The sequence below is a fragment of the Silene latifolia genome, chromosome 7 (assembly GCF_048544455.1).
Source record: "Silene latifolia isolate original U9 population chromosome 7, ASM4854445v1, whole genome shotgun sequence".
NCBI classification, from domain to species: Eukaryota; Viridiplantae; Streptophyta; class Magnoliopsida; order Caryophyllales; family Caryophyllaceae; genus Silene; species Silene latifolia.
Window position 1 is genome coordinate 42,912,746 of NC_133532.1, and position 72,089 is coordinate 42,984,834.

A 72,089-nucleotide genomic window follows, 5' to 3' on the forward strand; every position below is an offset into this window, starting at 1 on the left:
GGAAATTTTCGAATGAATATAACGAGAACTAAATAAAATAAAATAAATTACAGAAATTTTAGGGTGTTGCAGAGATCTTATATTTAAGTCCATTTTTATTGTTAATATATAATCTATGATTATAAATGAACTCATGGACCTAACTCCATCTATTGGCCTAAAGTGAATTCAAATTATGAATATTGGAAAAGAAAATTGTATAGTTTGCATGCTTAGTCATCATAATGTGCATATAGAGAGTATGTTCATCATTGCATCGTAGTTTTAATATATACATTATTATTATTATTATTACATTGTCATTAGAATATGTTATTTAAAATTAGTTACATATCATATGCATGCAAATGATTAGTTATCTTCTTCAACTTTGATAGATGTTTAAAAAGAAAAATATATTTTACTCTTAAGAGGATAACTGTCTGAAGGAGCCTTTTATAAATGATCATCAAATGATGTTGCTTGATCAATTGAGTTTTGAAAAACTCATGATTATATATATAAACCTCTACGGTACGATTGAAAAATTATCGTGATTAGTTCCAAAATGGAATATTGAAACTCCTGAAGAGTTTACTTGAAGTAAATTAGTATTGTCTCAACCTGAAGTTTGAACATATATGAAAATTCATATATGAATGAATTTCTTACCGAGTATGTGAAAATACATGGTTCGGAAGTACCATTATAATTGGAAAATAATGTAGTGAAAGTCTACAATGAGAATGTCAATCCATACAATATAATAAGATGATTTGACAAGAAAGATCAATTATTTTTCAAAATGAATTGTTAATAATTGGATTAAACTCTCTAGAACAGAATGAATTCGGGACAATAGCTACACTCGTTTTCCATTCGACTAGGATTTTTTTTGTCTCAATGGGTTTTTCCTAGCAAATTTTTTAACGAGGTATCATTATAAGCTCATTAATACACTATAGTCATGATCATCATGATTGTTGAGATGATAATTGTTCTAGACATATAATGTTATATCATATATTGAGAAGAATTACTATTACAAGTGTGACTATATTATATGAAACCAAGATCTAAATTAAAAAGTCATCATGAATAACTATATCTAGATTGTAAGTTCCAAAGAAATATAAGATTGAAGATACCAAGGATTTCTATTGATTAAAGATACCAAGTTTATCAACTACGATGGGATATATTTCAACGATCAAGAAATTACGTCAAAGTAAGGATCATTTCTAGATATATCAAGTAATGTAATCATCAGGAGGAGTAGACACACATTGTACTCTTTTTCCTTATCCATGGTTTTGTCCACTGAGTTTTCCATGAAAAGGTTTTAAGAAGGCAGCTTCTTATATGTGTTTGAAAATTATTGTACTCTTTTCCTTCAATAATGTTTTTGCATACATGGTTTTTCTAAAAAGATTTTTAACGAGGCATGGTCTTCCGTAATAGACCTCCAGTGGTCAGTGTTAAGAAATATTATATTCTTATATGGATTTCCATATCTTAGCGGATTATAGAATAGATTATCTTATGGAAACTCACTCTATCCCATATATATCCCTCATAATGGAATAAGAAGACAATTATGTCTCCCTTATTTTCTCTCTACCTTGTCTCTACACTTTTCTCTTTTCTTTATTTCATGACAAAATGTATATAATAAATCGACCTGCAAGCATATGGAAAAATTCTAAATTATATATTATATATAAAGTGTTGAATTTTTTTACAAATATATTCCTTAATGTTGTTACTTACAAAATAAACAACTAATTTTGTTTGATATTGATTTGAAATCATTGGTGATATTATTTCAAATCATTGAAAAACTTGACCAAAACAAATTGAGGATTATATCTTCTATTTCTTAAATTAATCGCTAATAGAGATTTTTTTCAAATTCCGTACCAACTTCATCAATAAAAGTTGAACCACTAGAAAATTCTTTTATTTTATTCTATTAATTCAAATGCATTTTATTCCTCATTATGTGCATTCTAGATATATTTTTTTCCTTGTTAATTAAGCGAATCCTAGATATTCGATCTATTAATTTCACATTTTTTTAGCTAATAAAAGTATTGGTTGAAAGTATTAGTAAATCATATGATTACCTTTCATATGTGCATAAGCCTCTAGATATAAATACAATAATACAAATAAATGAACAAGCATTTCTTATACCCTTGTCAACAGAATAATGCCCACAATGTCTAAAACAATCCTTATATTCGTCCACTTTGTAGCCATATCCCTCATCTCCAATATCAATGGACTAACCATGAAAATGATCCCTATAGACTCTCCCGAGTTGCAAATTGTATCCAATGGTCTTACTATACATGAGCGACACCAATTTTTTGCCAACATATCCTTATCACGGGTACTCAGATATCGGAACAATAACAAAGGCCGCCTAGACCTTAATGCACTCAAGTCACGAGCGTATCTTCTTAAAGATAGTTATTACGTAACTCAACTTGCTTTAGGCAGAGGTCCCGCCGCATATCAAACCTATGTAATGCTTGACACGGGTTATGATGAGACATGGGTTCAGTGTGAAGGTTGCAACCCTTGCATCCAGACAAGAACCGGAAATTTTGTTTATAAAAACTCTCGTAGTTTTCAGCGAATGACTTTCGACGATCCTTTATGCTTGCCACCAAAGCAAGATTATAGTGGATCTTGTGGCTATACAGCAACTTATGGCCCGTTAGATCATTCAAGTGGGTTACTAGGGAGAGATACATTTTATTTCAGGAATACAAGGACGAGTAATTATGAAGCGTACCCTAATTTAGCATTTGGCTGTGGACTTGCAAATGAGTTCCTCTTTGGAGACAATGCTGGACCTCAAAACATGATAACTGGGATACATGGCCTCGGAGTTGGACCAAGATCCTTTGTAAGACAACTTGGGCCTCAAATTAGAGGTCGATTTTCTTACTGTTTACCATCGACTAGCAATGGTATAGTAGGACAATCAACCGTTAATTTTGGGGACGATGCCCAAATAAGTGGTGATGCTACAATGCAAGTTAAAATGATTACAATGTATAGCAAAAATATATACCATTTGTACGTAAAAGGTATTAGTGTCGATGGAAATCGACTACCCATAAATCCAGTATTCTTCGAGATAGATGAAGACACGCATTATCAGGGCTTTTTCATTGACTCTGGAGCACCTTATACCGTCCTAACAAGAAGTGTGTATAAGTATCTTAGAGAGGCCATGATCACTTACTTTCATAATAAATATGGTTGGCAACCTTTGCGTCCTTTTCACGGACAGGCTTTCGATCTTTGTTACTCAAACTACCCTACTAATGAACAGAGATTTCCATCTGTGATTTTCCATTTCTTTCATCGTGATAATCCAGAAGATGTTGATATGATTTTGACCCAGGAAAATATGTTTATACCCTTGGTGACGAATAATTATCGAGGATTTTGCATGGCGGTGAATCCTGTTGAAAATCCGGGACCTTGTCTTTTTGGAGCATATCAACAGAAAAATTTCAAGTTTTTATATGATTTTGAAAATTGGGTGTTGTCCTTTGTACCTCAAATTTGTCAAGAAAGTTATTCCTAAGATTTATGTTAATATGTCCAGAGTATTACCCAGGGTCTATGCAGAAATATTGCAGAATGCAATTGAAGTTTGGAATTTAAATAAAAATACCAAATGAGCCTTAAAAATTCTGAAACTTTATGAGAACTAAGTTTAATATGTAAGAAGACTCTGAGTTAATTTTCAAGAATTTTTAAGCAATCTAATTATTTTTAATAAATCCTGTAATTCAATTTAGCGGATGAATTCTGACAGCTCTGAGATAGGACTGGGTTTTGTGAATTTCTGGTAAGACTTGGATATAGTTAGGACCCTAAATTTCCACATAACTCTCACAAGAATTCAAGATAATAACTTTGGAAATTTGTACTTAAAAAGTACAGATTGGCACAGGATTTAAGCTCAAACTTAACAACACAATTAGACCAAACCACAGACTGAGCATTAGATTGATTTAATTATGCGAACAGACTTGGTCATTTAACCACATCTTACACAGGTTAATTGTTAGGCCTGGACTCAAACTACAAACTAAGCACAAGTTTGGAAATTGTTGAGAGGAGTTTCAAGGTTAATTTTCATTCAAAAACAATTTGTTTCTTACAGCTGAGACAAGGTCCTTATATAGGCCTTTGTTTGAATTACAACTCGAATAAAATCTACCTCCAAGGGCCAAAATTTCATCTAGGAAGAGTACAAATCCAACTGACATATCTACAAAGGGTAAAATAAAAGATATGTTGAAATAATACTGAAATAAAGCTAGAACAGACTGAATAAAATTGTGCAGGGGACTGTTATTGCAGGGTTGTTGTGGTTTGCTTGCTAGTTGAGCCTTCTCAAGGTCAAAGAGTAAGGACGAGTAGTTTTAAGTTCCGTGTTCTGTTGTGGCTTGCTTTAGGAGAAATTGCTCAAGGACTTTATCAAACAGACTCAACATTGTCTAACCAAAAAGAGAAATTCTGCTTTATGCTTTATCATTTCCTGAAGCAACATGTGACTCAGTTTGTATTTGATTTCTTTCTGGACTTCTTGGTTTTTAACTTGGATATCTAGACCCCTTTTGAACTTAATTAAGAGCATTCCCAGCTGGTCATGGTGGCAGCCGGTGGTTGGACCTAGTGTACCTTCTGTTAGCCTGCATCATAGGTGGTTCAGTATTGAGTTCATTGGCTTTGTCTGAGTGTTGGCTTGAACTCTGAACATTGAAGGCATGTGGTTCAGCTTCTGCTGCAATATGTTTGAAGGAAAATGAGATCATTCTACAGTATTATAGAGTACTACGAGTAGTGTTATATTGTTTTAGAGGTATGAGATGATACATATATATAGTTCACGTTTTGTTATTTTACAGGTTAAATAAATTAATTCGAAGAAATTATTATTTCAAGAACGCAACCATTTTTTATGTGTTACTATAAGGGCATCAACAATAGAGGTTTGTCAACAAAGATTTGTGTACTTTTTAGAGGTTTGTTGACAAACCTTTCTATTGTTGGGAATAGGGTTTGAGGTTCATAGATGAGAATGGTTACAATTTTGTATACAGGTTTGTGATTTTGATTGTGAGTGATAGTGGACCCCATATAATATACTTTTATGAGGTTTGTCTATATTTAAGAGGTTCGTCTATTGTTGTATTGAGGTTTGTTGTTAGAGAGGTTTGTGTGTTGAGTGATGTGGCATTAGACAAACCTCATTTGGGGTTTGTCTATTGATAATGCCCTAAGCTCTTACTTACATGTTTAAAGTACGGTAAGTTTGGAGTGGGTAAAAATACCTACATTCAGAAATTTTACAATTTACATACTTTATTTGCAATTCTTATACCATACACATATGTGTATGGTGCATGATACTATCATCTAAGATTTTTAGTTATATTGCGTTATTTGGTTAGTTTAAAAAAAGTTACATGTTCGTTTAAAATGATTTTATTATAAATTTCATCACTAATGTTTTTTTGAAAATAATTACTAATGTTTATATTTTTTTACGCTTAAATAGGAATCACATTTGATATATTTTGACTCTCCTTTACATGCAAGACACTTTGTTAATTTATATGTTGTGAATATGGAATTATATTTTGTGAATGTAAAAATTATTTATTGTGAATATGTAACTATATATTTTGTGAATATATGTTAAATTGTGTGAATATGTATATTCTATTAAATGAATATATATCTATATATGATTAGCTCAATATATATGTTTGTTATCCTTACAATCAATTAATTTGTGAATATGTTTGTTACATTGTGCGAATATCTATATTAATTGTGTGAATATGTAAGTTTTATGGTGAGAATATGATTTTTAGTTTACGTGAATATGTCAATTATGTGATGTGAGTATCAAATTAATTTTGCATATATGTAATTTATATGTTGTGAATATGCAATTACATTTTGTGAATGAAAAATTTGTATGTTGTGAGTATAACTATATTTTATGAATATATGTATAATTGTGTGAATTGTACGCTCTTAAAATGAATATATATGAGTGATTCAATAAATATGTTTGTTATTCTTATGAATATGTAATTTGTGAATATGTTTGTGAAATTGCTATGATTATCTATATTAATTTTGTGAGTATCTAAGTTTTATTTTGTGAATATATATAATCTTTTATTTACATGAATATGCTAATTATATAGTGTGAAAATCTCGTCGATATGTCAATTATTTAGTATCTCATTATTATTAATATGTAAATTACGTGAGTAAAATTAAAATAAATACTAAAATATATCAAATGTGAGATCTACTTATAAAGGAACAAACATTAGGAATGATACACTTTTTAATGGTCATGACAAACATATTCATGATTACTATGTAACTAGGAACTTGGAGGGCACAAGTTGACTTTCCTGAAAAATAGGGGTACAAGTGGGATTAGCTAATATCTGAGACGTATAAGTGAGAATTTCCCAATAATTAAACTTCTAATCAATGGTCTTGTTAACATTTTTTTAAATACAAAGTAGATAACAAAACGAAGTAAATATACATTGGAATTTTTTTATGTTGACTTTATTGATTCGGTACTTAAGAGGGGAGGAGAGGGTGAATTAAGTACCCTTTTAAAACTTTAAATGAGCAAACACGCTGATTTCAATTCATTAATCAGTACACAGGCAGTTTGAATAGTTCGGATGACTGTTTAATCGATGACAATCTATTGTACAGGATTCGAATGCAATCGTGAATAAAAAATGAAGTAAATAACGAAATAAAAAGCGATAAATGAACGAGAACACAAGATTTTTTAAGTGGTTCAACCTACTTTCTAAAGGTCTACGACCACTATCTTTCTTATTAATATTTCCCTTATAATCCTACCCGATTACAAATAAAATCCCCACGATCAACTCGATCGTGCAACTCGAGTACAACCTTGTACCCTAATAATCTCTCTCTCACAAAACTGAAAAGTACAACACAATTTTCTCCTTATAAGGTTCACAAGTTAGAGTGATGGAGAACAATAACTTTGAGATGTAAGAACTTGAGCACTCGAAATATGATCAAAAAACACGACTCATAAAGTTTTGCAAAAAACTTTCAAAAATGATAAGTTAAAAACCAGTTTTTGCAAATAATGTTTTAGCACTTGGATGAGATAATTAAAACTGAACTTGAGCCTCTCATTTATAGGGGAAGAGTTGTTATCAATATCTCCTAATAGAAGCACGATAATGAATATATAAAGTGTTCACGGCTTCGGCCCACAGATTTCTGGATAATCCACTACAAAGAGGCATGGCTTTGGATATGTCTTCTAAAGTCCTATTCATTCTCTCTAATACTCCATTTTGTTGCGAAGTTCTACAACGGAGAAGTTGTGCTCAATGCCATATTCTCTTTAGAGATTCATAGGTTATTCCCTCTGAATTGAGCCTTTTTCTTGATAGAAACAATACATAAGTCTTTTCTATTCCCCATGTCTTGAGAACGGTGTTATCACAACAGTTCACTGGACTGACTGACAAGCTTTATCTTCTTCTCTTTCTTCTTCATCTGAATATATACTTAATGATGTTAGATATATCTTTATAACCAAGATGAAGAATACAACATAATAGGTAGTATGCCAAAAGCTTAAGAATATACATACCAACTACCCTTTTATACTGTCCATGATATTTGCTTAACATCAAGATTAAGAGTTGAGAAGTTCTTACCATCCTTACTTGAATTGTGAATAAACTTGAAACATCTTACCAATTCATGTATCACACCTCCACTTTGTAGGCTTTATTTGAAAGGCAAAAAATATCGTCCCATATACACCTTGAGCAAAGAAAGTTATTTTGACAAAGCATGTTTCTCTCACTTACTTTAGCCTGCAAAACAAATTATACTTTGGGTTTGGGCACCCAAATTAATTTGGCTCCCTTTTGATTAGTCACTTGTGCTAATAAGTCCTTTCGAATCCACATTTTCTTGACAATTTTAAAATTTTGTTCCAAGTGACCTAACCGCTTCTTACAAGCATTAAATACATGTTCTTTTTTTCCACAAAATTTATACATGATATATTTAGGTAGCCCCACATACTTACCCTTACGAAAATATCTTTCGTTGAGTTCAGGTCTTTTAAAGCTAACAGTACTAGAGTCGTTCTGTTTTGAATAGTCCAGAGGTATGTTTACTTTTTGTTTTGGGACCCAAACAGTACGATGGCGGATTGTTCTGTTTGAAGTCTGAACAAGAATCATATCCTAATCCAAGCCTCTTAGAGTTCTTAGATTGATTAACCAGAAAGTCAAGAACAGTATTACTTCCTTCCCATTTAGCAGCGATATTTCGAGCATTACTCAAATCGGTTTCAAGATTTCCAATTTTCACAAGTAATTTTTTGTTCTTATCAAGAAGGGCATCATAATCAATCTTAGTATATCAAATCTAGCATGAATATCAGAATATGTGGTTGAACTACTAACATGTATCTGCTTTATCTCATCCAATTCCTTACTTAATCCTTGTATCTTACTAATAAGAGATTCGTTTTCAGCAATAAGTTTAGAATGAACATCGGTCAATTCATTCGTTTAGTCATGTTCTTTGAGATCACATTTTAACATAATATTATTCTTCGCTATACTCTCAATTTCTATTTGCATGGCATTAAGATGCTTATTTTGCTCATAAATAGTGTTCAAAGTCTCATCAAGTAATCTCACAAGTTTATCTTTAGATAAAGACCTAAATTGGGCTTTGAGATGAGAAAGACTTACCTTGTCTTCTGATTCGCTATCGGAAGCATTTGAGTGAGCCATGAGGCTTTTGAAAGAGTCATCATACACCTTACGTTGTGTTCTTAGTTTGTAGATAGATCTGAGACAAAACTTTTCTTCTGATTCTTTAACGGGTTCATCATCTTCTGAATCAGATTCAACCCAAACTTCAGCAATCATTGCACATTTATATTCTTGCTTAGTCTTTTCATGTCTATCCTTAAATCTCTCCTCTTCCCATTTGGGACAGTTTCGAAATTGGTGATCTTGATCACCACATCCAAAACAACTCATTCTAGACTTTGGACATGAAGATGAAACGGATTTTTTGGGTTTATCACCATCGAACTTTCCTTGGTTTTGTTTTCTAATGATTTTTCCAATTCTTGTAGACAACAAGGCAACTTCCTCCTCAAGACCACTTTCATTATCACTTGAGAAGGCGTTTATGGCTAATCCCTTAGCTTTGGGATTCTCATCGGCATTGTTATCGAGGTCAATTTGTGTGTCATGAGAGATACCATCAAAGCTTGGTAAGTGAGAGTGGATAAGTCTTTGGCTTCTTCAATAGTCGTAACCTTGGGTTGCCATCTTTCGATAAGACTTCTTAAAATTTTACGGACAATGTCCTCAGTTTGAAACGTTCGACCAAGATTTGAATGTTGAAAAGCGGGAAGACGTACTCTTTATCGACTCATCCTTTTGCAGTTTGAAAGATTCGTATTGTTGCATTAGGATATCAATACAATGTTTTTTCACTTGCAATGTTCCCTCATGGGATAGGTCAAGGCTATCCCATATTTGTTTTGCCGTTTAACATCCTGCAATATGGCTAGTTTCCTCGGCGTTAATGCCGAATTGCAGGAGTGATATGGCTCTAGAGTTTTTCCCTGCTTGTTTATAATCATCTGAAATTTAGTCCTTTGACCCTTTTACATATTCAACATCATTAGCATCGATGGTTGTAATAACAAGGGGACCGTTTTCGATGATTACCCAACACTCATAATCTGTTCCTTGTATGAAATGCATCATACGATTTTTTCCACCAGCCATAGTCTGTGGCATCGAAGACAGGACATTTGACAATTTTGGAACTCATTGAAAAATGAAAGAAAAACGAATAAACTCAAAAGGATCAAACTCTTTGCGGTAAGGCAATCAAGAGCACGAGGCTCTAATACCAATTGTTGAGTTTATTGATCCGGTACTTAAGAGGGGGAGGAGGTAAATTAAGTACCCTTTTAAAACTTTAAATGAGCAAATTGGGTAATTTAAATTCGTTAATCAAGACACAGGCAGGTTGAACAGTTCTGATGTTTGTTTAATCAATGACAATCTGTTGTACTGGATTCGAATGTAATCGTGAATAAAAGATGAAGTAAATAACGAAATGAAAAGCAGTAAATGAACGAGAACACAAGATTTTTGAAATGGTTTGACCTACTCTCTAAAGGTCTACATCCACTATCTCTCATATTAATATTTCCCTTATAATCCTACCCGATTACAAATAAAATCCCCACGATCAACTCGATCGTGTTACTCGAGTACAACCCCGTACCCCAATAATCCCTCTCTCACAAAACTGAAAAGTACAACACAATTGTCTCCTTATATGGTTCACAAGTTAGAACGATGGAGAACAATAACCCGGGGCGGACTTAGCCATTGGGCTATACAGGCTGTAGCCCAGGGTCTTTTGAGGATAAAAAAAATATAGAAGTTTAAGAGATGAGTAAAATCAATGAGTCTAGTGGTTAGTACTTGATAAACTACCCAGGAATCTTGTGTTCAATTCTAAGTGCAGGCTTTTTTTCCCTTTTTGTTATTCAACACTACCCCGCAAGTATATGCTAGTACTCCACTACTCCTACTATTTATCTTTTCTAGGACATTAAAATTTCATATTCGTTACTTTCTAGTCTACAGATTATTAAACCGTAGTGGTGGTATTATATCCGTAGTTTTATTTAAATGCTACAACTAGGCCCTTTAAGCTTTTCTAATAGGTCGGTTTTGAAAATATTACTCAAAAATAAAATATTTGTCGTTTTGGGTCGGTTTTGAAAAATATTTGTCAAAATGGTGTCCACGTAGGCTCGGGATTTTTGGACCTAAAACACGCCACTACCAACGGCGTGTTTATAATGAGTAGGGAAAGAAACTTCATTAAAATGGATTAAAGCAAACACGCCATTTGGAATGGCGGGTTTCGGAGCGGAAACACGCCACTCCGTATGGCGTGTCTATGTATAATTTTTTTTTTAAAAAAAAGTTTTGTCAGTTGAAGAAAAAAATTGTTGTAAAGACACGCCATTGCTAATGGCGTGTTTCCTTCACAAAAAACGCCATTGGTAGTGGCGTGTTTCAGGTCTAGAAATCCCGAGCCTACGTGGACACCATTTTGATAAATATTTTCAAAACCGACCCAAAACAACAAATATTTTATTTTTGAGCATTATTTCAAAAATGGATTCTTTTCTAATGGTGAAGTTAGACATTTTAAGTTCTTAAATGTATGGTAAATTGTTCTAACGATCGTAAATTATAAGAAACGGTTTTTTTATACACGATAAGAAACTAATTAAAGAAGCATTCTTAAGAATATATGATCGGAAACTAATGTACAAACTAATATTTACCATAATTAATTAAATAATATCCTTGTATAAATTGTCTTTTATATTTGATTAATTGAATTATAAAGTGGCTTTTTGGTGATATATCTGTGAGAAATTAAACAATACGATTGGATTTTGTTTTTGATTAAAGTTGTGTAGCTTGATTAGTACAAATGAAACCTAATGACCTAAATTTACCTGAAAATACTAAAAAATATTATTAAACTAAGAAATATCTCAAATCTCAACTCAACAAAACACTAAGTAAAACAACATAAATTAACTATAATTTATCCAAATCAAATACCCCTAAATGAAGATATTCCAACAAGCTTCCTCTAGTGTCTCCAATTGAATTCTCAATATCTCAAGTAATGGTTTCAAAGGCAAATTGAAAATATACATAAAGTAATTTAACTAGATAGGTAGTTTTTTTTAAAAAAAAATTCTCTAGTGACAATCTAGCCCTACATATAATCAGTTTCTGGCTCCGCCCCTGACAATAACTTAGAGATGTAAGAACTTGAGCACTCGAAATATGATTCAAAAAACACGACTCAAAAGTTTTGCAAAAAAAGACTTTCAAAAATGATAAGTTAAAAACCAGTTTTTGCAAATAACGTTTTAGCACTTGAATGAGATTATTAAAACTAAACTTGAGCCTCTCATTTATAAGAGAAGATGTTGGAGCTTGTGTCCTCCACAAATTAGTGTGATAACATTTGTAAATCTCTTACATGTTCACAAGGGTATACTTCGTATATTTAACCAGTTGATTAACGTTTACCTAATAACGGTTGGCTTGCTAGAAAGTTTGACGTTATTATCATACAGATGGCGGTGATCAACTGGTCCCTAAAGGTCACACCTATAGGACGTATTTGAGAAATGTGGTTATAGAAATATAATTACATTGATGCCCAAAATGACTAAAAAGTTAGTCAATGTGTTGATGAGATAATTATTTAATGAAAATTAAATAATATTAAGTTGAGATTAAATTAATCAATTCGTAAATTAAATATAATAAGTTATATTTAATTAAATATATATAAGGTTAGTTTGACGAATTAATGTTAATTCGTAGTTAAATATAATCAGTTGTATTTAATATCAACAAGTTGAATGTGTCATAGTGGTAATAGTGAGGGTACACATACCAAGAGGTCATGGGTTCAATCCTCACTAGATGACAATTCAACACATATTATATATTTTTGGAAAGACCAAAATAAGGAGAATTTTGCTCCATAATTCGGTCTGATGGCCGAAAATTAGGGAAGTAATTTTCTTTCCTAATTGATTTCGGATTTCGGTCTATATAAAAAGAAAGGTAGAGAATTATTTCTAACCTAATACTTTTTCTGACCTTGCCTCCTCTTTCTCATCACAAAAACACAAAGACAATAAAATTTTACAGAAAATTTTAGATTGATTTCTAGCATAATCAAAGGGTATATCTCAGATCGTCTTGGGTGCAACTAATAGGCGAATATCAATTTTGATATTGTTCTTAGGCCAATTTTGCTAGGACCTAAGGTTAATTCTAAATCCTTTTACTTTTGTTTATGTATTTTATTTTATGACCTTAGATCATCTTTATTAAATCGTTATAATCCTTCATGTTAAAGGGAAGTATACAGATTATTTCCCACAAGTGGTATCAGAGCCAAGGCCACGAATTTTAATTTTGATGATTTTCATAAAAATTGGATGTAAACATATTAGGGTTTCGAAAAAATTCCCCGGTTCGGCCTAAAATTTTTTTTGCCGAAGGGAATTTTTTTTCTCCGTCTGTTTTCAGCGTTTTTTTTTCTTCCTTGTTTGATGATTCATTTACATTTTTATTTCTCATATTGTTGTTTTAATCAGTTAAAATTATCATATGAAGAATTGGTAGTTTTTTGATTTAATGAAGATTAAGTTAAAATTGTAAATGGAATCGTCATGTCGATGAAATAGAAATTTGTTTTTGCTATATAGTTTTTGGCATATACGATTAATCATGTTTTATTAATTCATATGCTAATCATGTTCTAAATAGCAACCATAAACGATTTTCTTCATCGAATTTTGTTTTAGGGCATTTTTGCCGCAAAAAAAAAAGGAGGCATTAGGGTTCTTGATTTAAAATGAGCCGTAAAAAAAAAAATTGTTTTATGTTACTGTTCACCGTGAACAGTTTAATAAAAAAAAAAATTCTGTTTATTTTCTCGGTTTTGAGGAAATACCGAGTATAGGGGCTGTTTAGTTATTTTTTTTTTTTCAGCCGTGAGAAAGAATTATAAATTTTTATTTATTTTCTGTTTTAGCCGAGACATATAAAAAAAAGATTTTGTTTTTGTTTTTTTTGGCCAATATTAATTATACATTACATTTACAATGTATGATTAATTGTTGTGAAACGGTTCACAATTTTAAGATACCTAATTATTTTAAAGTAGTTTAAAATATTGATGGATTAAATTCATATTACAAGTTTAATATGAATTAAGATTGAAATTAATGTGATTAATTGAGGAATTGTCACTTAATTTAATTTAAATAGGTGGTTTGGATAAATTAATCAACATAATTAAGGAATTGTGTCATGTATGTTTAATTTATTTTTAGTTGATGCATTTTATTTTTGTTGAATGAATCGTTGAATGAATTTATTTACGTTTTTTTTTTTTTGCAATTGGTTGTAATTTGTAATACTTAGTGTGGCCTTAGTCAAATTATGTTTTCGTAATGAAGGAAACATGATTTTTTATGTAATTATGAGATCTCGAATCTCCTTTATTTTAGTTTTGGGTTTTGAAATTAGAATGTAATTAATAGGTCAATTATATAATTTTAATTATTGTAATTTCAAAGAAGACTAAAGATGAAGATTCAAGCTCACTCCCGCTACATGGATCAAGATGGAACATCAAGACGAGCTTCTCGGGTCCAAGGATGGATTCCAAACTTGTATTTATTGTTCAATTTGATAGGATAGGCCACACTAGGACCTTTACTGTTTTTTTTTACGTTTTTTCATTTTATTGCTTTTCATTCATATGCTAGTAATTGCATCATATTCCGCCTAAAACCAAACCACCTACTACTAAAATGCATGAAAATTGACTCATATAGTTGTATGTTAGTTTTCATGAACATGCGATGTCCTTTGTCTATAAGCCATCACTTTAGTTTAAATCATTCTCGCATGCTAAATTATAGTTCACTTAAAATGAATTAAAAATAGTTGATGGGATCTTCCTCTAAAACGGAAATTGAGATTAGTCTTTATAAGGGCAAACATCTATGAGTCCCTTCTTCGTCGGTAGGCCTAATATGACCCCTTCTACGTTGGGTAAGTAGTTGTGTTGACTTAGTTTACCTCAACATCATAGTCCGAAGAGAGTCTCGTGATTATGATGGACTAAAGATAGAATTTACAGAAATTTATCGACCAGGAATTCTAACGGTAGAATTAGCTAACAGGTTAGCTTATCAATTTACAGAGAATTGAGTCTTGGGGTCATTTTTATAATTCTTGAGGAAGGTCAATTGTATAAATGTTTTTTTGAGTCTTCGCGTTATGACATTAGTTCATTAAGACTTAAAATAAAAACGATGCATGCTTATTATTTTATTCTTCTTTCGCAGTGTAGAACACGCTTATTATCAATAATACTGTTACAACAAATGGCTGGAAATAACGCAATCTCAATGCCTAGTGCCACACTAGATCGTTCATCCTGGTTAAAAGTATTCATGGACCAAATGAATCAGTCCACGCGACTGAAGAATGATGGGTCCAACTTTGGACCGGGAGGCGGCACTACGGAATGTCGCCATTGCGACGGTAAGCTCGGGTATTTAATCGAGCCAATACCGGTCAACCAGGCCCAAATGCAGGAGCCAACGAGTCACTCGCTTATAGTGATTTCGTTATGGAAGCGGGTGCGATAAAGAACGTACTCATCTTTGCAATGAAAACCAATTTGCAGAGACGCTTCATTGCCCAAGGTGCAAACAAGATTTTCACCACGCTCACTAATGAGTTCTCAAAGGCACCGAGAAACATCACATATGAGCATACCTGTCGCTTCTTTGATGCGAAACTCCAGAAGGGCCAACGGTTAGCCCACACATTCTTCACATGATTGAGAATGTCGAGAAACTCGAAGTCACCGAATTGTAGAATCGGTGAGAGCATTGTCATTGACCGAATGCTTCATTCTCTTCACGATGGTTTTGCCCTTTTCAGGGCGAACTACTACATGAATGACTTGAAAAAGAGTCCTCATGAGCTACACTCCTTTCTCGTACAGACCGAGAAGGATATGAAATTGAGTGGGAGCATGAAGCAGGATGTTCTCACGATTCACAACAAGAGTAAAGGTAAGGGCAAGGCTCATGGCGACCTAGCTGTAGGTAAGCCAAAGTTTAAGAAGCCAGGAAACGGTAAGAGTGCGCCTGGTGAGACTAGTGGCTCACAGGGCAATACAAAGAGCAAGGGCGGTGACATAGAGTGCCACCATTGTCACAAGACTGGACATTGGAGGAGGAACTGTCCCGTCTACCGTGAGGACATCAAGGCAGGCCGCGTCGCTCCTGTTGGTATGTCATCTTATATTCATATGATTGAGATTAACCATGCAAGTTTCGGAACTTGGGTACTAGATACTGGTTGTGGTTCTCATCTGTGTAATCATTTGCAGGGCCTAAAGAACATCATACCTCTCGAAAAAGGTGATGTGGGCATGCGAGTCGGAAATGGAGCATAAGTTTCTTCTGTCTCGAAGGGAACATATGTAATCCAACTCCCTAGTGGTTTTGAGTTATTTTTAAATAACTGTTACTATGTACCCAGTTTGTCTAAGAACATTATTTCTGTTTCCGTACTTGCTAAAGACGGTTTTGCATTTTCAATAAAGGATAATAGTTGTATTTTCTCTTTCAATGAAATGATATATGGCAAAGCAGTTTCCATGAATGGAATTTACATCTTAGATCAAACCACGGAAGTATTACACATGAATAATAAGAAATTAAAGGTTGGTGACAAAGATCAAACCTATCCATGGCATTGTCGAATGGGACACATAAATGAGAAAAGCATAAAGAAACTCGTCGATAATGAGACTATTCCCACATTCGATTTTTCTACATATGGCACGTGTGAATCATGTCTCATTGGCAAAATGACTCGAATTTCCTTCAAAGGTGTTGGAATGCGCGCTAGTGACCTATTAGAACTCATACATACTGATGTTTGTGGACCTATGTCAATTACCGCTAGAGATGGCTATAGATATTTTATCACTTTGACGAACGATTTGAGTAGATACGGATATGTCTACTTAATGAAGCATAAAAGTGAGTCTTTTGAGAAATTCAAGGAATACCAGAACAGGGTTGAGAACCAACTGGGAGAAAGGTTAAAGCACTCTGTTCAGATCGGGGTGGCGAACATCTTTCAAATGAGTTTGATCAACACCTTAAAGACTGTGGAATCGTTCTACAGTTAACTCCACATGGAACACCTCAATTAAATGGTGTGTCCGAACGGAGAAATCGAACCTTACTTGATATGGTTCGATCCATGATGAGTCACACGGTAGTGCCTGATTCATTATGGGGTTTTGCTCTTTTGTCAGCTGCTCTTATACTTAACCGAAGTCCGACTAAAGTTGTCGACAAGACTCCATATGAAATGTGGAAGGGAACGGTCCCTAACTTGTCCTTTATTCGGGTTTGGGGCTACGAGGCTTATGTCAAGTGGAGACACGAGGATAAGCTCGGCCCGCGATCGGTCAAGACATACTTTATAGGTTATCCAAAAGGAACATTTGGTCATTACTTCTATTCGCCTACCGAACATCGAGTTTTTGTTGCGGCTAGTGCGACGTTCTTAGAGAAAGAATTTCTCGAGAACAAGACGAGTAATAGAACCTTCGAGTCGCTTCGGAGATTCGGAACCAACAACCGAGGAACGGATGGAGGAAGTTGTTCCTCCAACTGATGATACGGTTAATATTCCTGAGGAACCTAGGAGGTCGGGTAGAGTCTCTCATCCTCCGGACAGATACATTGGTATGGTCGAGGAGAATAATGTTTTATTCCTAGAGAGTAATGAACCCGCTACCTATAAAAGTGCTATGGCCTGTTCCGACTCAAAGCTATGGCTCGAAGCCATGTAATCCAAGATGGACTCTATGTATGAGAATGACGTATGGGATCTTGTTGATTTACCTAATAAGGTAAAACCTCTACAGTGCAAATGGCTTTATAAAATAAAGCGTTCTGTAGACGCGCAACCAGATACCTATAAGTTACGACTAGTGGTAAAAGGTTTCACTCAAGTGCACGGATTGCATTATGATGAGATTTTTGCACCTGTAGTCATGCTACGTTCCATTCGGATAATCTTAGCGATTGCCGCTTTTCATGATTATGAAATTTGGCAAATGGATGTGAAAACCGCCTTCTTAAACGGTTATTTGGAGGAAGAGTTGTACATGGTGCAACCCGAAGGTTTCATAGATCATGAACATCCTAAGAAAGTATGCAAGCTTAAGCGCTCCATTTATGGACTTAAGCAAGCTTCTCGGAGTTGGAATCATCGTTTCGACCAGGTGATAAAAGAGTATGGTTTCACTCGATCGGTCGAAGAACCATGCTTATATATCAAGTCGAGTGGGAGCAAGATTGTATTCTTGATATTGTATGTCGATGACATACTCCTGATTGGGAATGACATTCCTCTCCTATCTTCGGTTAAAGAATGGTTGAAAAACCATTTCCAGATGAAAGATCTGGGTGAGACACAGCGCATTTTGGGAATCCGTATCTACCGAGATAGATCACGACGGACGTTATCACTTAGTCAGGAGTCTTATTTGGATAAGATTCTTGAGAAGTTCAGCATGACCAACTCCAAGAAAGGGAACCTTCCAATGACGTCTGAGATGAAGTTGAGCAAGTCTCAGTCACCCACGACGCCTGAAAGGATTGAGCGCATGAGTCGTGTTCCTTATGCATCAGCAATAGGATCAATCATGTATGTCATGATATGCACACGTCCAGACGTGGCATATGCATTGAGTATGACGAGTCGGTACCAAAAGAATCCAGGTGAAACACACTGGATAGCTGTTAAAAATATCCTCAAGTATCTACGGAGGACTAAGGATGGGGTATTGACTTATGGAGGCGATACTAAGCTATGCACAATCGGTTACGCAGATGCTAGCTTCCAAACGGATCGAGATGATTCAAAATCTCAGTCCGGGTTCGTCTTCACTCTTAATGGTGTTGCGGTCAGCTGGAAGAGTTCCAAACAGAGTGTTGTAACTGATTCTACTACTGAATCCGTGTACTATGCCGCTTCGGAAGCAGCTAAGGAAGCGATATGGATGCGTCAATTCTTACAAGGACTTACGATAGTTCCTAGTTCGAATGACCCGATCACCATCTATTGTGACAATAGAGGTGCCATCTTCCAGGCTAAGGAGCCTAAGTCTAGCAACAAATCTAGACATGTACATCGGAAAGCTCACCTGATCCGTGATTACGTGGAGCAAGAAGAGATAATGATTGACAAGATTGCGACGGATGATAACATCGCGGACTCTCTCACTAAACCGTTGAATTTTGATAAGCATGAAGGGCATGTTAATTCCATGGGAATTAAACATGTTCCTAAGTTGTAGTACTTGATTATGGATTTGATACATTATCTTTTTCATATATTATTTACAACTTCATCGTATTATATATAATATTTTGTTTTTCATGTGGATTGTACTGACAACATTGAACGCCACAAAGTGAACTGAATTACATTATATTTGTTTAGGTCCGTAATCGCCAATGTGAGTGATAACTCGGCTATTATATTGTGCGATCGATTGATGGTGGGTTCAACGAGCCATAAGTTAAACGGTTGACTAATCGATCACAGATACGAGATTATGACGATACCTCGTAGGACAATTTTTTTATTTGTGACAACGTAATGGAGTCCTAAATGTTTTATAACATTTGGTGCCAGGTCGTGGATAGGACAACCATTGTGTACCTAGAGTCGATTCTTTTGACTATCAATTGTCTCTTGAGATTAAGGCAGTCTTTGGGTGACTTTGGTTTCTTTCTCACGGTCTCACCGTGAATCGGGGCTAAGTAGATTTTTTACGGGTCATTTCATACGTGCTTACGTCTGCAGGATTCGAGTTGAGGAAAATATCCATCCCTTATCAGGTATAGTTATTTCTCAGGGCCACTCGAGGAGTTGTAACTGAAATGCATGGCCATGCTCGAATGTTGATTCGTTTATCAGTTAAGTTACTCTCTAGTCGGGAAAACCACTCTTGATACTGATCGCTTGTAAAATACGACCTTTGTGAATTCGGATTTGCAAACTGTTTTACATTGAGTGGGAGAAATTTTAAAGGATATGAGAATCGGTTATCGCACATACACTTGTGAGGACAAGTGGGAGTTTGTTGGAGCTTGTGTCCTCCACAAATTAGTGTGATAACATTTGTAAATCTCTTACAGGTTCACAAGGGTATACTTCGTATATTTAATCAGTTGATTAACGTTTACCTAATAACGGTTGGCTTGCTAGAAAGTTTGACGTTATTATCATACAGATGGCGGTGATCAACTGGTCCCTAAAGGTCACACTTATAGGACGTATTTGAGAAATGTGGTTATAGAAATATAATTACATTGATGCCCAAAATGACTAAAAAGTTAGTCAATGTGTTGATGAGATAATTATTTAATGAAAATTAAATAATATTAAGTTGAGACGAATTAACTGTCAATTCGTAAATTAAATATAATAAGTTATATTTAATTAAATATATATAAGGTTAGTTTGGACGAATTAATCTGTTAATTCGTAGTTAAATATAATCAGTTGTATTTAATATCAACAAGTTGAATGTGTCATAGTGGTAATAGTGAGGGTACACATACCAAGAGGTCATGGGTTCAATCCTCACTAGATGACAATTCAACACATATTATATATTTTTGGAAAGACCAAAATAAGGAGAATTTTGCTCCATAATTGGTCGATGGCGTAAAAATTAGGGAAGTAATTTTCTTTCCTAATTGATTTCGGATTTCGGTCTATATAAAAAGAAAGGTAGAGAATTATTTCTAACCTAATACTTTTTCTGACCTTGCCTCCTCTTTCTCATCACAAAAACACAAAGACAATAAAATTTTACAGAAAATTTTAGATTGATTTCTAGCATAATCAAAGGGTATATCTCAGATCGTCTTGGGTGCAACTAATAGGCGAATATCAATTTTGATATTGTTCTTAGGCCAATTTTGCTAGGACCTAAGGTTAATTCTAAATCCTTTTACTTTTGTTTATGTATTTTATTTTATGACCTTAGATCATCTTTATTAAATCGTTATAATCCTTCATGTTAAAGGGAAGTATACAGATTATTTCCCACAGAAGAGTTGTTAGCAATATCTCCTAAAAATAAGGCAAGTAAATATTCAAAAACAATATCTTTGAATTATTCTTTTTGCCAAAAATATTTTATTCGAAAATCTCATTGGAAGTTTAGAAAAATATCCAAGCCGTGTTTTCATGAAACGATCTGAACTGAACAGTCTTATAAACTGTTCAGAACAGATACATTGAGTTAAGCTCAGATTCTCCACCTTTACATGCTAGACTTTAAGGACTAAGACTCGAACAATGCTTAAGCTTCTTCAATAAATAATTTCCGTCATTGCAAACCTATCAAATTTCATGTCTAACCAACACGCATTTGTCAAAAGGGAAAGAAATGATTAAGGACTTGTCATCATCAACATATATGGTTCAACATTTTATAATCTAAGTTTTGAACTAAGCCTAATTTTAAGATCGGTTTGATCAAGATAAATCAATTCCAAGTTCCAAGAGACGGAGGAAATAAAAAATCTCTCTCTAACTTTTTCTCCTCCTTCTCTGATCTCTAAAAAACAAAAAACCCTAAATTAAATCTTGATCCGCCACCTCCTCTTCCTAGTCACTACCTCCCTTTTCTCTCCCTACCATTTCGCCGGAGATGGGTTCATCCCTTGGCCTATCTCCGACGATTAGTCACTTCGCCTCCCTTTTTCTCGCCTTGCTGATCTGATTTCATCCCTTTTCTTTTGCTTCATCTGGCGCGGCTCGGCTCATCTCGACTGTCCGTTTGGCTAAGACGGTTGCTTACTTCTTTGATCCACAAGCCGTCACGTGCCTCGTTTCTCCGTCCTGTCTGCGCCGGACTTGCATGCAATCCTGGCCAGGGTGTGTTCCCCTTCCCCTCGCCCCTTCCCCCACCCCTGGTAAGGCTCTTTGTCCCTGTTCTATGTCGATGGGTATAACTCATCTTGCTTGTTTTGTGGGGTTGTTTTATGGTTTTGGGTCTGGCCGATTTGGTGTCCCTCTCCCCTCGCCCCTTCCCCCCACCTATCGGCCTTATCTGTGCGTCTGTCGGGCCAGGTTTCTGTGTTGGGACATTGTTGGTCTTGTTGCATGTAAGTTCCGGGCCTCAGAGGACTTCTTTTGGATTTGTGGTTGGCTTTGGTTCGTTTTTGTGTGTCTCCCGGGCCTTTTCGTTTGTCTTGATGTGGCTGACGGAGTCGTCATTCTGTTCATCTGGAATGATCTCTTGGACGGTGGGGGTTTTTTCAGTTTAAGAAGTGACGTGGCAGGTTCGAGTTCGGGTTCGATAGTGGTGTTGGTTGGTTTGGATGCGGTGGTCTCCACTTCAATCTTCTTATGTTGTTTAATCTTTGTTTTTTTTGTCTTTCAGTATTCCAAATAATTTTAACCTCCTATCGGCTAAGGGTGTCCTGTCCCTTATACATTGGGGTGGTTGTTCGTCACATAATTATCTCATTTTGGCTAAGGGTGTCATGTCCTTTAATCATTGGGGCGATTGGTCGTCGGGTTATTAAGGGGTTAATAATGACGAAGGTAATATTGCATCCGGTTTGTGTTGTTTCCATCTCCTTCCGGCTTGATGAGATGGTTTTGGTTATGGGTCTGTGCAAGTTGATTTCTACATCGTTAGATATTTTCTTACTCGCTTTTCTAGGCTATGAGTTTCTTGTCCGTAGGGATTGTTTTCCAAAGTGTAGGAGTCTTCTCTCCTCTGGAGGTAGATTTTGGTCTACTTTCCGCCTTTTCTTTCTACGTCCTAGTGGCGTAAGTGCACTTTGCGTTTTCTCGATGGTTCAAGGGCCTCGTTGGTCTCTTGATGTTGTTTACCATAGCCAAGGGGATGAATCTCCGAGACACATTTTTGTGTCTTGTTGCAGGTATTTCTTCGAAGCTTCATCAATTAAGATGAGAAGAGATATGCTCGTTCTTTTGGCCGGCTCTAATCGTCCCTACAAGACTGATGTGGATGTTGAAGTAGATTTCTGGGTGCAGCCAGACGTTCACCATCAACACATTGTGCTTAGCCGATGCAATTGCTTAGTTGTAGACTCGTAGTTGTTTATGTTATTACTAAAATAAGTGCATTTGGCCATATGAGTCAAATGTCAACTATATAAAAATCTTTTTTTACAGCTACCAAAAAAAAAAACATTTTATTATCTTTAACATATGTTTGATTGGTTTCATTAAGTATTCATACGTGCATTAAACACTTTGAAAATGGCTCACATATATATTTCTAACAAAATTAAATTATATTCAAAAATTAAATATCATTTTCAAATACCTAACTTAACTCATTTACCTTCACATAGTCACACTTCTCTTATTTTTAGAGTTTCCTTCTGATTTGTGTGATATTGGCCAGGCCTTTTCCCTCCAATTTACTTCAATTTTAAATGGTTGATGCAGCTATAATAAAATCATTGGAAATCTGGTACTTTGTAATTGATTTTTACTCTGTAATCTTTTACTCAACATGTTACTTGAGTTATTGCATATTAAATCCATTCAAGGTCACAATTTATAAATAAAAAAAAAAAAAAAAAAAAAAGTTCCGTCCCCAACGTTGCGTCTCTAGGACAACACTACCACTTGCTGTTCTGTAGTAAATCCCACGAATCATAGGCGGAACCATGATTTAAACTCGGCAGGGACGAACGGGTAATGAAATAAGGGAGACTCGAAGAAAGTTCGAAAATTTTAACTAAAAACTTTGAAATTTTCATCCTCTAATGGGAGTGACCACCCCTAGCTCCACTGAATCTATTTTGCTTTATAGTTTCCACATGACCTACTAGATTTTCGTTTAGTAACAAAAAATATTCTATTTACAAAATTTTTGGTGTTGGCATATATAATCGTTGAGAGAGCCATATTTCTTCCTTCAATTCTATACATGCAACGGCTCTTCACGAAACCAGATTTACAGAGGAAAAAATGAAAAACGGAAAATATACCCAAACCTTTAGCCATATATGTACACCATATATACAGTTGAAAAAAAATACCTAGCCGTATAGCTGATTGCTTGCGCTTCGATTGAATTTTGCATTCAGTCAACATGTACGTGATCTTCAGAACTTTGCTGCAGGGAAAGAAAAAAAATAATGTTATTTGAGAAAATTCCCAATTATCCATTTAAGCAGTATAAATTTAGTAAACTGAAACATGAAAAATATGTTGGTTTTTGAAGTCGCCCTGCAGGGGAGTAGTACTCCTGCAGTTATGCTGTTATGCATAAGAGCTGACTTTTAAGGCTCTCCTAGTTTTTACTGTTCTGAGACATAAGAAGTTGTATGACTAAACATGTAGTTGAACATGTAAAATCATGATTTTACATTAAGTTGGAATTCTGTACGGAGAATTTACCTTCTTACAGAAATCTTCTGCAACTTCTCCCTGAGAACTAGCTAACCTTGGCAATGAGAGACGGAACAGGCGTCTGATGTACTCTCTGAGGTGATTCGATATGCTGCATTACAAGCGAGTGACAGTAACACTGTTATTAACTCAGTGATGAATTGTATTCCCTCCGTCCCGGTCATTTGTTGTCATTTGGTTTTGGCACAAAGACCAAGAAAAGAGGGCCAATTAGTAAATGACAAGTGGAATAAATTGAGTGTGAATGATCAAATTACTCATCAAATTCATTCTTAAAATAGAAAGGACAACAAATGACTGAGACACCCAAAAATGGAAAAGGACAACAAATGACCGGGACAGAGGGAGTAATTGCTTAATTATTTAATTTGTTCCGTTGTAAGAACAGTGAAACGATTTGTGCTTCTGATAGTGAATCAGACAATCAGGCGCATGAAAATAGGATCATCTCATATACTATGTTTTTTGTGAATGAAAATTAGGAACTGTCGGAGCAATTTGTATTATGAGTCATAAGAAAACAACACTACTGTCCCTTACCGTAATGTTGTTAGTGTAAATGGCGCCGTAATAATGGAAACACCAAAAAGGCTATTTGGGAAGTTGTCAAAGTTGTTTAGTTACATACAAGACGACGGAATTCCTATATATAGAGTGGGAGCTAGGTAAGTAAGTTCCTCTATTCCCGGGATGAGGGACTTCCCACAAAATTCCAACCACAGCCAACATATCAAAAGTTGGGTCAACCAAGCAACCAAAATTTCTCGTGTTCGCATATGTCGGACAAAAGACCACTAAAATAAAAAGCCCAAGCAACTAGGGACAATGAAGTCATTTGACCGAGGAAGGTGTATCAAGCATATCAATGACGAGAAAGAACAAACCTGAGTCTATGCCGGTTGCATGTATTTAAGAATGCAATTAATCCATACAAAATACTCTTGAGAGAACGAAACACCTGCAAGGATGACTCTTAGATAGTTAGATCTACAAAATCAAATAAAATTATAGCCAGCAAAACATATTTATTGGCAACTGATAAGCTACCTTTGAAAACAAATCCTTCCATAGAGAGTTCCACATGGAGACTTCTGTTGTGTTGGCTTTAGCTTTAGATACGCGGGAAGCTAATTGACTAACTTCTGATACTCTATTTACAATGACCATCACTACTCCTTGAAGGACCTCGTATACTTCACTAGAGATTGAAACTGCATGATCTGCCAGTCCAGAACAGACTCGTAGCGGAATGCGACAGAGCGCCCACAGGGAAGCAAAAACAGGGCTAAAGAATCCAACTGTATCACAAAAGAAATCCAAAATGAGGAGAATAGAATAAGTGGGATGCCTTGGATGAAAACTATAGGAAAATTTTCACTTTGGTGCTTGTCCACCGAATTTCACCAAGTTTGGGACCTAAGATTTGAGAAATTTTCCAATTCTGTGACCCAAGATTTTGTTTGTTTTCCATATAAAATAGTCAAAATTTATCTAAATTAATGAAGACCATAATGAAGTGCAAAAACTATTTTACATAAATATTAATGTGAATTTGCACATACTTTTATCAGAAACTATTTAATTATACTTCACAAGTATTTCTGATTTGGATGAAATACTGGTTAAACTACTCTTTAGGTCACCAAAGTGTCAAATAACAAAAAGCTCAAGTCAGTAAAGTGAAATATGCGAGACCTCATGTTGCCAAAGTGATTTTTTCTCGAAAACTAAAGATAGGCAGATAGCTATAGTTCTATAAAGAAGATTTGATAAAACAACACATAATTTTGATGCAAGGCATCATACCTATTGATGCTATGTAGGAGTACAGAAGCTGAAATGGAGAGAATATCAGCTCAAATAGGTCAACAACCAGGGAGTATACATAGATCAACGCAAATGACACTGCATTGTAGATGTCTAACCCCGCTTCACAGAAAAGAAGCCACACAGGTGAAGTAAGCTCGGCTAGGTCCTGAAGTGGTTCCATCAATGGTTTCGTCAGTATCAGTAGCACCAACTTTATGACCCGGCCAATTTTGAGAGACCACCTCATTGCTTTCTCAAAGTTCTGAAGAAATAACATTGTGCCCAGATATCTAACTCTTGAAACCATATCCCAGGTGTCAATCCAGTTGATAAGGGGCCCACAAATATGAGAAGCGGTGGCCTTCAATAGTGGAACATTCTTATAGAGATCATAAAACCCAATCATGCAGGTGATAAGAGAGATTAAAACATATAGGGTTCGGACTAGAGGTCGCATCCAAGGACGGTAAACTCTGCAGAATAAAGGGTATGATTGAAGGAAAATAACCCAAGAAGGTAGGCCCGACTCGAGCAAAGTTAATAGCCTTGCTTCAGATGTGATTATGTTTTTGAACGTAAATGGGAGATCTCGATTGTCAAAGTAGAATTTGAGTAGAGTATCCTTGTATTGAAAAGATTCAATATCTGTATTTTGCTGTTTAGGTGTCTTGTGATCATTCGGGTCTTCTGGAAGCAGATTCTTACAGTGTGTGTCATTGCCATCATGGATGCATTCTTTGACATCAAGAAATTCATCATTCGGTAAAACCCTGTTTTGTTTTCTGTCATCAAAGAGAAGCTCTTTGAAAGGCTTTCTTATTTTTCGTGGAGAATGTGATGGAACTTTATCGTCGAGGAACATTAGACATTCCCACAATGACTTGACCTCTGATGGGTTTCCGGAGAACCATGATTGGATGGAATGAGTGGCTTGGTCAATGCTATGGAAATCCCACTTTCTCATAGATTTTACTTCAAATGCCATTGAAGTATCACTCTGACACCAAACATGATTAGATTAATCAGTTCACCAACATGTAGTTGTAAGTCCATAATTAGGAGACAACACACAGTTGTAGAACAAAAACTCAAAAAGTTACTCTTTCAATCCATCAATAAACTTCCTGATTTGTTTCGCATAATGAAGAAATGAAGTAGGATACGAGCATGTATGAAAATGCAAGTTGATGGAAGATGTGACTTGTGAGTTCAAAAACCAAATTGGCCGCACAGCTACAGAAAAGGAAAGATACCAAGTGGGAAGTTCATATATGGGCACCTCAAATGAAATCCTGAAGTTTATGCATTTCGGAACACATTTATATCACAACAACGATCAATTAGCCTTAAAGGAGGGGCAAATAATCTAATACATAGATAGATCACTATTATAAGTCTCCGCCCCACAAGACCGCAACAAACTGACAAATGCACATTGTCATTTTTAGAACTTCCAATTTCAAATACTATTTTTTCTTTCTAAAAACTGATAAATACATCCTTATAAGCTGTATCCTATAAATGTTCCCATGATGCCTCCATTTCCTTATTGGATACTACCACACGCAAAGTATAGAAATTACTGTACTAGTTTGTAACATGACAGCAAAATGTTGAAGGAGTTGAAGAGTACCTGAAGCTCATTGTAGTAATTGATGCCACGGACTTCCTTCCAGTAAACCTCAAACACTATGAAGCCATGTAAAGCTAAATGTAAATCAACCAAAGAGAAAAAAGCCGTTGCTCTCCACCTTTGAGAATTGACAAGAGACACCCACCTATACAATTTCTTCCTCTCATCGTTGGAGGATATCGAGTTATCTCTAAATCGTGCACTCAAACGCCTCTCCAAAGCCTTAGTGTTTTTGAAGGGCGATGTTCTGTACTGCACTAATGCAAAAAAAAAAAAAAAAAGAAAAAGAAAAAGAAAAAAAAACAAGATGATTAACATAAAACTTCAATAAACACTCTTTGAAATCTTTTCTTAAGATAATAATGACCTTAGTGGCAAAGAGCTCCTTCAAGTGGGTGGATCTCGAGTGGTTATTGTTCATCCGCCAAGAATGGTTATCAATCAGGATGAGGAACTTATGACTACTTTGAGAAAAAAAGAGGTAAGCTTGTGACAGATAAGATTGTACATCCCTGCCAAACAAATTTAGAATATTAACAGCAATCGACACACCATAGTCCCTAATCCTATCAATTATTATGGAATCGGCCACTTGCAGTGGTAGAGCTAGTGGACTAGCAGGGATAGTTGCTCCCCAACCCCAAACAATAGAAAATTTTCGATTTTTTTCTAGTATACCTTATTCCATTAGTACTTCACCCCCTAACGAAAAATCCTGGCTCCGCCACTGATTCTTACAGGCAAGCGCCAAAGAGATGATTTTCGAAAGACCAAAATGAATGGTATTGAAAAAGTTATTACTAAGTTGGATGATGCAATTTAATTGGGGTGTCTAGACTGTCTACCTTAAGATTGACAATTTATATGAAACAACACAAATACAAAAACTAGTTGCTTTTAATGAATCAAAATCCAATTGAATTAGATGGATGAGTTTAATCATAACTAAAACTAACAACACTTGCCAATTTGCAAGGAACTTACAAATAATGATCAAATTTACAAGGAAAATATTTGAATTTCTGAAAATACATAGAATGATCTATCAAATTGAAAATTAAAACTTACCCAATTTGAAGACTTGTCAAGGGATAGAGATTAGTTACATCAAACTCCATTTCCTATCTTTCTGAAAACATCAAATAACTAAAATCAGGCGAAACAATAAAAATATAGTTTCGTGTCTCAATCATATGTTTACCTTTGATTAAAATACATTTCACGAAGATTAAAACAAGTAAACAAATAACTGAGATGGAAAAAGTAACAATTTGAACCCATTTGCCCAGATAACTTCAAAATTCAATAATCAGAATAAAGTTAACAACTTTTTCCCAAATTAAAGAACCAACATAAAGCTAATTAAATTAATATTGTGCTAAATTTCAATTAATTTAACCTGTAGGCTGTAAAGCTGCAACAATCTTGAAACCCTTAATTGCTTTTGATCAAAAGAGGGTTAATTAATGTTTACTTAACTTGATCTCAAAAAAATCAAGGCAAAATCAGGGATAAAATTAAAATGAAAAATTTGGAGATATAAAAGATGATGATGAAGAAAATTGGGTTGGTTTAAGGTAATTGGATTATAAAATGAATTTGTCAACGGAAATTTGATTAAAAAAATAAATTCGAGGGAGTTGGCTCCTTCCCTATTTTCTTAATTCAAATTATTCGAATAGCAGTAGGTAGTTTTATATTATTTTTTGGATAATATTATAAGCTGCAACTTTTCCACTAGTATTAAGTTTAATTTTGGCGCGCCTTCATTTGATTTATTCTTCAAACTTGTGTTGTTTTGTCATTCATCTCACGTAATCAAATTTATGACTTCGGCTTCAGTCAAAATTTCGATGATTTTTTTTAGGAGTAATCCTATTTGGTTTAGTACGGATTCGAGGCGAGTAGAATTACAAAGTTAGTAAATCTGTTATTTATGAGTTTTGATATTGCCACATGCCACATTCTCTAAGTACTCAAACAGTTTCAACTTTTAAATTAAGATTAGCTCAAGTTTTGTGGTCGAGCTCGGAATCAACTCAAAAATGGTTGATCTAATTTACAAAGATAGCTCAGTCTAAAATGTCCAAATTGATTGAGACTTGGGAAGTTAGGTCTCCTTCGTGTTAGCTCTATCCGTCCTATATTCATGCATCACGACTCACGAGGAACCATTGAAGCAGGTTTAATTGCAGTCCGGATCACCTGTCCCAACAATTTGTCCCACTCCCTGTCCCATCCACCAAAAATTGACATGTGGCAAAAATTAAAACAAAAATTAAAAGGTCACGTGCATCTCTTCACTCACCAAACCACCGAGCTTCCTCTACCACGCACAAACCGGAAGCGGCGACGGCATCAATTCCAAATCCGACAACCTGTTGGCAGCTGCTCCTTCTCTTTCGTCACTCCTTCATAACACCCACCACCGACAGCTACTCCTTCATTCATCACTCACGACCAGAATAAATTGTGCTCCTTGTGTTCTTGGTGGTTCGACCACCATAGCAGCGGCACCGCTACTCGCTAACATTCGAAGCAGCTCCGTCGCAACCAAGTTCGGCCCAAGCACCACAAGTGATGCTCCTCTGACTCCAACTCGACAATAGCACAATCGCCCAGATGCAACTCCGTTCAACCACCAGCAGTTTGCGCCTCCCCTGCGCCTATCACTTGCTTCCGACAACCGCCTTTGCTTCTCATATCAGCATCACCTTAGTGCTCCTCCGTCACCGAACAACCACCATTTTAATCATCAATTATGAACTCGGCACCGAAACTCTAGACTAATTCGCACCCATCTCAGGCAGCCGCCCTCGAGACCAATTCTGGTGGTTGAGATCTGGAAATATTTTGATGAGAGAGAAAGGGGGAGAAGATGGAGTGATACGGAGGAGATGAGCTAAGAGATGCACGTGACACTTTTGGTTATTGTTTTGGTTTTTTTGCCACATGTCAGTTTTTGGTGGATGGGACAGGGAGTGGGACAAATTGTTGGGACAGGTGATCCGGACTGGTTTAATTGTACCATTTTCCTAGCAACCAACAGTGTTACTATCTTTGTAATGCCGCAAATTCTCAAATGAGACGGTTTCACAATAAAATTTAGGGTTATTCTCATTGGTACCCCTGACTTATCAACTTTTCTAATTGATACCCCTCCCTTTTTATAATCCCCAATTATGCCCCTAAACTTTCTTTTTTACTTTCAACAGTTACCATAGCTCTTTTCCGTCAAATTACGAGTACTTCCGTTAGATTATGGCTTAGCTGCTTAGTGTACCATATACCTTCTCTCTCCCAAAATTCACTCATGCTGCCGCATGATCAGGAGCTTGTTTTTGCTGATGATAATCATTGTTAATGCCAAAATTTGATCTGCTATTATTCCTAATTTGTTCATAAAATTGATAATAACACCATAATTCAAAATAACCTGTGATAAACCCAACTCAGATTATACTCTCCAAAACCCACCAAACCCATGTTCAAATTTGACACTTCCATACTCGTCTTTGAAAACCCGGTTTCTTGACCCAAATTGAACCTGTATCCCCACGAACCCGGAGGCAAATGATTGCTACCAATCAAGTTCCAAGTCTCGGATATTGTTGCAGAAACAGAGATACCATGTTCAGAAACGGAGGAGTCGGAAGCGGATAAGAAAGAAGTGGGGATGGTATTAGTACCAGTGGTAGCAATAATGGCATTTTCTAATTGTTGTAAAAGCCATTGAAAGTTTCACCATCAGATTTTTGACCTCATTCTTTAGTTAATTGGAAAATTTTAGCTGCACAAACTGCTGGCATCCTAATTCTTATACATCTTCCATCAACTTTTTTGTGTTTGTTGGGATTTGATAACAATAGGGATGGAAAATGGGAAGGTTTTTCATTAAAGTTTAGATTATATATAGCTGAGTGTACCATATTCTCCATATACCTCCTCTCTCCCAAAATCCTTGAGCCATAATCTAACGGAAGTAATTTGACGGAAAAGAGTAATGGTAACTGTTGGAAGTCAAAAAGAAAGTTTAGGGGTATAATTGGGGATTATAAAAAGGGAGGGGTATCATTGAGAAAAGTTGATAACTAAGGGGTACCAATGAGAATAACCCTAAAATTTAACTACAGCACATTTATTACTAACATTCAGACAAGAAAAAGGGAAGTGATTCCACCTTCTAAAAAACTAGTCCTTCAATTACTCTCTAACATTTAACAAGAATAATGTTGTTGTATGACAGACGGCGGTGTTGTCAAATGCTGTTGACGAAAGATGCAAAATCAGAAGCAGCTGAACCTCCATCATCAACTGCCTTTCTGAAAGTATTACTCGCATTTTTAGCTCGTACAACCATCTCTTTGCGCTCATCACTTTCCGAGTCCATGAATTTCCTAACAAGGGTAGCTACTTCTTGCCTAGTAAGCACCTTTTCCGGCACAACACCATTCTTCAAGACCCTCCAACCAATCTTCAAATCGTTCACTATCAGCTTACTATTAGGGATTTGGTCCCAGAATATTGGACAAGTCAGCATTGGTACACCCGCGTAAATGCCTTCACTGGTAGAATTCCATCCACAATGTGTCCAAAACCCGCCTATTGAAGGATGACACAATACCTTCAATTGATCACACCAGGGCACCAACAACCCTGTCTTACCAACACCGTCTTTGAATTGAGAATTATCACCCCGGGTTACCCATAAGAATCGTACACCACTTTCTTTGACACCCTCAACAAACTCCTTTGTTTGATCACTTGAAACAGAAAGGAAACTTCCTTGTGAGATGTACAAGACAGAGTGTTTCGGTTGAGAATCTAACCATTGGAAGTAACTATTGTTGTCGATCATGGTGTCTTGTTTGAGGTTGAGGTTGAAATACGGTATCATTGGGCCAATGTGGTATACCGGGATTCCAAGTTTAGCTTTAAGACAATCTAACACAGGTCCTTCAAATTCATATATTGAAGAGAACACAACATATTGTGCGTTTTTAAGAGCTGATATCGATTCGAGGACTCTGTGGTAAACCTTTTTACCATTTCCATGGTAAATTGTCGGCATATCTGCTATAGTGGTTGGAGGAAGTCCTGGAATGTAGTCCACCACTTCATTTGCTCTTTCTAAAACAGTAAGTATCAACTATTAGTAATAAAACTATTGACTGAACATATGTTTATCAATTTATATTTTAGAAAACTAATTGACATACTTTCCGACTTTCCTTGTTAATCTCAATCGACTTCAATTTACTACATTCTTACAATGTACGGGGTTTGAAGAAGGTAGCGAACAAGGTAACTCAGTAATAATTAAGGCCGTGCAACGACAAAAGAAGTCAAAAAAAAAAAGGAACAGTAAAAAAACAATGGGTACAATAATTAATAGGAATATTTATAATAGTTTGGCCTCAACCATCACCTTAAGGTTTTGGTTGAGATGGTTCATCTATCAATAATGTTACCTGAGACATCAAGAGAGAAGTGACCATGCTTAACCAACAAATCAAAGTGAACAAAAACAGTAGCAAACGAAGCTGACATTGTAAAAAAAGCTGCTACCGGAATATTCCTCCGGTTACCCACACTGACAGCCCAAGTAAGATACGAGTCGTAGATAATAATCGAAGCTGGGGGCTGGAGCTGGTCCAGAAGCCGTTCAAAGGGGTCCTCCAACTTGGTAAGAACGGCTTCAAGGAAACCAGGGAAGTCGGCTGCTCGGCCAAGCTCAGAAGGGATAACTTGAGGAACGGCGGAGTAGCGGAGATTAGGCGGCGGTGGAGGCTCGGAGTCTGCGGTGAGGAAGCCGAGCCATTCCTCTGTTACGACAAAAGTGATGATGAGGTCGCTGGGTTTTGTTAGTAGTAATAGTTTGCAGAGGTTTAGCATTGGGTTAATGTGGCCTCTTCCTGGATAGGGGACTGCTACCACGTGGCAGGCCGGTATTCGTGGTGGTTGTTGACTATGGTTGAACTCCATGATTGATGGAGGAAGAAGAAGTGGGAAGTTGTGTAGTAATAATGGAGCAAGAGTAAGTGCAAATTATTGAGGTGTATATATCAAGTTGAAGTGTGGGGGTCCAAATGTTGCACGCCTTGGGATATGAGGTGATGGACTATATGTCTATCTCATGTTACCTCTGACCGCAACTCATGTGTCTAGATTTCATAAAGTGAGAAAGATACCAAAAATCTAGGTTATGTGACTTGTGTCATTCTCGCAGCTCATCGGAACTTTGATTAAAACAATAAACGGAGTACTGTAAATCATGTACGGACTAGTAAACATGCCAACACAACTCTGAGAGAGGAAAGTTAATTCTAATATCTGTAATTAAGATGAAAAAAATTCATTCCGTCATTTTAGTTTTCGCGAATAGAATTAAAAACAGACTACAACCTTCAGTCACAAAAGAATGTTGATCGTAACTGCTAAATAATCAACCGGGCAGTGAAACCACATCAAAAAGCTACTCTTAAACAACATTTTCCTCGAAAACAACAATGTCTACTGCAAATTTTTCATACGGAGTAACTACTAAAGCAACACTACAACAGTGATATTTGTAAGATGAAATTCATAGGTGGTCCTACTCCGAAAGGGTGTGACTGAACTCCTAAGGAAACAATACCATCAAAACAGCTAGAGAGCAAAGAGGTTTTCCTCTCGAATGCAGCAAGTTCGATCCTTCCTAAGCATGTTGAGATTTCTGGCGTTTGAGGTATTGAATAATCGGCTCTTTGACCTAAGTTGAACCGAAAAGACAGATCACAAGTCGGAATTTTAACTCATACCCTTCAAACTTTTGCATTGCTTTATTACTAAGACAATGAAAGCTTACCGTGCTCGCCTTCCTTGAACGCTTGTCTTGAGAAAGCCTGCTGCAAATTATATCATCACCCTCTTTGGTGTTCTTACTGAATCCACCCAGTTTGGATTTACCATTTCCAGGTACAACGCTTTCCCTTGACGCAACTGGCTGTTTCAGCATCAACAACAAGTCTTTTATTTCGCAACCTTTTACATCATTAATGAATATTTGACACTAGCAAGTGACCATTTTAGTTATCATAGTATCAGTGTCATAATAAATTTAAATAGCAGTGTCTCAAATAAGACTTACTCCTACAGAAATACAATTTCAAAGTTACAATAGTGAACCGAGGTAGATGTACTATAGAAGTCCTTACCCCGGCTTTGCTTGTGGGAGTATTAAGAGAAGCATTTTGATTCAACTCAGATTCAGGTCGTACACGCATACGTGTGATGTCTGATCCAACTGAGTGCAGAGCCCCACAAGTCGAAACATCAGCCTTCTTGTTACCTGTGGATCAGTCAAGTTATTAGCCAACATGATACCTTCTAATGGTTTGTAAAAGATCGGAAATACTAGTGAATTTTTACCATTTTTTCCAAATTCAATTTGGTTCAAGTTACTTTGTGGTTCGGGAACATCCTCATCCTGTTCAGAGAGGATTTGTTATTAGAAAAATCCTTAATTCCAGAGCGAAAGTAACCTTCAAGTTAATACTGCTGTGCGATGATTAGAACGTTACCATAGCATCATAGTCTAGCACCTTCCTAACTTCACTTAGCTTTTTCTCTGTCACCTCTGAGTGAATTACACGCTTCCCTGTGACAAAAAAACAGGACAAATAAAGATTTCTTGTATGCAGTTATAAAAAACAAAGGGTACAAAATTCCACATACCAAGCTTGCGGTTGCTTGTTGCTTCAAGAAATCCTTCTCGGGTCATTTTGTCAATGAGTTTTCTCACTGTATTTAGGTTGGCCTTCCCCTCAAGCTTGGTCTGAAGTTTGGCGATTGTCACGTATTCCATTGGAAGAGCATGGTATAAAGCCTGCATTCATTAATACTAGTGAATAATACTGCAATCTGCACAAGATTGATCATCAACTTGACCAGATTATTGAGAAATTTGTTGTTTGGCCTGTGGGAATATTTGAGAAAAAGTCAGGGGGTCAAAGTTTGACCGATGATGAACGGGGCTAAGCGATCTGCCAAGCTGTGGAGCAGATTGTACTTCTCTGTCGAGAGACTTTCCGTAAAACCATTGGCCTTTTGTATGATTTATTCACCACCCAACCATTTATCTATGTATAAACTAAAAAGGCCAAGATGGCCGAGCACTTGCCCAACTATGAAGAGATCTGGTTGTTTTTATCTATCATTGTTAGATAATGTCCTTGACAGGTTCTGCTACTTTTGTAAGATCGTCAGAATATAGTGAAAAGTTTTATATACCGTAAGGAGAAAGCTAAGTACTCCGTATTTCTTAGGTGTAGACTCTAGAAGTTGAATCAGTAAAGCTGCTAATTGTGCCAAACACCATATTTAGTAGTGAAACTCAATCGAGAAAGTGGGGGAATCGAACCAACCTGCATATACATGTAATCTTCTCCAGAGCCCGGAACACTCTTATCTCCATTCTGTGATACCCCGTTGTCAACTTCTTCTTTCACGTTGAATTCATACTCATTTACCTGCAATTTTTCAAAGGGGCGGTTGGAAGCTGGAACTCAGAGAAAGGGTTAGGGTGTAACAAAAAAGCATCTTGGAGGTAACAGAAATTTGAAACAACCTTTGGTTTGACAACAGCATATATGTCTTTTCCAACTTTAGAAATAAAACCTTCTCCGACAAGCTTCTCCATGATCTCTGTCATCAATTCAAACTATAAATTCATGTCTACAATAATAAGATGTTCAAGACTGTGTCATACTCCCTTTTGCCAGTGCCGAGTTTTACAGCGGATAAACGAAGCATTACCTTCTATCAACACCTGAAATCATTAATAAAATCTCATAAACAGAAACAAGATAACAAGTTCCAAATTTCCGGAGCTCAAAAAAACAATACATACCACAGAAATATCTGAAAAATTTGCAAGCACATCAGTGATTTCCAAAGTGTCGAACTGAGCTGAGCTAATCCAGTCCTTAACCCGACTTAATTGATGTTCATCTTCAGCTGAATCCTGGGTTTCATCTGACAAGCAAGTAATTTTGAATAATTAGCACAATCCTCTACCCTAGATTTGATAAGTCTGACCATGGAGAAATAACTCCGTCATTACCTTCTGAAACAATGGTATCTTGTTGACATGGTTGGTCTTTGTCTGATGTAACAAAACAAGCAATGAAAAATAAATAAACACCCATGATCACAAATTCATATAATCATCTTTTAAGTGGTAATGAGATGCGAGTACTCCTTTTAAGGAGAAAAGAATAGATGTTTACCCACTGGTGCGACAATGTACTGATCCTCTTCTGATGTGCTCACCTGAGATAATAAATGAAAATGTTAGAATTGTTCCTCATACACAATCTATTACAAATTTACAATCAAGCAGCAAACAGTAGACAGACCTCATTGCCAGTCTCAGAGTCATCGTCTTTTCTAGTAGAATCAGCTCCCAAACTCACACTCTCATCCTGGTTCTCTCCATCGTCATCTTCACAAGGATCGAGGACACTCTTGACCTGAAAATGTTGGAAGTTTTGTCTTAGAAAGTAGCAATAAATTGTAACCTACTGCTCATTCAACAACATAAGCGCTTCACAAACTCACCTTAAGCGCCAGTACAAAATGCTTGCTGTTCACATTCCCGACCTCCATTTTCAAAGGGTTCTTTGTCCACTGATTACGGGCTTCCTCGTCTGTGCACCCTCTGAAGAATGGTGGTTCATAATCTGCAGGCTGCAAAACTCGGTTTTGTATTAGTCTCAAGGATGAATTACAACAACAACAACAACAACAACACCACCAGAGCCTTAATCCCAAAAACATTGGGGTCGGCTGATATCTCAAGGATGAATTCTTATAGAAAAATTCTTAACAATGTGTAACAAAAGAAGCAGATATTAGAGCCAGGAAAACGGATATTTAGGTATCAGTGACACTCTCAAGCTAACATGTTAATCTTGTACAAATACACACTTTTCCAGTACTAAAAGTCAATAGGAGATGCCTTTCAACACAGTTATGATGTCCCACGGGTATCATTAACTGCAAACTAGCTAACAACTGTATAAGCTTATATCATATCAAACATCACCTTGATTTTAAACATACAATGTACTATGAGTTTTGTCAGCATAGAATTGATCAAAATTACATATGAATAACAGACTTACAAGCAAGCTAGCACTAAGACAATAAACATTCAAAATGACATACCGTAACATCCTCATAGTATAGCAGCTTCATCAATATAGTGCGCTGAAATGCAAACAACCATGATCATGTATAGAATATGTACGAGACTTCGAGACAATATTAATGTTCTTAACTTTCTTAATCTTGTTATTACCTCTTCTGGCATTTTGTCAAGTGTCCTCATGAGCTGAACCAAAGTGCGTATCATTTTGCATGCAGAGCTCCTGCAAAATTATACCTCAAACTCAGAACATCGATTGTAATAGAGGAAATTAACCTTGGGAGCAGAGGAGCAAACAACTAGGGACATCAAGAAAGCTCATAATAATACTTCATTTGATTCGGAGTAACTTCATTGGTAGAATTGAATGTTCCTCCTTGTTTCTTAGATCCTGCGCGACTGATATTCATAGAGACTTCCTCACTGTTTGGATTTGGGTAGCTAAAGGAAACTGCAGGAAGTGTTACAAACAATAAGGATTGCTGGTCAAATGCTCGGATATTTACCTGCTTAAATTAAGATCGCAACAAACAATGAATTTAACAAGGGAGAAATCTAGGATTGACGACAAGAGCTGACAACTCCTAACGATTCTCACCAAATCAATACAAGTCTGCATAATGACAGCATAACAACTCAGTCAAATGACTGATTCGTTGAAAGTTGAAACTCAGTCATAATTTATGGCCCACTACAATTCATTTTGTAGTTCATACATCCAAATTACGTCAAATAATTATACAATAACGAATACAAGAGTACAAGACGAAGAGCAACTATAACATATTAAACACCATCAGTGATTCATGGAACAAGTAATGAGTTTGAAATTTATAGCAGAAAACTCACAAGTGTATTCCTCCATAGTTGGACCATTGACCGCCTCACAGATGCTGAACAATAGTGTTTTTAAATACTTCTTCTGCAGTGCATCATAGACACCTGGAAAATAACAGCATACAGCTTAATATCACTAGGCGAATTCGCTACATAGACAAACTTCTTAACATGAAAGCTTAAGTTGAATGAGCTCTCGCCTTTCTCCATCCAATCAATCAGTCTACGAGACTCAGCGTCTAGTGGCAAGAGCTTCTTTATCTTCATCTCTGTACAGTGTTTATATATATCACATTGGCTTTCAGCCATAAAAAAAAATCCACTTGATAGGATTGTTTATTTAAGCCACCAATATAAGCGAAGTCTAATGAAAATGTACCTAAAGCAGGAACAGACTTGTCATTGAAGTATTTCTCAGGAAATAGACCTCTAATGTAACTGATGTTGTAGATAGCAATTCGCAGCAAGTTCCTCGTCTGCAATTCATACAGTACAGACACAGAGGAGTGATCAAATCCAGATTGGCGAAAACAAGTCTGCTTCACTTTTGCTTTTCAAATTTTGAAAGAGCTACAAGTTCTTTATAATTTACTTGTTACTTCTAATCGCATATAACAACTAAAATAGCTTCGGAAAAGAAGATCAAAACTGCAGAAATCCAGAAAAATACAAAGAGGTAGTCGAGGTAAAGTATATATGAAGCTACCAACAAATATGATAAGCCAAATGTATGAAACTATGAAAGAATAAGTATACTGCAATCTCCGAAACTGCAAGTTACTGAGCAACAAATGTGTAATTTAAGTAAAGTGAAGCCCAAAAAACATATATCACTGATGACTGATAAACTAACTCGGAAGATACACTGATATGTTTTCAGAAAATCGTTGTACATACATCATCCAAGAACTAACAATAACCAAATTCTTCACTTGTTTAGATAGAAGTTAACAGCATTGACTAGCAAATGAGATCAACACATAATCAAAATGTCGCTGATTCTGGAAACTAGTTGAACATACTGCGCAAGTAACAGACGTAAAATTCAAGAAGACATCCAGCTAGCACATAAAGAACGGATGCTTAGTGCAGATATATCAAGTGAAATTTTCAAGACACACGATCAAAATGTCTCTTATAAGCTTAGCGGAGATACATCTACAGATCTACCCATCACGCCAAATACTGAAACAAATGTTTACAAAATAACCGCAAACTAAGATCGTTCCATAACCAATGTTTACTGCGGATACAAATTATGAACAGTCGGTGTAAACTAAAATTTCAACTATTATGAGATTTTAAGTTCGTACGCTGTACACCTCCAAAACGGAACGAACATAAGCATATAAACATGTTTAATAACTAAAACTAGCTAAATATGAGATGTATAAACTCAATGTAAACAGTTTCCATAAAAAATCGAGAAAATCCAGCTTAATCAACGATGAGTCTATGAAACGTCAATCTACGAACAAAACACAATCGCGATAACTTAACCGAATTTCCGATGCGTAAACTGTAAAAATGTGATCTAATTAAAATTTCCAATGATTTCTGCGCATAAAACTCATTAACAACGAGTAATTCAAAACAAATCAACGGAAAATAGTAAATCAAAAGAGTTCCGAAATATAATGATAAGTTTAAATCACAAGCCTCCAAAACCGAACGTTAATAAGCATATGTAAATGTTTAATAGCTGAAAACACACCGAATTAGCTAAATCTGCGATGTCTAAACTCGATATATAAACAGATTTAGCAACAAATCGCCAAAATCCAGCTTAATTAACAACGAAACGTCAATTACGCCGAACAAAACACAATCGCGATAACTTAAACTTAATAACGACAAAACATTGATTCCGACGATCAAACCACAATAAGCGACAATTTTATAATCGAATTTTCGAAGTATAAGCTGTAGAAATGTGATTTTATTGAAACTAGAACAATTTCCGAGCATAAAACTCATCAACAACGTGTAATCCAAAACTAATACACAACAAAACAAAAATAAAATAGTTTCGTAATGTAATGAGTTGTTGTATACCAGAAGCAGCGAATCTTGCTCGGTGATTTCCGCTTCCTTCACTTTTTGCGCTACTACCTGAAAAATTCACAAAAGAATAATTCAGCAATAATCGAACATGCTTAATTAATTAAGGCAGTGAGATTCATGAAAAGTAAATGTAATGAGAAGTTTTATGATCGACGAAGCGAAATTAACCATTTTCGTAGGTTGAATATGAACGACGTCGTCTGTAATGAGCTGGAACTTGTAGAGCAAGGTAGATGAGAGAGAGTGTGAGTGTTGTGTGTAAGAGATATTTTGAAATTGAAACGGGAGTAAACAAATGAAAATTTGAGCGGAGAAATATGGAAGTTGGCGTTTTATAGAAAAGCCGCGAAGGGTGAACTACTTAACCATGGTTAAGTCACTTAGGTGGTTACTTGGTTAACGCATAACTGCCTTGGTTAAGTTGGAGAAATGCAATATGCATGTGTGATTGTGGAGTCTGTGACAGTGTGATGTCATGTTGTTGAGTTTATCGGCTTTTTTTTTTTTTGACAACAATGAACTTTCATAAACAACGAAAAGGGTTTGTAGGACTTTGTACAGAAGTAAAATAAACTAACCAGTTGCAAGACTTACAGACCAGTACAAGTGAGAAGAAAGTAATCTACGAATTTCACTGATTGTGTGATATGCTGCAATTGGTACTGGCATAGAGGGTGCCAGAACGGATGATAATTTTTTTGAAGGAGTGATGAACCGGACCGCAATTATGTCCTGTGTTTGAGCCTCGTGCATTGCCAGGAGGAGGCTATAAGCCGAAGCCCCGAAGAAGGAAGAAGCTCGGATATAGGATTTCCTCGAAACATTCAAAAAATTGTTGATCCATTGTACTTCAAAGAAGTGCTTGTGTTTCGTTTTGAGGACAGTCGTGATACAAGTTGTAGAAGGCCGTTGGATTCCAAGTTCAGGTCCAATAGTGGACTCATCGTTGACCTGAGTTAGTGGCTTTCCAGTAGTCTGAAAGAGAACAGGTGTTTGATAGATGTTCATCAGCTTACGGAGAATATGGAAGATGTCGGAGGGGTTTGGCTCTGTACCATTAAAGAGGATGTTGTTGCGGAAGATCCAAATAGCCCTGAAAATACAGACAAAATAGAGCACAACATAATTAGAAGGGTATTTTGATCGTGTCAGTAAGGTGAATAAATCGGCGACCCATTTTCCAAACGGAACAGTCAGGTTTGGTTCGACATTAATCCCTAGATCACTGGCCTTCCAAATATGTTGTGTTACTGGACAAGAGCGGAAAAAGTGATCCAAAGACTCTGCAGCGTCGGAACATAGAACACAAGGAGAAAGCTTTTGAACACCACGTCTTGATAAGTTCATCTGTGTTGGTAAAATATCATGCCATATTTTCCATAAAAAAATGGAGAGTTTGGCTGGAAACTTCGAGCTCCATAAATTATTCCATGGAAAAGTTTTGGTTGCAGCAGTGGCCAAAGGTCGACTTTTTTGAAGAAGAAAATCATAACCAGAACGAGTGGTATATTTCCCGTCTTCAGTGTACTTCCAGTAAATGAAGTCGTCTGAGGGTAAATGCGGGTGCTCCATTTGCAGAATCTGATTTGCCGTGTTGGCATAAAAAAATTTATAGATAGCAGTCGGGTTCCATTTATCATCAACGGATAATAAATTATCTAAATGGATAGGCTGGTTAAGGTAGAAAGGGCGAATCTTAGGAGGACGCCCATTAACCCAGTTATCCGATAACAAATTTACGAGCTTCCCGTTGCCAATTTTCCACGCAAATCCTTCAGCACAGGAACTAACAATACGACATATGTGAGTCCAGAAAGGAGATGGTGCAGTTGTCTTAGACTTTCTTGTGGGAATAACAAAATCTCTCTTGTATTTGGCGTTGAAAAGACAGGACAGAAGAATGAGGGTTGCCTTGAATCCGCCAGTATTGTTTACATAGGGAAGCCTGGTTGAGTATAGTAATGTTCCTAAAGGACATGCCGCCTTTTTCTTTTGGAGCTTGCATAGTGTCTTTTGGAAGACAGTGTATGGATTTATTTTTCATGTTTCGCCGCCACCAGAAGGCAAGGATCAGTGATTCAATTTTTGAGCACACACTAGCTGGTAGAGGGAGAACAGCCAGGACATTATTGATAGAAGCCATTAAAACCGCATTGATAAGGATGAGCTTGTTCGGTTGGCTGAGATGCAAAGTACTCCAAGATGTAATTTTGGAAGCGACTCGATCAATGAGAAATTGAAAGGCAGTAGTTCTTTTCTTTGGTAAGTCAACCGGGATTCCAAGATAAAAACCAAGTTTGTCGGAAGATGCCATGTTGAGGATTGACGAAAGGTGATCCTTGTAGTCCGAAGGAGTGTTGGGACTAAACTTCACAATTGATTTGTGGAGGCTAATCATGTAATACTCCGTATTTATATGTCTTGGGGTACTCTATCGAGTAGCCCTTACTCTGTCGAGTATGGGCAAGTTGCGAAATAAAATAGTTTCTGACCTGTTGGGTACTCGATCGAGTAGCTGGGGTACTCGATCGAGTAGGGGGGGGGTACTCGATCGAGTACCTTGGGTACTCGATCGAGTGTCCGGTTTTACGGGGAGTTTTCTCGGGTTTTGTTAATTATGCGATTAAGGTATTTAAACATATTCGTCATTGTTTTAATTCACTTTTACAAAACCTAAAACCCTGTTTAAGAGAGAAAGCAGCCACTTCATCTTCCTAATCGCATTCTTAGCAATTCCCGGAGTTCAGACGGTCGGTTCTTGTTGTTTTTCGTGTCGTTGGATTCCTTGCGTCGAGGGTAAGCTTTTAACATAGTTTTTATAATGTTTTGTTAAGATTGGTTAAACCCTAATTTAGGAATTGGGGGTTTTGGTGTGTAGTTTGTGATGTGTAGTCTTTATGTGCTGTATGATAGGAGGAGAATTCGTAGAGGAGCCGTTTTGATACATTTTTGTAGATACCGTCTGCGTGTTGTGCTTTCCGGGTAGGATTTCTACTCGTATTAGTCCCATAATGGGATATTGGTGATGTGCTGTAGTTAGTTGTTTGATATGATGATTGTGATTGTGATTGTGATTGTGATTGGTTATCTATGGCTCTCGAGATGCGTTCTCGGCTGAGTGGGGTCACTTGCGGGAGTGACTTCACGCCCTAGTTTCGCCCTTCGTGGAACCCGCCACGGGAGGGGATGTGCACATTAATGGGACAGGGTTATCGCTCGTACGATGAGCGGGGCTTAGGTGGGAACGGCTGCGGTCCCCCACCGGCGGGTGGTCCCGTGGACGATCAAGATTGAGATGATGGGAGTTGGTGGTGTGTGTGTGTGTGTGTGTGTGTGACAGTTCAGCTGTCTGTTTGTCTTATTATTGTTGCCTATATTGATTGTGTGATTAGTACTGACCCCGGTGTTGTTTTGTAAACCTGCGGTGATCCATTCGGGGATGGTGAGCAGATATTGAGCAGGTATAGCGATGAGTACTGGGATAGCTGGGATGGCCACGACATGACGATAGAGTCTTCCGCTGTAGTTTAGCATTTATTTACATTTCGATTGATAATGAGATAGTTTGGAATAATGTATCGTACTTTGGTTTGGTTTGAGGATTGTATTTATTCATTAAACTATTTATATTAAACGTTGTTTCTGTTTTGTCTATTTGATTATCATACCTCGGGCGACCGAGATGGTAATGTCTTCATACCTGAGTGGTCCTGGTAAGGCACTTGGAGTATGGGGGTGTTACAAATGGTATCAGAGCGACGATCCTGAAACCTGTAACCAATGAACTTAATGAACATAGGGAGTCAATTAAAATGAACCCGGGGTAAAAGTTGTAGGAGCTAGTGCAAAGGCTTGGGAGACGTCCTAAAGTCGCGGGGGTCGCCCTACAACTTTGAACCGGTCACATGGGAAAGTGTTTGTCGAGTTATATGTGTGCTTGGTTAACTTGTTAACAATGTGATGAAGTGTGTGATTGTTGGATGTTGAAGGAGAAGTTGAGAATGTGAAAGAAAAGTAATATATGTGTAGACATGATGTTGGAGTAACATGTTGGATGTTTACAATGTGGCTTTAATAGCATGATGAATTGATCTTGTTGATAGTAGAATAGATGCGTAGCATATTTATTATGTTATCATGTGGTTTTATAAAGTTTAGCATGTTAGTGTACGAAGTAACATGCGGGTAGCTCTTACGAGTTAGTGATACTCGATCGAGTGGGACTGACTCGATCGGGTGGGTTTTTGGCGATTTTGAGTCCAGAATCGAGTTTTGGGGCACTCGATCGAGTAACTAGGGGTACTCGATCGAGTAGGGGGTCACTCGATCGAGTAGCCTAGATACTCGATCGAGTAGGTAAGAGATCAGGAAGTCTGTTTGGTTCTGGAGTTTGGGTACTCGATCGAGTACGTGGGGCACTCGATCGAGTAGCCCGTTACTCGATCGAGTGTGTTTGGGAACTCGATCAAGTGGGTTCTGGGCAGCGTGTTTTCGTGTTTTGAGGTTTAGTACGTGTGTTTATGTTTACCCTTTCTTATATAGCTTCAAGATGCCGCCCAAGAGAACTGCTTTGTACGCGAGAGCTGAGCTTATGACCACGGATGACATCGTTAAGATGTTAGAGCACCAGGATGCTCTTACTGAGACCCTGAAGAGAGTGAATGAGGACAAGGATAAGAGTAAGGAGAAGGAGGTTGATCATTCTAAAATCAGCCTCTATATTGCGAGGTTTAACCCGAAGGAATACAAGGGGGTTGGGGAGCCTAATCTGCTTGATAGTTGGCTGAGAGAGATGGAGAACATCTTAGACTTGGTTCATTGCCCTGATGAGATGAGAGTGGAACAGGCTGCGTTCTATCTGAGGGAGGCAGCAGGCAAGTGGTGGGATTCAGTAAAAGTGAGTGCTAAGGAGATATACACCAACCAAGGCTTACCTGCTATACCTTGGGGGGAGTTTCGTAGGGGGCGTGAGGAAGGAGTTCGACGGAGCATGTGAGGAGTAGGTTGAGGGAGGAGTTTGATAAGTTTAAGATGACCACGAGATGTCGGAGCCGAGTACTACGAGCATACAGTTCAATGAGAAGTCCAGGTATGCTGAGGATATGGGTTTGAGTGAGGAGAACCTGGCGTTGAGGTTTGAGAGTGGGTTGACTACCAAGATTATGGATAAGTTACCCGTGGGAATCCTTACCGATGTTAAGGAAGCTTATGAGAGGGCTGGAAGAGCTGAGAGGTTGGTGGAGATGGCTCGGAGAGGTCCGGTGGAGAGAAGAGGAAGTCGAGAGCGAGGGTGGTGGCCAATCTAATTACAAGAAAGGCAACCACAATCAATCTAAGGGGTTTTCCGGGTCCGGGTTTAGTCTTGGGGCTTCCTTTGGGCGTGGCGTGGGAGTGTGAGCAATAGTTGGGGAGTGACTGCTTTGGTTGTGGTGGCGTAGGCCACAAGAGACATGAGTGCACGAGTGCACCGGATCTGCTCGAGACCGCACGAGCTTTGCGAGCAATAGACCGGGCTGGATCATGGCCAAACCGGGAGGTCGAGCTACCAGAGTGGAGGCAACCGCAACGGCGGTAATTCTTATCGGAAGACACCGATGAACAACAACAACAACAATCAAGGGTCGGGTGCTAAGCCGACCGCATCGCCAAGATCTTGTGCCCGGGGAGGTGGGCGAAGACCGATGGCAAGTGGTTCATGATGGACAAGAAGGGTGAGGAAGATGCGCACGTTATCACCGGTACATTCCTTGTTAATGGTATTCCTACGTTTGTTTTGTTTGATTTGGGGCTTCTCGGTCGTTTGTGTCTTCGAGTCATGTAAAACAGTTGGGTTTGAGAGTATATGAGTCCGTTAGGGAGCAAGTTTTCATACCTTCGGGTGAGTCCGTATCGTGTGGGAGGTTGTTTAGAGATGTATCTTTGATAGTTGGGCAAGTCGATTTCCCGTGGACTTGCTAGAGTTTCCTTTAATGGTTTTGAGATGATAGTTGGGATGGATTGGTTAGGAAAGTATAAGGCTAAGATAGACTGTCATCAAAAGAAAGTGTCCCTAAGAGGTCCTAAGGGTGTTAGTGTGTCTTATCGTGGGTTTCTAGTCAAACCCAAAGTTAAGTTGATTGCATTTATTACCTTGAAGTCGTATCGAGGAAGGGATGTCCGTTGATCTTGTGTCATGTGAGAGATGACCGGATAGAAAGTCCAGATTGATGAGATACCGAGTGGTGGGAGAGTTTGCAGATGTTTTCCGGATGAGATTCCGGGTTGCCACCGAAGAGGGAGATAGATTTCACCGTGGAGTTGAAGCCAGGGACGGGGCCAATCTCTAAGGCACCGCACCGTATGGGTCCTAAGGAGATGGAGGAACTTAGGAAGCAGTTGGATGATTTGATAGAGAAGGGATACATTAGACCAAGTGTATCGTCTTGGGGAGCACCGATTCATTCGTGAAGAAGAAAGATGGGAGCTTGAGGTGTGCATAGATTACAGTGGAGCCGAACGTGCAGGTGTGACGATAAAGAACAAGTATCCTTTGCCAAGGATAGATGACTGTTTGATCGAGTTGAGTGGTGCAATGATCTTTTCTAAGATTGATTTGAGGTCGGGTACCATCGGTGAAGATTAGAGAGGTGGACATACCAAAGACGACTTTCACGTCAAGGTATGGTCATTATGAGTACGTGGTGATGCCGTTTGGGTTGTCTAATGCACCGGCAGTGTTTATGGATTTGATGAATAGAATCTTGAGACGCTTCTTGGACCCAGTTTGTAGTAGTGTTTATCGATGATATCTTGGTCTACTCTAAGACTAAGGAGGAGCATGGGGAGCATCTGAGGATCGTGTTGCAGACTTTGAGGGATCATGAGTTGTATGCTAAGTTTTCCAAGTGTGAGTTTAAGTTAGAGAAAGTTGCTTTTCTGGGGCATGTAATCTCTAAAGATGGGGTAGTGTAGATCCGGCGAAGATTGAGGCAAAGGACAAAGTGGGAAGCACCAAAGAATGTTCGAGGTTAGAAGTTTCTTGGGTTTAGCTGGATACTACTGGACGGTTCGTGAAAGATTTCTCCAAGATAGCTAGACCGATGACAGCTTTGATGAGGAAAGAGAACAGGTTTCGTTGGGATGAGGGTTGTGAGACGGCGTTCCAAACATTAAAGGAGCGTTTGACCACGCCTCCCTGTCCTAGCATTGCCTCGAAGGGAGCTAGAATTTCGAGGTTTATACAGATGCCTCGAAGAATGGGTTGGGATGTGTGTTGATGCAGAATGGTAAAGTGATTGCCTATGCTTCTAGGCACTTGAAGCCTTATGAGGAGAACTACCCTACTCATGATCCGGAGTTGGGTGCGGTGGTGTTTACTCTCAAGATTTGGAGACATTACCTTTATGGAGCAATCTTTAAGGTATTTTCCGATCACAAGAGTCTTAAGTACATCTTCACGCAGAAGGAGTTGAACATGAGACAAAGGAGGTGGATGGAGCTGATTGGTGATTATGACATGGAAATTATCTACCATGAAGGGAAGGCCAATGTTGTTGCGGATGCTTTGAGTAGAAAGAGTGTACATTCTTGTGTACGGCTTCTATCTTTGATGAGGCCGAGGGATGAGGTAGCGAGCTTTGGGATACATATGATGCAGAAAGAAGATGCCATGGGTGATATGACAAAGACATCCGGAGTTTTATGATGATATTCGGGATAAGCGGGCTTTGGATCCTAAGATAGTGGAGTGGAGAGCTCGAGTAGAGAAAGGGACAGTGTCCCGCTTTTCTATTCATACGGATGGTAGTTTGAGGTTTGATGGTAGGTGGTGTGTTCCGAATGACGAGGAGTTGAAAAAGACAATCATGACAGAGGCGCATTGCACACCATATTCGGTTCATCCAGGTGGAGACAAGTTATACAAGGATTTGAAGAAAACGTTTTGGTGGCCTGGGATGAAGAAAGAGACAAATTTGAGTTTGTGTCCGTTGTTTGACATGCCAAAGAGTTAAAGGGGAACAGAGAAGACCACAAGGTAAGATTCAGTCTTTAGAGGTGCCCGAGTGGAAGTGGGAATCCATTTCCATGGATTTCATTGTGGGTTTGCCGAAGAGTCAACAAGGTAACAACATGATCTGGGTGATAGTGGATCGTCGACTAAGTCACTCACTTTGTTCCAATGAAAGATACATGGACTAAGGCACAATTGGCTATGGCCTATCGAAAGAACGTGCTTAAGTTACATGGGGTCCCTAAGGACATAGTGTCTGACAGAGATGCGAGGTTTATATCGAGGTTTTGGAAGGAGTTGCGGGAATCGTTGGGAACGAGCTTTGAAGATGAGTACTGACATTTCATCCTGTGATGATGGGCAGACCGAGAGAACAATCAAGACCCTTGAGGATATGTTGCGAGCTTGTATGATGGATTTTGGTGGTAGCTGGGAGCAGAGGTTGGACTTGATAGAATTTTCTTACAACATGTGACTATCACACCAAAGATAGGTATGGCACCGTTTGAGGCTTTGTATGGGAGGAGGTGTAGGAGTCCAATCTGTTGGGACGATAGTGCCGAGGCAGTGGTTTTAGGACCAGAGATGGTGCATGAGATGGTGGAAAAGATTAAGATGATCGAGTGAACGGATGAGAGCAAACCCAGATCGACGTAAGAGTTATGCAGATCTACATCGTCGGGACATAGAGTTTCGAGTTGGGGACAAGGTTCTTCTGAAAGTATCTCCGATGCGTGGAGTTATGAGATTTGGGAAGAAAGGCAAGCTAAGTCAGAAGTTTATAGGGCCTTATGAGATCTTAGAGCGAGTTGGGGAAGTTGCTTATCGTTTGGCTTTACCAGCTGCGTTGGAGAGAGTGCATAATGTGTTTCATGTATCGCAAGTATGAAGTATGTGAGTGACCCGTCACATGTGTTGGAGGCAGAGAGCTTAGAGCTAAATGAGTCTTTATCATACCTTGAGGTGCCTAAGCAGATTCTAGACCAAAATGTTAGAAAGACTAGGAGTGGTGAGACAGTTTTGCTTAAGATCCTTTGGTCTAACCACGAGACTGAGGAAGCTACATGGGAGGCGGAGGATATCATGAAAGAGCGTTACCCTTTCCTTTTTGATCAGGTATGTATGGTTACGGGGACGTAACCTTGTTTCTTTTAGGGGGGTAGGAGATGATCGCGAGAGTTTTTTTTAAGAGTTTTATACACCTTTTATATGTTGTGTCGGTATGTTTGTCGGGATAAGTTGGGTTAGTATCATGCTTTACGGTGTGTTTTGTTTGACCTTCGAGTCGGGAGGCTTATGGGAGTACCTTTGTTTAGTAGTGGTTTGAACTTCGGGGACGAAGTTCCTTTTAAGGAGGGAAGACTGTAATACTCCGTATTTATATGTCTTGGGGTACTCTATCGAGTAGCCCTTACTCTGTCGAGTATGGGCAAGTTGCGAAATAAAATAGTTTCGACTGTTGGGTACTCGATCGAGTAGTGGGGTACTCGATCGAGTAGGGGGGGGGTACTCGATCGAGTACCTTGGGTACTCGATCGAGTGTCCGGTTTTACGGGGAGTTTTCTCGGGTTTTGTTAATTATGCGATTAAGGTATTTAAACATATTCGTCATTGTTTTAATTCACTTTTACAAAACCTAAAACCCTGTTTAAGAGAGAAAGCGACCAGTTCATCTTCCTAATCGCATTCTTAGCAATTCCCGGAGTTCAGACGGTCGGTTCTTGTTGTTTTTCGTGTCGTTGGATTCCTTGCGTCGAGGGTAAGCTTTTAACATAGTTTTTATAATGTTTTGTTAAGATTGGTTAAACCCTAATTTAGGAATTGGGGGTTTTGGTGTGTAGTTTGTGATGTGTAGTCTTTATGTGTTATGTATGATAGGAGGAGAATTCGTAGAGGAGCCGTTTTGATACTGTTGTGTAGATACCGTCTGCGTGTTGTGCTTTCGGGTAGGATTTCCTACTCAGTATTAGTCCCATAATGGGATATTGGTGATGTGCTGTAGTTAGTTGTTTGATATGATGATTGTGATTGTGATTGGTTATCTATGGCTCTCGAGATGCGTTCTCGGCTGAGTGGGGTCACTTGCGGGAGTGACTTCACGCCCTAGTTTCGCCCTTCGTGGAACCCGCCACGGGAGGGGATGTGCACATTAATGGGACAGGGTTATCGCTCGTACGATGAGCGGGGCTTAGGTGGGAACGGCTGCGGTCCCCCATTGGCAGGGCTGGTCCAGTGGACAGTCAGTATTGAGATGATGGGAGTTGGTGGTGTGTGTGTGTGTGTGTGTGTGTGTGTGTGTGTGACACTTCAGCTGTCTGTTTGTCTTATTATTGTTGCCTATATTGATTGTGTGATTAGTACTGACCCCGGTGTTGTTTTGTAAACCTGCGGTGATCCATTCGGGGATGGTGAGCAGATATTGAGCAGGTATAGCGATGAGTACCGGGATAGTTTGGGATGGCCACGACATGACGATAGAGTCTTCCGCTGTAGTTTAGCATTTATTTACATTTCAGTTGATAACAGATAGTTTGGAATAATGTATCGTACTTTGGTTTGGTTTGAGGATTGTATTTATTCATTAAACTATTTATATTAAACGTTGTTTCTGTTTTGTCTATTTGATTATCATACCTCGGGCGACCGAGATGGTAATGTCTTCATACCTGAGTGGTCCTGGTAAGGCACTTGGAGTATGGGGGTGTTACAAATCATTTGGCCGGATATTCTTTCAAAATCATGGAAAATAGTCTTAAGAGCAGCAAAGGAGTCAGAAGTAGCTTAACAGCAAACAAAAGAATCGTCCGCATAAAATAGGTGAGTAATAGAAGGTGCATATCTGGAGATTTTGAGTCCTTGTATTTGATGTAGTTGCTCTGATTTTTTCAGCATTCGAGAAAATACTTCCATACATAAAATAAATAAGTATGGAGAGAGCGGGTCACCTTGACGAATTCCGCAGGTAGGTTGAATGCTGCTTGATGGTTCACCATTAATTAAGACATTATGCTGTACAGTGGAGATGCACTCCCAGATGATGTTATGCCAAGACAACGAGAACCCAAAATGCTGTAGAACCTGCATTAAAAACGGCCACGAGACGCGGTCGAAAGCTTTGTGCATGTCCAACTTCAAAGCAGCATAGCAATTTGTTCCATACCTTGTTTTATTAATATAGTGAAGGATTTCATGTGCGATTAAGCAACCATCCGAGAGTAAACGACCAGGTACAAATGCTTGCTGTGAGTCAGAGATTAAGGTGGATATGACTCCTTTCAATCTATTTGCTAGGCATTTTGCTGCGATCCGATAGATAACATTGCACAGACTGATTGGGCGATATTGAGAAACAGACTCAGGCTTTTCAGTCTTTGGAATTAGTACTATATGCGTTTTGTTCTATTCCTTAAGCATGACCCCCGAGTTCAGAAATTGGAGAAGAGCAGCAGAAACTTGTGTTCCAATTTGCGACCAGAAATGCTGGAAAATTTTTGGAGTGATACCATCCGGACCAGGGGATTTTGCACCATCCATATGTCGAAGTGCCAAAACAACATCCTTGTCCATAAAGGAGGCAGTAAGAATGTTGCATTCACTTTCAGAGAGGTGAGGTAAATCCAGTGATTCAAGAAACGACCGAGCCTCCTTAGCTGGGTGTCGAGTAGAGCTAAAAATATTCCTAAAATAAGTGACAATCTCAAGAAAAATATCTTCTGAAGATTGAATCTACGTATCATCATCTCTACGGAGGGCGAGGATTTGCTGTTTTGATGTGCGAGTGCGAGTTTTTTGAAAGAGGTATTTTGTAGGAAGGCCTTCCAGAACTTGAGAACGTATTTTGGCACGTTGAATCCAATATTCATGACTGTTTCGGAGCACCTCTAGATGTGTATTTATGAGAGTCGCATAATCGTTGGCTTTATCTAAATCCGACAAATCGGTCCTTTCCTTCAAAAGATCCGAATTAATCTCAGACCAATTTATTCCATGAATAGTCCGGTGTTTGATAACCCATTTCATTATGTTGTACCGAATAAGAGCTAGTTTCCTTGATAGATCGAACATAAAAGAGCCGTTGAATCTCATTTTTCAGAAGTGAGTAACAATTTGTTCAATTTCTGGGTGAGATGAGCACCAATTATTCAGCCGGTAAGGTCTTCGAGATGGCTTCGATTTGTCATGAAAATGTAAAATAATTGGTGCATGGTCTGAAACTAGAATCGGTAAATGTAAGACATAGGTTGAAGGAAACAAGAGTAACCACTGTGATGATGCATATGCCTTGTCCAGCCGTTCATACAGCAACGAGTTATCATGTCTGCAGTTCATCCAAGTGAAAGGTGGACCAAAGAAGGGTATATCCAATAAGTCATTGTCCAATTTCCAGTTAATAAAATAAAATTGCCCTCGAATGTTATTCGAACCACCAAGCTTATCGGAATGGAAGTCAACTTGATTGAAGTCACCAACTAGGACCATCGGAGAAAAGGTACGACAAATATTTGACAGCCTTTCCCATAAGGAGTTGCGTAAAGCGACATTTGTTTCACCATAAAGAAAGATTATATAACATTCATTAGCAGGATACACTATAGATAATTTACAAAGGATAAAATGACGATCTAGTTCAATAGGTACAAGCGATACGTCATTACTCCATCTAAGCAACAAACCCCCACTAAGACCAACGGCGTCAACGCCACAAAAATTCGGGAAATCCAGAAAGTTTGTTTTTGTGACAGCAGTTTCAAAAGAGCACATCGTTTCCTGTAAAAACAAAATGGAAACGCCATATTTGCGGACACACCACCTAAGATAAGGAATCGCAGGGCTGTCCGCATCACCAAGTCCCCTGCAATTCCAGCAAAAAGTCCTCATTGTGCCCCCGGTGGCGTGTTAAGGCCCGCCACCTGGCCACATGATGAAGACGAGAGTCTAGGACTGTAACAAGATAAAGAAGAAGGCATTAAAAAAGGTAGTAAGAAACCTTGAGAGAAATAAACATCCATTCTAGGTCTTTTCTGCGATGGAAATAATATGTGATTAGATGAGGTAAAAAAAGAAAATTTACGTTTGAGAGATGTGAATCTACGAGGGAAAGCAAAGGAAGCATCCAGTGGGGGTGGTTGATCATAAAGGAAAAAATTGACTAAAGAGACATCGGTGGAAAACCTAAGATCAAACTGTTTCATTTTAGCAGAAGATGAAGACGCTTTTAATCTAGGGGCGTTTATCGGCTTAGTATTCCGTAAATATTTATTGCGCTCTCAAGGCTCAATGTCTCGTTATAGTTTAATTTTTACAATATGTTTTGCTAAATCGTTTTATACGAGTGTTATCTGTGGCTGATATAGAAGTGGTTGATAACGGGGTACACACACAACGTCTTATGTGTGCGTATACTAAGGTTCTTGTTTTTTTTTTTAAATAACTCAAACACAAATATATACTATATATACTACACGCGATACAAGAATTATAAAATTATGTGTGGCATAGTGGATAAAACTAATGGTTATGAGTAGGAGGTCGCGTACTCGCGTGTTAAAATCTCCATGTTAGCCTATCGGCTTCTTCAAACGTATTGACGCCTATTTGTCAGGGGCGTTTTCAGTGAGGTTTCATGGGATTCAATTGATCCCTCACTGATAAGAGAAAGCTATAAATTAAAGTAGGGGATTAGTGCTAGTATATATACTATATAAGTGGCACAATCTGTATTCGAGCCCAGTTGAGGGAGACTTGGATGATGATGATGATGATGATGATGATCATGATGGTGGATGATGATGAGTTAAAAGAGGTAAGGACCAAAGTGGAGGAGTGGGATGCACATTCCCTTAAAATTGTAGCTCAACTCCAGTTAGAAGCAGCTTCTGAAAAATCGATTGGACAAGAAACCACAGTTTAGTGTGCAACTATTATAGTATTACTGATGCATGTGTGAGTGATTATAATGAGAGTGGGGATGAACATGATACCCCAGGCGAGAGTGATGAAGAGTCTATACCTAGCAAGAGAAAAAGGTAAGTGTTCCTGTTATAAATAAGAGAACTGATTTCTCAAAAGTGAAATTGTGCGTAGGAAATAGTTTTCCAAACAGACACACATTTAAAGACTGTATAGTCAGATATGTCATTGCCCAAGGTAGAGATTTGGCCTTTGATATTAGTGACAAAGCAATTTCTTGATGTGTTTAAAGCAAATCAACATTGGCCAGCTGCTGATATCATATAAACATTTAAAAGAGGTTATAAAGTGTTAATAAAGAAAGGATTTGCATACAAAGTCAAGTATTATGCTCATAGGTTGCTACATGGGCCAATGAAGGAACATTACAACATATTGGGTAGTTACATGGCAGCTCTTGAAAAGGCAAATCCAAGTAGTTTCTTCACTTTGTTTACCAACCCAAATGTGACATCAAACGTATTTCAGAGGTTATGTGTTCTTTGATATTCTGAAGCAAGGTTGGGTGCTTGGATGTAGAAAGATATTATCTGTTGATGCATGTTTCCCCAAGACATTCCTAGGGGGGCGGTTAATAGCAGCTGTCTGTAGGGACAGTAATGAGCAAATGTCCTATTTGGCTTGGGCAGTAGTTAAAGGTGAGAATAGTGAAAGTTATATGAGTGATTTTTCAAACAACTGAAGATAAGCTTATGAGAAGCATATGGATGGTTTGTGTCCCTAGTGTTTCTATTTTTCTTATAATATGTATAGTATTATATGTGATGAACAATAGTTGACTTTACATTCTTTTTTCTTGTCTTGTAGAGTATAGTAGTTATGGTAGCTAAAGAATTCCCAACTGAGCATAGACATTGTGTCAAGGTATATTTTTGTTAACTAGCACGAGACTTACAAGGAAGAAGAAAAAAAGCTTGTGTTTTCTGCTTGTGCTAAGGCCTATAATGAGCTAGGCTGACTTCACCGATGCATTAGAAACCCTAAAAGAAGTTGATCATAAAGTTGTTGAAGCTTTCATTGCATGTGACCCACCCTTGTTCTGTAGAGCATTATTCCAAAGTCGCACCCAAAATAATGTCATAGTCAGTACACATATTTGAGACATTTAATGCCTACATAATCACTCCAAGATCCAAACATCTGATTTACATGCTTGAAGAAATTAGGACTTCTATTATGCAAATCTGTGGACGTGCCACCCGTGCGCAGACCCGCACACGGCGGTCTGAAAGCCACGTGTGAGGACGTAAGTATAAAACTATGGTTTTACGAGTCTTTGGGTACTCTATCGAGTGGGGCTTACTCTGTAGAGTAAGTATAGTTTCATGCGAAGCAGTAGTCTGCTTGTAGGCTACTCGATCGAGTAAGATTGGCACTCGATCGAGTAAGTGGCACTCGATCGAGTAAGTGCCTTACTCGATCGAGTAAGTGGATTTATGGGTGATATTTGACGGGTTTTGTTAATAATACGGGAATGATATATAAGGCTTTCGTCACTTTTCTCAAAACACTTTTACAATCTAAAAACCTTCAAGAGAAGATTTGGAGTTACGTTGAATCATCCTCGCCGCATTATTAGCAAATACCGGAGCTAGAAGTGTCGAATTTCGTCATTCTTTATACCTTTGTGATCTTTGCGTCGTGGGTAAGCTTTACATATAACTTTTATATTGTTTTGTTAATATTGGTTAAACCCTAATTGGGTGATTTGGAGGTTTTGGGTGATTTATGTGAATATGGTTGTGATGGTATGTATGTATGTGATAAGATGAGGTTTCGTAGAGGAAAGATTCTGATTAGCTGCTAAGACCGTCTGTGGTGTTTCATTTCAGGTAGGGTTTCCCTACTCGGTATTAATTACATAATGTGTGGTGATTGTGCTGTAGTTATTGATTGTTGGTTGATTCAGACGGTTGTGATTTCGTAATATTGATTGATTCAGACGGTTGTTGATTTTGTGTTGTGATTATTTGTTATATCCGTATGTGATCTTCGGGGTGCGTCCCTGGCTGAGTAGAGTCACTTGCGGGAGTGGCTTCACGCCCTTGATTCGCCTCCTGTGGAACCCGCCACAGGAGGGATGTGCACATTAATGAACATGGGTTTATCGCTCGATGGAGATGAGCGGGGCTTAGGTGGGAACGGTTGCGGTCCCCCACTGGCGGCGAGGAGTACCTGTTGCGATGGGTACTCTGGCAGGGCTACACACTTTAATTAGTGTGTAGTCAGTTATGTGGAGACTGGAGATGGAGACTGGGGATTGTCTGAGCTGTTTGTATGCTTGTTTCATTGTGGCTTCGTTTTATGTAATTAGTACTAACCCCGTTTAAATGTTTTAAAATCGTGGTGATCCATTCGGAGGTGGTGAGCGAGTTATTGAAGCAGGTATGATATGACGCACATGGGATAGCCGGGATGAGTCATCACGTGGTCGTTAGAAGAGTCTTCCATTTGTGTCGATGAGGTCTTATAGTTGTGAGATTTTGGCTAGTAGACATTTTTGAGTACTTTGTATTTCGATTTAACGATTTTGGTTTGGACATGTAATCACTTAAATCGTATTTACTTTTAAAGTATGTTTCTTTATTGTCTTATGATTATCATTGCCTCGGGTAACCGAGATGGTGACGTTTCCATACCTTAAGTGGTCCTCGTAAGGCACTTGGAGTATGGGGGTGTCACAAAGTGGTATCAGAGCGACGATTTTGAAACCTGTAACCAATGAACCTAATGAATATAGGGAGTCAAATTAAAATGAACCCGGGTAGGAGTTGTAGGAGCTAATGCAAAGACTTGGGAGACGTCCTAAAGTCGTGAACTCGCCCTATAATTTTGAACCGGTCACCATGGGATATGAGTCGGGATCGTTATGTGTTTATTTTGTGAATTGTGTACCAATATAGTGATGTGTGGCATGAATCGGTGTGATTTTGTATGTTGTTGGTTGAAAGCATGTTGAATGATAGTTGGTTTACTATGTTGGTTGGAATAGTTGGAAAAGTATGTGAGAATGATGAATGATGTGGTGGAAAAAGGAAGTAGTTCATATGTGATAATATGTGATGAATAATGATGTTGCATGCAGGATGAATGATTTATAATGTGTCTATACTAGTAACTTGTGATTAGGGGATGTGATATGATTATACACAGTTTTGTTTGCGTAGACTTAAATAATAAGTTCATATGTTTGTCTACTGTTGTGTCATATGCACTTGTTAGATGAAGAATGTGGTTGAAATGGGAAGAATAGATTGGAAAAGATGGGATGTCAATTGCATGAGAATATGAATTTTGTGATTATGAATATGTTTCGGTGACGAAGTGGATTTGTAATATTGTTGCATTAGTAACATGGAAATAGGATTTGTAATGTATGAGTATGTTTTGTTGTACGTAAAGTTATAGAATAAAAGCATGTGGGTAAATCATGATTGACAAGTTAAATAATCTATGTGCATGATGAATATTGTTGGTTAGCTTTTGAAGATAGTAACATGTGATTAGGAATACTGGTTTTATGAGTATTGAGTTGTTTTTGTTTACCTTGTTGTTGTTTAAGTTGTTTGGAAGTAAAAATCAAGTAGTTGTGTTTTTCGATTATAAAGAGGTTGTCTTTAAACTGTTATAACTTGAGATATATAAATAATTTTAATGTGATTTCAATTGGAGGTGATAGCTTGTTCTTTTACGATTCTAACGATAGGTCACACGCCCAAAACGAACAAGAAATGAGTGAGATATGACCGTTTTACCAAAATTGGACAGTGCTGAGAAATGCGTAGGGCACTCGATCGAGTGGCCCTCACTCGATCGAGTGCACCTCTTGTTACTCGATCGAGTAGCCCTTACTCGATCGAGTAACCCTGGTAATTTGTTTTACGTGCTTCTGACCTTCACCTACTCGATCGAGTAAGTCACTTACTCGATCGAGCGACCTGTACTCGATCTAGTGACTCATGTTTTGGGTCATATGCTTATCTTTTGACTTTGTTGCCTATTATGTTTAATTCAAAGGTCTCCTTTTGCTTCTTTATGCATTGTTTTACGTATGTGTCGGTCCTAATGCGTAAGTTACTCAATCTTATAATGTAAAGAGTGACACCTATGGTGATTATGAGTTCGATGGGGAGGACATGAGTTGTATGTGGTTGTGATAGATAGTGGAAAAAGAAAAGGAAGATCGGTATGGCTTATTGAGGTATGGAGCATGTTTTGTGAGATGAGGTGAGTGATATGATTGTGTGTTGAGTAACGTAAAAGTAAGTGAATGTAGGCAAAGGATGATGTGAGTCTAAGGAACGTGAGAATGAAAAGATTGGAAGGAAGGATGTGGATAGTAGCAACTTGAGATGTTAAGGATTATGAAGGGAGAGAGTTATAACCGGGTTGGTTAAGAATATATGTAATGGAAAGATCGTTGTAGATAGATGGAAAAGAATGATGTATTAAGAGCTTAGAATGAGTTATGCAGCGATGTAGATTTGTAGATTGAGATTCAGTTTGGGGAATTTGGTTTATCAAGAGGTGGAACTAATGTGTGATTTACTTGGGCATTTAACAGTATGAAATGAGTTTTGGGATTCAAAAACCAAAAAAAAAAAAAAAAAAAAACGAGGTGTAGTGGACTGACCGTGTAGATTGATTGGTGATAAGTGTGAGTGATAGCATGATAAGAGAAGATCCATGGTAATAAAGAGTGAGATAATATCGATAAGAAATAATGGGATTTGAGTTTTGGAGCAATGAGAAAGTAACCGGAGCACTAAAGAGTTAGATAGAAGTAATAAGGAGTCGAATTATTAATTGGTATTGTTGAGTTTAAAGAGAAAAGAAGGATAAAAGTAAGCTGAGAAAATGTTGACCGGAGTTATGTGATATAGAGGTAAGGAGTCGTCGAGATGCGTGATGTTATCATGAATATGTTAGTTAATGATTATATAGGAGTTTCAGGACAACATGATTAGTCATGAGTTTTGAGGAATTAAGGTAGTAAGATGTTGATAGAGTATCTGCACGATATGAGATTTTGGTGGAGAGTTAGATGACGATACAGTTAAGGATAGTATTGGGAAGAATGTTGAGGTAAATTTTTGTTGATAGGTTGATGTTCGTTATTTGGGAAATTAACCGAAGATAGGAAAGAAACCGTGATGTTTAAAGATGAGTGTAAAAGGCTTGATGTCCGAATGATGGTAGTGTTGAGGGGTTGTCACTAGTGGTTAAGGGTGATGATAGATAAGAAAGATAGAAATTCTAAAGAGGTTGATTTTGTAGACGCCGGATTGCAATGTGTGGTTGTAAGGAAGTATAAGATGTGGTTAGATGGGGCGGGTGCTAATAGTTGAATCGTAATGGTATGGTTATATTTGGCATGAGGTGATGGTTATGCGAATGGGGAAATATGTTATGAGGGGCATATGAGTTAAGCTCGGGCGACAGGTAACCTTTATCGAGTGGTAACTTACGTGATCAAGATTGACTAGTTGGATGTGATTATGGGTCTATGATGTGTATAAACGTTTGTGTGAGGTTCTGACCTCACGATAAGTGGTATGGTGTGATAGACATAAAGTTGTTATCTGAATGTTCTGTAATATATGTTGGATACGGTAACCTAATGGAATGATGTTTAAAAAGGTAATAATTTGAGTGATTTGGCATGACTAGTTATGCTTGTATGTATTCATGATATATTTTATTCCGTGATATGGTAGGGGGGATGATATTCATGAGGTTCTTATCTGTTTAATTCATATAATATGTTGCGTTGTGATTTAGTAAAGTGGATTTGAGCAAGTGTTCTTGTCCGAGAAGTTATTTATGAGTCAGTGTTTATGGGATTGTGTAAGTTGCGATGTCTATCGATGTGGTTGTTGTGCCTCGGGTGGTAATCCGGGCACGGTACTTCGTGTTGTGATGCGGGTGTTTTCGCACTGCGGTGCGGCTGTTGGTAGCGGTGTTGCGATGCCGTCATCGGTTGTGGTGAAGTAGGTGGGATGATTACAATTCGAGTTTCGAAAGTGCATACCAGTTATACATAGTTGTTGTTTTATCTATTGCTGTTTCCTGTGAGTTTCAGTTTGGACAGATAGACGGTTATTTTGTTTATTGATGTTTCTTACCGATTTCGACTTAGGTGTGAGGGTAGAGTATGATATGGAAGGGAGTTGTGTATGTTTTCATTTTGCCGGCATGGTATAACGATATTTTGTTGATGGGACACAGTTGTGAGAGGTTGTTACAGTAATTTTGATCTTGTTTTAAGATGAGGCATTGGTAGACACAGTAATGGCAAGTGAATAGTGGAACATGTGTTGTACTGATCTAAGAGCTGCAAGTGGTTTATTATCTTTTGTTGAGACAGTGAGCGTAGGGTGTTGGGAATTAGTGTAATGTTAAGTTATGTATGAGTTTTGTGGTAATAAAAGAAAAAGGAATTGAGGATCTAGTGTGAGTGTGCGTAGCAAGTGAGGACCGTGAGTTATGTTTTTGGCGATAGGTGTTTCATCTAGAGAGGTATGTCGTGTTGTGGTGATGTGGAAGAGTTGGAGTGTTAGTTATGCGAAGGATTTTGTGGTATTGGTTGGATGAAGTGCAGAATGCGTTGAGGTATGAGAACTGTTTAAGTAAGAGACCCTTGGAAATAGGAATGGTTATAGGTATGAGGTTATAGGCGGTTATCTTTGACATGTGGTGGTGATGAGGATAATGAGAAGATATAGCTAAGGATTTAGTATTAGTGAGTTACGAGGATGTAACATTTGTCTTAAGAGGAGTAGGATGCGATAAAAGAGAGTTTCATGGTTTTGCATGTTGTAGTATAATTGGAAGTAGAGTGTTGGTGTAGCATAAAGGATGGATATTTGTTGTGATTGATTTTATTAAAGGGCATGGCCGTGCTTGTAGTAGTGTGATGTTTAGGAGTGTGGGAATACTTCGATAGTGTTGACAGTTGGATGATGATGTTTATGAGTTCGATAGCATTGATAGTTGGATGTTGATGTTATGAGTGTGAGTAAATTTCGAGGACGAAGTTCCTTTTAAGGGTGGTAGAATGTAACATTCCGTTTGATGCTTATGAGTGTCTTGATATTGGATTTTCTAGTGGAAAATATGTTAGTGAAATGGAGCTAGCGGCGTTTGTGGATGGTAGTTGGTAGTGTGCGGAGTTAGTGTCGAGAGATGCTATAATATGGTGGATACGATATCGTGAGTCATGTTGTGGAGGTATACATAGTTGGTGGAGTTAGTGTTAAGAGTTTGTGTTTTATAGGTTGGGGTTTCGTTTTGAGTTCTTAGTTGCGTTGTTGTGTCTTGGTTGAGTTTGTATGTTTGTTTTGCGTATGGGTTGAACTTCAGGGACGAAGTTCTTTTTAAGGAGGGAAGACTGTAATACTATGGTTTTACGAGTCTTTGGGTACTCTATCGAGTGGGGCTTACTCTGTAGAGTAAGTATAGTTTTATGCGAAGCAGTAGTCTGCCTGTAGGCTACTCGATCGAGTAAGATTGGCACTCGATCGAGTAAGTGGCACTCGACCGAGTAAGTGCCTTACTCGATTGAGTAACTGGATTTACGAGTGATATTTGACGGGTTTTGTTAATAATGCGGGAATGATATATAAGGCTTTCGTCACTTTTCTCAAAACACTTTTACAATCTAAAAACCTTCAAGAGAAGATTTGGAGTTACGTTGAATCATCCTCGCCGCATTATTAGCAAATCCCGGAGCTAGAAGTGTCGGATTTCGTCATTCTTTATACCTTTGTGATCCTTGCGTCGAGGGTAAGCTTTACATATAACTTTTATATTGTTTTGTTAATATTGGTTAAACCCTAATTGGGTGATTTCGGGGTTTTGGGTGATTTATGTGAATATGGTTGTGATGGTATGTATGTATGTGATAGGAGGAGGTTTCGTAGAGGAAAGATGCTGATTAGCTGCTAAGACCGTCTATGGTGTTGCATTTCAGGTAGGGTTTCCCTACTCGGTATTAATTACATAATGTGTGATGATTATGCTGTAGTTAGTGATTGTTGGTTGATTCAGACGGTTGTGATTTCGTAATATTGATTGATTCAGACGGTTGTTGATTTAATTTTGTGTTGTGATTACTGTTTATCTGTATGTGATCTTCGGGGTGCGTCCCTGGCTGAGTGGAGTCACTTGTGGGAGTGGCTTCACGCCCTTGATTCGCCTCCTGTGGAACCCGCCACAGGAGGGATGTGCACATTAATGAACATAGGTTTATCGCTCGATGGAGATGAGCGGGGCTTAGGTGGGAACGGCTGCGGTCCCCCACTGGCGGCGAGGAGTACCTGTTGCGATGGGTACTCTGGCAGAGCTACACACTTTAGTGTGTAGTCAGTTATGTGGAGACTGGAGATGGAGACTGGGGATTGTCTGAGCTGTTTGTATGCTTGTTTCATTGTGGCTTCGTTTTATGTAATTAGTACTGACCCCGTTTAAATGTTTTAAAAACTGTGGTGATCCATTCGGGGGTGGTGAGCAGTTATTGAGCAGGTATGATATGACGCACATGGGATAGCTGGGATGAGTAATCACGTGGCTGTTAGAAGAGTCTTCCGTTGTGTCAGACGATGTCTTATAGTTGTGACAGTTTTGGCTAGTAGACATTTTTTGAGTACTTTGTATTTCAGTTTAACAGTTTTGGTTTGGACATGTAATCACTTAAATCGTATTTACTTTTAAAGTATGTTTCTTTATTATCTTATGATTATCATTGCCTCGGGTAACCGAGATGGTGACGTTTCCATACCTTAAGTGGTCCTGGTAAGGCACTTGGAGTATGGGGGTGTCACAGTAAGATGCTTTGACCGGATCGTTTTAGCTCAGTCGGTTTCATCTCGATGAAGGTCTCAAAATGACTAGTTTGTGATTGAATGGAGTCACCACTAAGCAATTATGGGGTGCTTGATAACCGTTCGAATCAACTTTGTACATTGGTCAAACAAAGCACAAAGCAATATTGACATAGGCACTAAAGATAAAGACTCGTTCCCCTTAACACTCTATGTGTAGAATGATTATTCTCATTTGCCATGGATATAGGCATCCACTATCCAGAAATCCGAGTGAGGGGTGAGGTTATGTATTGGGAATCTCTTTAATTGAACACTCAATCTTTCCCGCTCAAGCGGCTTTACTAATCAATCGTGGTTGTTAAGTGCAAAAGTTGATGAAATGGGTTAAATGCATGAATGTGCATCCATTAGTTTAACCTAACATGTGAAATTTGACTAAGTCGGTTGATTTATGCATGTACATGAATTGATGTCAAAGTAGGCTTTAGGTTGATTTACATGTGAAAAGGAAAATTAAACATCCATTTACAAGTTTTGAATTATAAAGCTTAATATGATCCTGAATTATGAAGCTTAATATGATCCTTTTGTTTTAAAACAAGAAAAGAATGAGTAAAAAAAAAGAAATTAAGTAAAAGTGGAAAATGAGAAAAGAAGTGTTTAAAAGTGGAGTCGGGCAGCCTAATGAGGCGCGAGCCACATTGCGCCAATACTGACCCTGGTCAGATTTGAAAAAGGGCGAGGAAGGCAACCCTTTGGGATGCGAGCCACATTGCGAGCTACTCCCTCCGTACCACACCAAAGGTAACGTAGGGAAAATTGGAGTATTTAAGAAAAAGTGGAAAAAGTAAGGGTAAAGAGGGAATAAATAGGTGGGGTATGTAATTGGGTGTTTAATTGTGGGTTGGTAGGTGGGGTATGTAATGACATTTTTTGTAAATATCCAATGGTTATAAGGATAATTTGGTAATGTTGTGGGCCAAATAAGGAATGTTACCTTTGGTGTGGTACGTCCGTTTATAGTAAGTGTTACCTTTAGTGTGGTACGGAGGGAGTATAAGATGGCTTCTGGCCGTTACAAAAGTCGTGAAAGAACAAAAAAAAAGTGTTTGAAACGAACAAATTTGGATCTTGCTCGCATAACTCAGGGATGATTACTACCCAACAAGTAATACCCGATTTGGATTTGGATTTGATTATTAATTTATTTGCAAGCTTGACATGAATTGTTTAAAATAAAAAAAAAGAAAAAGAAAGAATTAATAAAATGAAATGTTGTGATGAATTGTTTATGCTTAGCCAATATGTCACCGCACTCGAATTTAATCGACATGGTATCATGTTAACGCAATGGTGAAACTTTATTATGGCTACAAAGGGAGATTTGTGATAATCATAAAAAGGAATAAATATAGAAGAAAATAAAATAAATGAATTTGAATTAAATACTAAATTTGTTTACTTGTAATTAGTCAGTTTATTTGACTGAATTCGAATTTAACCGACATGATATATATCAAATCAAGGATAAGTTTTAATATAACTAAAAGAGATTCTTGATAAAAAAAAAAAGAGGAAAAGAATAAAAAGGAAAGAAAAGAAAAGAAAAGGAGTGAACATAATAAAAGAGGAACGAATACAAACACGATTAGAATTATGGCAGAGAGGCTATTGAGGCGCTAAGCCTATAGCGAGGTAAGAGAGCCTTTGGACCTGACAAAATCGAAATTTGACTCGTTTCTAACATGTTTAGGATTGTATCATATATCATATATCATATATTATATTAAAGCAGAACTCATCTGGCACGTGTCATCGCCACATGGCTTCTGCCACTTGTCAAAGCCTTGAGAATTTTAATATATTCAATCAATCAAAGTTCCCAATTAAGTCAACTTTTAAATATGATTCAAAAAATCCTGTATTTTTAATACATGATTAGTGATTGGTTGATTGCCCATTTTACAAAGTTCTCAATAAAGTCAACTATTTAAATTTGCTCCAAGTTAGCCACATATTTTGGACTCCAAACCGTGATAAACAACAAATTTTTATCAGCCATATGTATAAATATTCTTTCCCTTTTGAAGACTTATTTCATACCAAATAATTAATTTATAAGACATCCAATATAGCACTGTAGTTAAAATCATTAATTATTCTTTCTATTATAGAATTAATTATTCTTTCTATTATAGAATATGTAATTACTGGCCTAAAATTACAAAACGAAATCTTAGACAACTCCTTGAAATCCGGGTTGTGCGCAAGTGGGAACTTGATTATAGGATCCCCGGAATCTTGCTCAAAACAACTTGATTATAGGATCCCCTGAATCTCTCACTAAATATTGGGCACCCTTACGAAAGATGATACTCATACACAAGGTGTATGAGTTTTTTCATACACGACCAATGAAAATGCGCCACATTGGCAAACTAGAGTTAACTTGTAGAGGTTAGAGTAAGGTTAGATTAGTAATTTAACATATTGGGTTAATAAGTTAACTATAGTAGTTAACCGTTTTTATGGAAGTTTTTTAATTTGTTTTGACTTTCTTTAATTTCTTTTAATTACTTAAATTTATGTTATTATTTATATTTTTTTTGTTATTTAGCTTTTATAATTAGGAAAATCGGTTTTTTAAAAACAATAAAATAAAATAGATAAAAATTGAATTCAATTAATCAAACCTAATTTAATTTATTAATCAAATTGATGAATACCCTAATTCCCAATTTCATATTCAATAATCAAATCGAATTCAAATTTTCGATTTCATTTATCAAATTGATGAAAACCCTAATTGTAAATTTTGATTTCATATAATTGATGAACCCTAATTGTAATCGTCAAAATTCAATTAATCAACTTTAATTGAAAATTTCCAATTCATATAATTGATGAACCCTAATGCAATAAACCCAAATTGAATTCAATTAATCAAACCCTAATTTAATTTATTAATCAAATTGATGAATACTCTAATTCCCAATTTCGATTTCAATAATCAAATCGAATTCCAATTTTCGATTTCATTTATCAAATTGATGAAAACCCTAATTGTAAATTTCGATTTCATATAATTGATGAACCCTAATTGTAATCGTCAAAATTCAATTAATCAACTTTAATTGAAAATTTCCAATTCATATAATTGATGAACCCTAATGTAATAAACCCAAATTGATTAATCGATTCCGTAATGAAATTGTAGATAAATATTTTGCCTTAATCAAAATCAAAATGAAAATGTTTATGAAATGATTAATCGAAAAAAAAGAAAAAAAAAAGTCAAAATCGAAATGAAGTAACCCTAACTTGAGAAACCGAAAAAAAAAAAGCAAAAAATTTTTGGGTTTGATTGACACGAGTTGTTGTTAGTAGAGGGCTATTGTTTGCAAAGAGTGTAGTAACCATCTAACCTAGGGGTATCAGCACGTCAAAGTACCCATTTCAATTCATTATATTGTTAAAAGTAAACCCTAATTCGGTTTTTAACCGTTTAATCAAGATAATTGTTTCCACGATTTTTAAAACTTCCTTATTTAAAAAACTACCTCATTTACAAATTGCCTTATTTTAAATTTTGAATTTCACATTTCCTTATTAGAAAAGATTTTTGATTGATTTGTGGAATATTTATTTAAATATTTTATCTTATTGTTGAGAGATTTTAGAAAAGATCTTTCAATATTTTATCTTATTGTTGAGAAATTTTAGAAAAGATCTTCAATATTTTTTTGTGGTAGCGATATGTGAGAATATTAAAAAAAAAATCAATCAGTTTATAAGAAATTTCACGTTTTGATGATCAAATTGCTATAATTTGATCGAAAAAAAAAACTTACACTAAAATGGATTTTGATTTGAATGTTCCTTGGGAAGAACAAAACAATGAATCAAGTAGTGATGTCGTTATTATCGATGATGATGTTAGTAACGATGTTGCCAACGCAGACGATATTGACGATGGTCCTGCAATTGTTGAAGGAGGATGGGTTGAAAAGGTCGGAAATATGTTAAACACGGGCGGTAATGACGATTCTTTAGAAGTTAATACTCCAACCAGAGGAATGTCTTTCGTGAATGGTGACGAGTTTGCTGCGTTTGCGTACCTATATGCGTATAAAAACGCCTTTCAACTTTTTTGTAGGTGTACTGAACTAGTGAAGATGTACCAGGAAAGAGGTATCAAGCGCAATGGTATGGGGAAGAAGCAACCTCGTTTCTATATGATGAAGCGAATAAGATTATGTTGCACAATGGGGGCCAATCCGAACAAACAAAACGGGTTTAAAGACATTGCAAATTTTGAGAAATGCAAATTTGCAATAGAAGCATCGTTACAAAACGGTTTTATTGTCATCGGTGCGTGTTCGTTGGAACACAATCACGTTTTAAAACGTGAAAATACTCGTCACATGGTAAGTTACCGGATGTTTGTGAATATTTCAAAAGACGGGCCTTATTGAATTTTTGCCGGTATTTCTATTGCCAATAACTTCCAAATTCTCGTTAGAGAAGCGGGTGGGCATGAAAATTTAAAAAATCAACAAGCGCGACATATGGAATTTTCTTAATCAAGAACGAAGACGTAGTAGAATTAACGGGGATGCAGCGGCTTTGGAGGCTATATTTATTAAACTTAAGGAAGTGGATCCGGATTTTTACTACGCCATTCAGACGGATTTTGAAGGCAAGCTACTAAATGTGTTTTGGGCTGACGGACGTTGTAGAGGAATGGCAAAGGCATTTGGTGATGTATTTTCTTACGATGCTACATTTTGTGTTAACAGGTGACCAAATTTACGTAATTTACTTAAGACCTTATTATTTTTTAATTAATGTCGATTAAAAACTAAGTTAGCTAGGGTTTAGAAATTGGGCAATTCACTCTATTTTGAAATCAATAGCTTTAGAAATTAATCAATTAGTTAGGGTTTGCTTCTTTAGCAATTATTGTTGTGCTTTTGAATAATTAGGGCATTTTAGTAATTCGAAATAATTAAGGTAATTTTCGAAATCAGTAGCTTAAATAATTTGATTTAAGAAAATATTTTATTTATTTTCGAAATAATTTTAGTAATTCAAAATAATTAGCTTAACTAATTCGAAATCAATAGCTTTACTAATTTTCGAAATCAGTAGTTTTGTTAATTTTCGAAATCAGTAGGGTTTAGAAATTGGGCAATTCATTCTATTTTGAAATAAATAGCTTTAGAAATTAATCAATTAGTTAGGGTTTGCTTCTTTAGAAATTATTGTTGTGCTTTTGAATAATTAGGGCATTTTAGTAATTGGAAATAATTAAGGCAATTTTCGAAATCAGTAGCTTAAATAATTAGAAATAAGTAGGGCATTTTTCGAAACAATTTGTGCAAAACATTGACGGCATTCTCGAAATAATTAAGGCATTTCCGAAACAGAATTTATTTTTATTATACTTATCTTATGTTTTAATTATAGGTACAAAATGCCCTTTACTCCATTTGTTGGCGTAAATCATCACAAGAAGATCTTGTTGTGCTTGCTGCCGCTTTGATTTCACATGAAGATGCGGAAAGCTTCACTTGGGTGTTTAGGAGATGGTTAGATTGTATGGGTAGAGCTCCATCGGTTATACTCACGGATCAATGCAAGGGAATTGGTAAGGCTGTGAAGGACGTATTTACTAATACTCATCACCGTTTGTGTCTGTGGCACATAATGGTTAACGCAACAAAGAACTTGGGAAGTTTTGTCAGGTATCAAAAAATTATTGTTGACCTTTGGAAAATTATTGACGATAGTGCAGATAGCGATGACTTTGAGGAGGCATGGCATCATTTTGTAGCTAAGTATGGTATTCACGAAAATGGTTGGATCATAGACTCTTTTCAAAACCGACATTCGTGGGTGCCATTGTATTGGAGGGACATCTTTTGTGTAGGTATGTCATCTACGCAAAGAAGTGAACAGACGAACCGATTTTTCAAGAATTATGTCAATGTTGAAACTACTCTGTTCAAATTCTTTGATAGTTATCAAAATGCACTAAGATCCAAGGTCGAGGAAGAATTAATGTTGAACTTTGCTTGTCACGAAAGACCGTCTCCTTATAATAAGACAATCATAGCTGAGGAAGTCTTCCAAAGGGCTTACACATCTAACATTTTTAGTTTGGTGAAGGATGAGGTAAACGGTCTTATACACACCAACGCTGAGTCTCATTTGAACATTGAGAATTTCTCTTCGTTTAATGTAACGGATGAGGTGACAACACCATTTTTGAAGCGTCGAGAGAAAAAGTACAATGTTACGGCCAACTTGGACTTCGGTGAGTTTAATTGTACTTGTAAACTTTTCGAGTTTAAAGGTATATTATGCAGGCATATTATTCGTGTACTACAGCTGAAGAAAGTGCAGTTTATTCCCGACAAGTACATTTTGAATCGATGGCGAAAGGACTTGGTTCGGGGTTATGAGCACCTTCCTGTTGGGTACTACAATCCTGGTGAGTCTGAACGACTCAAGCGATCTCTTGCTGTCACGATGAAGAACGACTACATATATAGGCTGGCATTACATGATGATGAGATGTATGCCTTATATGAGGCCGAATCAGCCAAGGTGATTAAGGCATTAGAGGCGCATGTCGGCATTGAGGTACTCAACGAAATGGGAGCAGGCTCCGATGTAACAAAGGTGTGGGGCCGTAAAAGATTACAACCGAAGGAGAACACCCTACGCCACATGGTACGGAACGCACCTCCTCCTACGGAAGGCGCCTTGAGAGACCCCATTGATAAAAGAAGTGCAGGAAGAGGGTCTAGGCCTAGGCAAAAGAAAGTAAGGAGGGTTGTAAACTTCGACGAAGCAGGTCCATCGTCGCAACCAACGCCGCGGCGAAGAAGGGTCAGTACGACCACACCTCGTAACACGCAGTAGAATTGAGCTCGTTTTTTTTTGTTTGGCTACATTTGGATACAATTTTATTACTGTTTGTTTTAGACAATTATGTGTTTTAGTTTTTACATTTTGATACTGCCATTTGCCTTGATTAGACATTTTATTTTAGAAATTGAAACGAATTGCACGAAGTTGGGACTGAATTTCCGAAACTGATTTGGCAGAAATTGGAACTGGAACGAATTGCAGGAACAATTTTCTCAGTTTATGTAGTTCAATTGTTTACATTTTACTTGATTTGACACAAATTGCATGAAATTTTTTTTTGCATGTGAGACATAATCATTTACTTCATCTCAATACTCAACCTTTAGTTCATCTCAATACTCAACCATAATTACGATTTGCAAACTAAACATAGACCGTATACAACCAACCAAAATACGATATTAAAACAATATTCAGGGACAATATTTACCGCCACCTTCTTCAGCCTTCTTATCCACCGTCTTCTTGCATTCAGCCCATCCATAAGCCCATGCCTTGCAACAACGAGTTATTGCAATTTTCTGTCAGGATCCACATCTAGGTATTATGTAGAAAGACATAATGTCATTGCATGCAGCCATCAAAAACGCGGATGAAGTTTCGTCAGTTCCTTCTATTTCTGGCGGTTTCTCAATTTTTGTTATTGCATGAGGGATTGGGAAATCATTTTTGGGTTGAGCAAAAATGGACCAATCAAGCCCTCCGTCTTCAATTTGAACCATATTTTTTTGTGATTAAGTATTTAGGGTTAGAGATGATGTGTGTGTGTTTTTTTTTTATTAAGTAAAATGGCGGTTTAAGCCTTGAAGAGGAAGAAGGAAAGAAGAAGATGAATGGGAGGAAGATGGAGGGTCGGCAGTTTCCGGGTTTATAAGGACTTTTTTTTTTTTTTTTTTTAAGTTAAAGTTGTAAACAAGTTGGTTTTAGGAAGATATTATAAGTTTTCCTTTTTTAAAGTATAAATAGAAGATTTTGGTTTTATTTTTTATATTGTAATACATAATAACTAGTTTAATATTTACGTAATATGTCGATATTAAACTAATTACATAAAATGTCGATATTAAGCGATAATCGGAACTAGTAAATACCAAATTTACGTAATATGTCGATAGTAACCTATAATCGGAACTAGTAACTAAGAATTTACGTAAAATGTTGATATTAAGCGATAATCGGAACTAGTAACTAAGAATTTACATAAAATGTCGATAGTAACCTATAATTGGAACTAGTAACTAAGAATTTACATAATATGTCGATAGTAACCTATAATCGGAACTAGTAAGTAAGTATTTACATAAAATGTCGATATTAAGCTATAATTGGAACTAGTAACTAAGAATTTACGTAAAATGTCGATATTAAGCGATCATCGGAACTAGTAAATACCAAATTTACGTAATATGTCGATAGTAACCTATAATCGGAAGTAGTAACTAAGAATTTACGTAAAATGTCGATATTAAGCGATAATCGGAACTAGTAAATACCAAATTTACGTAATATGTCGATAGTAACCTATAATCGGAACTAGTAAGTAAGTATTTACATAAAATGTCGATATTAAGCTATAATT

General features: G+C 37.3%; 4 protein-coding genes across 10 annotated transcripts; 1 reads left to right on the forward strand and 3 right to left on the reverse strand.

The window, feature by feature from the left end:
• Positions 1 to 2,191: 2,191 nt before the first annotated feature.
• Positions 2,192 to 3,586, forward strand: LOC141590007 (aspartic proteinase CDR1-like). Its single transcript, XM_074410625.1, has one exon. The coding sequence runs from the start codon at positions 2,192 to 2,194 to the stop codon at positions 3,584 to 3,586; it is 1,395 nt and encodes a 464-aa protein (XP_074266726.1).
• Positions 3,587 to 7,535: 3,949 nt separating this feature from the next.
• On the reverse strand, positions 7,536 to 30,080 carry LOC141592082 (uncharacterized). 6 transcript variants are annotated; one of them, XM_074412663.1, is made up of 10 exons: positions 29,096 to 29,386; positions 28,765 to 28,825; positions 28,064 to 28,208; positions 27,697 to 27,948; positions 26,061 to 27,060; positions 25,302 to 25,552; positions 25,139 to 25,212; positions 24,243 to 24,345; positions 23,882 to 23,958; positions 7,536 to 7,599 (listed from the first exon to the last, which is right to left on the reverse strand). In XM_074412663.1, exons 2-9 carry the CDS (start codon positions 28,812 to 28,814, stop codon positions 23,926 to 23,928), a joined length of 1,908 nt encoding a protein of 635 aa, XP_074268764.1. In that variant the 5' UTR covers positions 28,815 to 28,825; positions 29,096 to 29,386; the 3' UTR covers positions 7,536 to 7,599; positions 23,882 to 23,925. The 6 variants fall into 6 exon arrangements, with proteins under 6 accessions (XP_074268764.1, XP_074268767.1, XP_074268763.1 ...); XM_074412666.1 differs by lacking the exon at positions 7,536 to 7,599 and having other exon boundaries at positions 23,551 to 23,958; positions 27,697 to 27,752; positions 27,842 to 27,948; positions 29,096 to 29,382; XM_074412667.1 differs by lacking the exon at positions 7,536 to 7,599 and having other exon boundaries at positions 23,679 to 23,958; positions 27,697 to 27,752; positions 27,842 to 27,953.
• A 1,733-nt stretch (positions 30,081 to 31,813) lies between these two features.
• LOC141592085 (UDP-glycosyltransferase 87A2-like) lies at positions 31,814 to 33,791 on the reverse strand. The gene is made up of 2 exons (XM_074412670.1): positions 33,168 to 33,791; positions 31,814 to 32,826 (listed from the first exon to the last, which is right to left on the reverse strand). The coding sequence occupies exons 1-2, from the start codon at positions 33,679 to 33,681 to the stop codon at positions 31,955 to 31,957; spliced, it is 1,386 nt and encodes a 461-aa protein (XP_074268771.1). The 5' UTR covers positions 33,682 to 33,791; the 3' UTR covers positions 31,814 to 31,954.
• Positions 33,792 to 34,003: 212 nt separating this feature from the next.
• Positions 34,004 to 41,104, reverse strand: LOC141592083 (meiosis-specific protein ASY1-like). Of its 2 annotated transcripts, XM_074412668.1 has the most exons (22): positions 40,955 to 41,085; positions 40,778 to 40,834; positions 39,102 to 39,198; positions 38,923 to 38,991; positions 38,735 to 38,827; positions 38,216 to 38,336; positions 38,039 to 38,108; positions 37,906 to 37,947; positions 37,297 to 37,425; positions 37,095 to 37,208; positions 36,966 to 37,008; positions 36,800 to 36,841; positions 36,587 to 36,711; positions 36,493 to 36,505; positions 36,305 to 36,381; positions 36,102 to 36,206; positions 35,413 to 35,563; positions 35,259 to 35,335; positions 35,107 to 35,164; positions 34,893 to 35,026; positions 34,544 to 34,681; positions 34,004 to 34,447 (listed from the first exon to the last, which is right to left on the reverse strand). In XM_074412668.1, exons 1-22 carry the CDS (start codon positions 40,955 to 40,957, stop codon positions 34,394 to 34,396), a joined length of 1,812 nt encoding a protein of 603 aa, XP_074268769.1. In that variant the 5' UTR covers positions 40,958 to 41,085; the 3' UTR covers positions 34,004 to 34,393. The 2 variants fall into 2 exon arrangements, with proteins under 2 accessions (XP_074268769.1, XP_074268770.1); XM_074412669.1 differs by lacking the exon at positions 36,493 to 36,505 and having other exon boundaries at positions 36,305 to 36,397; positions 40,955 to 41,104.
• Positions 41,105 to 72,089: the final 30,985 nt, after the last annotated feature.

Excerpts from the sequence above, each read along its gene's own strand:
- LOC141590007 (XM_074410625.1), top strand. The coding sequence starts at position 2,192 with ATGCCCACAATGTCTAAAACAATCCTTATATTCGTCCACTTTGTAGCC.
- LOC141592082 (XM_074412663.1), bottom strand. The coding sequence starts at position 28,814 with ATGGAGTTTGATGTAACTAATCTCTATCCCTTGACAAGTCTTCAAATT. Across the intron at positions 25,553-26,060 it reads CTCCTACATAGCATCAATAG|TTGGATTCTTTAGCCCTGTT; the intron begins GTATGATGCCTT and ends TTTGTGATACAG. Across the intron at positions 24,346-25,138 it reads TGCAACCGGCATAGACTCAG|CATATCGAATCACCTCAGAG; the intron begins GTTTGTTCTTTC and ends CTTGTAATGCAG.
- LOC141592085 (XM_074412670.1), bottom strand. The coding sequence starts at position 33,681 with ATGGAGTTCAACCATAGTCAACAACCACCACGAATACCGGCCTGCCAC. Across the intron at positions 32,827-33,167 it reads CTTCTCTCTTGATGTCTCAG|AAAGAGCAAATGAAGTGGTG; the intron begins GTAACATTATTG and ends TTACTGTTTTAG.
- LOC141592083 (XM_074412669.1), bottom strand. Across the intron at positions 37,209-37,296 it reads ATTTTGTACTGGCGCTTAAG|GTCAAGAGTGTCCTCGATCC; the intron begins GTGAGTTTGTGA and ends CAACATTTTCAG. Across the intron at positions 34,448-34,543 it reads GTTCAAGGAAGGCGAGCACG|GTCAAAGAGCCGATTATTCA; the intron begins GTAAGCTTTCAT and ends GGTTCAACTTAG.